Raw genomic sequence first — 60,948 nt, 5'->3', positions numbered from 1 at the left:
GTGTATAATTTGAAAAGAGTCACTGGCCACATAGAGACGTTCTATTCAGTCTCATGTATTCACACGCAGAAAATAATTGCCAGTAATGTTACTTTTCAAAACATTACCTTTGTATGTATGTACATGTGAGCACATATATACACATTCAAACATAAAAACATTTGAAGTTGTATATAATAGTAGGATTTTTAAAAAAACAATTAAAAACCAGTATTGGTATAGTTTTTTATATTTATATGTATAAATATATAGTTATGTATTTATAGTGATATCTGGCCTCACAGGCTTCCCTTTCAACAAAATAGGCCAGAACGGAGGACTACAGCCAAGACTGAAGAGTAACAGGAAGGGCTGCGGTGTACTGATTAGCCATGAACCTACCAAGAAAAACAACCACATATCTGCCCACATTTTCTAAAGCAGCAACATTGATCACTGTAAGGTTAGTAGCAGCTTAAAGAGCTAAATATATCAATGCAACCAACCAGCCTGGAGAAACCTCATTAAGGTCACAGAAAAAATGGATAAATGAACCAGAATGCCAAATCCAAGTTCAAAGCAGTATGAGAGGGATAATTTATAGTGTCCATGGTACTGAATGGCTTGCTGGCAGTAATGCTCTTGATGACCCTGATCAGACAACATCTGGTTTTCTGGGTTCAGTTCTGTTTTGGACAGAACCCCTGAGGGTCTTCCCTTCCCAGATCTATTTTTTTTAAGAGGCCATTCTTTGTCTCATTTTTTTTTAAGCCTTAATCACTGAATGGGTGCTGCCTCAGTCAAACTGAGACTTGTTAAAGACCTTAGTCTGAAAAGGCCAAGGTCCCACACCATATCCAGGGCCATCTCCAGTCGTCCTGATCCATACCTGGCCACTGGACCCAGATGGCTCCAGAGGAGAAAGTGAGGCCAGTGACTTTGCACAGCCCTCCTTCACTTAAGTCCAATTCACTTGGGTGTCATGGCATCACCTCCCTGAAGTCATGGTCCTCTTTGAGAACAAGGGACAAACAGCAGCATCAATGTGGGTGCAACATTTGAGGAAGGACCTTGACAAATGAAAGGCTATCTAGAGGAGGGCTGACCAGGATAATGAGGGGATTTAAACTCTGCCAGGAAGGAATGAAGAAGCTGAAGCTGTTAAGCATGAAAAAAAGAACAAGGAGATCATGATAGCTGTCTTCAAATTCTTGAAGGGCTGTCACATAGAAGAAGGATTAGATTTATTAACAATAACAGCTAACGTTTCTACAGTTTGTAAAATGCTTTTACAAATATTATCTCGTTTTATCCTCACAACAAACCTGGGAGGTAGGTGTTTTTATTATCTCCATTTTACAGATGATGAACCTGAGGCAGACAGAGGTTAAGTGTCTTGCCCAAGCTTACACAGCTAGCACAAGTGTCTGAGGCTAGATCTGAACTCAGGTCTTCCTGACTCCAGATTCCATGCTCTGTCTACTGTGCCCCTTGTCTTGCTTGGCTGCAGACTACAAAACTAAGAATAAGAGGTAAAAGTTGTAAATGTAAATTCAATAGAAGGGAAAACCTCTTAATAATTAGAGCTCTCCAAAGCGGAATGAACTGCCTTCAGGAGGTAGTGGGTTTAACCTCAGTTGTCTCGTCATTCTCTCATGTCTGACTCCACATGATTCCATCGACATTGCCCACGTGGTTTTCTTGGCAAAGATATTGGAGCAGTTTGTCATTTCCTTCTCAAGTGTGTCCCCATTTTACGATTGAGGAACTGAGGCAAACAGAGCTTACATGACGTGCCCAGGATCACACAGCTAGTGAGTGTCTGTGGCTGGATTTGAACTCAGCTCTTCCTGACTCCAGGCCCATTATACCACCTGGCTGCCATAACCTCCGCAGGGGTCTTGCAATGAAGTCTGGACAATCACTATTGCTGAGGGAATATCAGTCTCTTAGAGTTTGGCCTACCTGTCCTTTGAAGTCTCTTCTAACTCAGAGATTCTGAACTCCTTTTTTTTTCTCTAGAAGAGTTAATTAACCAATCAGCCATTGTATATTTACCATCTGCTATGCACGAGGTGACAAGCAGTAGGGCACAATAGAAAGGAAGTCAGCCTTAGAGTCAGGAAGACCTGTGTTCAAATCCAGCCTCAGACACTCGCTAGCCCTATAAGCCTAAGCAAGTCGCTTAGCTCTGGGTGCCCTAGGAAACTCTCTAAGACTAGAAGCTGTAAGGCATAGTTGCTGCTCTGAATTGGAACAGGGTATTTCCTCACCAAGAGTTCCTTATACCAAATGAAATTTCAAATCTGAACACTCCACCCAACCCTCCATCATCAAAAGTATAAGTCACTGTGAAAGGCCTGTCAGACCGGTGGTCCTTTTGTATGGTCAAGAATACAAATATAAGTAGTATAATGCATGGTCCCTGCTCTCAAAGGTTTATACTCTCGTTGGATACCATAAAAATCTCAGTATAAAATATACAAAAATAATTAGCCATATGCTGTCATAACATATAGGCTAAATGAGTTCTATAGAGCATGTTACCTGGAAAATCAGAAGAGAAAGAGATACTCGTGAAATGGTGACGGGATGGCATTCGTTGTAGGGGAAATGACGTCATCAGAAGCTTAGAGGAGAAGTGTATGCAAGGCGTGTTCAGGGACACAATCACTAGTTAGGACTTAGAGTTCATGGAGCCATCTAATGGGAAATGGGCATGGAAGGGGAGGATAGAGTCATTTTTGTAGAAGTTTTCAATTGTCCTGCTGAAGTATGAACTGCAGGGTGTGAGCAGCCTATCGGGTGAAAGCAATGGGGAGTTCATTATGTTTCCAGGGAAGCTAAGTGACACAGTGGCAGACTAGAAGTCAGCAGTGCCAAATTCAAATCGCTACTGGAACACTAGCCATATGATCCTGAACAAGTCACTTAACCTCTTTCCGTCTCACTTTCCTCATCTGCAGCATAGGGATAGGGCAGCTAGGTGATGCAGAGGGTAGAACCTTAGACAGGCCTGGAGTCAGGAAGACAGGAGTTCAAGTCCAACCTCAGACATTTACTAGCTGTGTGACCTAAGCAATTCACTTAACCCTGTTTGCCTCAGTTTCTTTATTTATAAAATGAGTTGGAGAGGGGCAGCTAGGTGGCACAGTGGATAGAGCACCAGCCCTGGAGTCAGGAGGACCTGAGTTCAAATCTTGTCTCTGACCAGACACTTGACACTTACTAGCTGTGTGATCCTGGGCAAGTCACTTAACCCCAACTGCCCCGCAAAAAATAAATAAATAAATAAAAATAAAATGAGCTGGAGAAGGAAATGGCAAGCCACTTCAGTATCTTTGCCAAGAAAACCCCAAATGGGATCACAAAGAGTTAGAACAACAACAACATGGGGATAAGAATCTACCTCACAGGGTTGCTATAAGAACCAAGTGAGATAACGTATCTAAAATGCCTTACAAGCCTTAAAATGTTATCCAAATGCTCACTAAGCCTATTTGGAGTATCACAGACCTTTCAGTAGAATGGGGAAGGCCATAGGCATATAAATTTTTCTTATAAAACTCTGCAGTAACAGTGACTACAGTTCCAAAGCCTCTTTGTGCCTCAGTTTCCTTATCAGTAAATGAGGACAAAGTATTCAGAGTGCTCATGTCACAGGGTGGTTATGAGGCTCAATGAGAAACTGTATGTGAAGCACTTTGAAAATCTTTAAGCACTGCATAAATATGATTTACTATTATCATTGATAAAAATAAACAGTAAAAATATTGAATTTGGAAAACTATCCCTTCCCTCTTCTTCTGCTCATTGACACCATTTTTAAACCAGCCTTTCTTTCATCCTGAAATTAAGCCAAACCTGACACTGACAATATTTTTAAAGTTAGGTTATTCTGAGCTGTCAGCTTTCCCATGACTTCCTTCCTCCTGCTGCCCATCTCTTCTAATGCCCTTAACCACACAGCTTTGAACTTCCTTATTAGGAGGGAGTCAGAAATATGCAAATAATTCCACAATGTTCATAGAGTCAGAAGTGACCTTTAATATCATCAAGTCCAGCCTGCTGCCCTTGCATTTAAATTTTACCCATACAGCATACTTTCTACCCTACTTTTAAATACCAGCAGGGACTTTTTCTTTTCTTTTCTTTTCTTTTCTTTTCTTTTCTTTTCTTTTCTTTTCTTTTCTTTTCTTTTCTTTCTTTTCTTTTCTTTTCTTTTTTTAACCAGTTTCCAGAGGGGAAAAAAAGCAGTGGCCAACAGGATGAAAAAATTGTTCCTTATATGTTCTCTAAGTTTCTCATGCTGCAAAATAAACCTGTCTCCTCTAGTTTTCTCTTCAGTAGAAACAGGGAACAGCTGATCACTTTTCTCTATCTTTTGTATATCTACAGACCAGTATCAAGTTGACCTTTGCCTTCCTCTTCTCCATAGTAAATGATCACAATTCCTTTAGCCATTTCCAATAATCATTTTAATAGAATCATTTCAATCATTTAATCATTTTAATAGAATTCTCATCAACCCTCCCCAGACTCTTTATGTCCCTCTTTAGGTGTAGGGCCCAATCTGAACCCAAAATCTTAATAAGGGAATGCAGTGTGATGCAGAAGGAGAACTAACTTGGATTTTAGACTCAATCAAGCCACCATTTACAGTACTCAATAAAGTTATAAAATGCAGTTACAGAATCTGAGATTGAAGGATTCCCATACTCAGTGCATAAATATTCTCTACAACATTCATGAAAAGTTGTCATCGATGCTTTGCTTTACCACCTCTAATGGAGAGAGTCTCACTACTTCCTGAGGTATCCACTTCCCGATGTGGACAACTGTAAGTGTTGGAAAGTTCCTCTTTATATGGATGTCCCTTGTGATTTCTAGACAGGCAACATGGGGATTAAGTAGCTAGACTTCAGGTCAGAAAGACCTGAGTTCAAATCTAGCCTTAGCTATTTACCAGCTCGGTGGCCCTGGGAAAGTCACTTAATCTCTTCTGCCTTAATTTCCTCATCTGTAAAATGAGGATACTAGTAGCACCTACCTCACAGGGTTGTAATAAGGATCAACTGACATATTTGTAAAGTACCTAGCACAATGCCTGGCACATAGTAGGCAGTTAATAAATGCTCGTTTTCTTCCTTCACTCATTGGCCCCAGTTTTACTTTATTAGCTGTATAGATTAAGACTACCACAGGATAGACTTTTAAAAAACATTTTTATTGATGTCTTTTTTTACATCATCAAAATTTCCCCCAGTATCCTTCTCTCTTTCCCTCTCAGAGAGCTATCCATATAACAAATAACATTTTTTAAAGAAAAAAAAAATGAAAATGAGTAGGGAGGAAATTGACATGACTGATCAAAATAATCTGAAAATATGTGCAGTGTACTGCACTTCTGGACCTCCCACCTTCATAAAAAGGTAGGAAGGGGGTATCTTTTCATATCTTTTCCTTCGAGCCATGCTTGTTCTTTGTAATTTTGCAGCATTCACTTGCTGGTTTTAAATGTGTTTCCTTTCATTTAGCTAGTGAGTTAATAAGCATTTGTTAAGTGGCTGTTACGTGCCAGGTACTGTGCGAGTATTTACCTTGTAATAGTTAATCACTGTGTGTATTTTTCTACTTGGCTCTGCTCACTTCGTTTTGCATCAGTTCATGTAGATCTTTCCATGCTTCTCTGTATTCATCACATTCATCACTTCCAACAGCATCATAATGCTCCAATACATTCACATGCCACAATTTGCTGAGATATTCCTCAATCTATGGATATCCACTTTGTTCCCAATTTTTTGACAATTGTCTATGCGGCTATTATAGATTTTTCACAAATTCGAAGACATATTTTTTGCCTCACACGGTCTTCTCAGGAGAAGTTTGATTCAGATACCATATTGATTATAGGCACATAACATTTACTGTTTTGCTATGATTATTACCATAGTATTATCTTTTGAAAATGTATAATTTTTGTCTATTCTACTTACATATAAGAAAGACTCTGGCCTCATGCTTTTGTTCCTATGTTTACTTTCCAATAAGGTACTAAATTTTTACACTCAAAAAACCATGTTGCTGATTTTCCATCAGCCACTTTAGACCCTAGACCTTTTTCTGCCATATTCATAGCTTCTCAATCATTTCCCATCTTGTAATTCTGTCATTTGTTTTCCTTCTTTGCGATTAGTCTTACTTAACTATTCTGTTTCTGTCCACATCTCTCCTTTATCGATGTCACTTTGTTTCAGGCTTGCATGTGCGTGAGTTACACCCAGAGCAGGGGCAATAGTTGCCAGTGATGAGGGATCCCTGCCTGGGGCTGTGGAGGTGGGATCAGAGTTAACAGGAAGGCAAATGTAATAAAAAATACAGACATCATCATTATCACTACCACTGTGTATATAGTCCCTATTTTTTTGGCACTGTGCTAAGCATTTTACAAATACTATCTCAGGTTGGTACTGAGATATTTGCAGAGCCAAGACAATATCTAAGGAGCCAAGCAGGTGGGAAACTAGCTGCTGAAGCTGAGATTTAGAGTCAAGAAGCGAGGTCAAGAATAAAAATTCAGGGACTGCGAGGGAGTTCAACATTTGTATAACTCAACCCAAAACCCCAAAGCTTTTTATTGCAGCTTCTTGCATACACCATGTCCAGCAAGTGAAAACATGCCATCATAGTCACAAAGAAGGTCTTCTTGGCTGTGCCTGGCTCAGATACCCGCATAGAACCATGATCTGAGTATAGTAAGGACAGCGAGGTACCCATATATGCCAACCCATTTCAATTGACCATGCACTAGTTTATCAGAAGCCTGGTCTCACTGAAATGAAGATCCTGCTAACTCTTCTCCCTCTTCTGACTTGGCATTGTCTATACTGATATGAAATGCTCCTAGTCATTAGAACACCACACGGTGGTAGGCAGAGTGCTCAGTTTGGAGTCAGCAAGATCTGAATCCTTAGAATCCTGCCTCAGACACTTACTAGTTGTGTGACCCTAGTGACAGGTCCTTTAACTTTTCCGAATCTGTTTTTTCATCTGCAAAATGAAGTTATTAATAGTACCTATCTCATAGGGTTATTGTAATAGTATCTATAATGAAACAGTACTTATAAAGTAATGCAAGTATAAAGTAATATAAATATAATGTAAACATAAGGTTTTGTTACCATACAACATGGAAGCTAGGAACTTGAAGAATATGTCACTTATGTTGCTTAGATATTATCAACTTCAATCAATCTGAAACCAAGAGTTTAAAATCAACAATTTGTATTGTGATTACAATTATATACCATTTTATATCAGTTGAACTATAATAATAAAAAAATAAAAGTTGAATTTATATAGTGTCTACTGCATGAGGCATTGTGCTGAGTGCTTTATTCCATTTTGGAGAATCAACTACTTCCTTAATGATGCTGTAATGGTTCTAGGGTACTCTTTAGGAGAAAATTTCATCTTCCCCTGCTCTGAGTGGTTATCTGGGTCTCATATAGTTAATGCATTTTCATAGACTCTTTTCCTTCCAGGAAATTAGTTATCAGGGCTAATTTTAAATATTAATTTGTAAAGAAGACTAAATAGCTCATGTCTTCAAGCTATTTTCTGTTGCCCACAACCAGATTGTACAGCAAATGGAGAGGCATGAAATAACTTGTGACATGGGCCAGGTGGAGTAGAATTACTGGCTCAGTTTATTCATTTGAGGGTACAGGATATATAGAGAAAATCTAGCCTAACTTCAAAGAGTCCTCCCTGTGTGATATACCCAGAACATCTGCTGAGGATGTGACAATCCTGAATTTCCTCCTTATCAGGGTTCCTAGGTTGGGCTGTAAATTCCAAGGCTTTCCCAGGCGCCTTGGTGCCACCTGCATAGAGGAGTGAATGTGTAAATCTAAGGTTCAAAGAGTGGGAAGGAATGTCTCAGGAACCTCCTAATCAGGAAGGAATTGGAGAGCCATACCACTTAATCATTGAGCCCTTTTGGGTAAAAGCCTGGGCAGAGGTCAAACTCTGCCTTAGATCTTAAACCCTTATCAGACTCTTAAGATCGGCCCTCAACAACTTTCTGTTATATTTCCTCTAAGATACACAGTAGAGTCAATTTGCTTTGAAAGGTAAATAGGCCTCCACTATCAGTCTACTGAGTGCCTAAGGGCCAGGCACTGTGCTAAGTGCTGAGGATACAAAATGAGTCAAAAAATAACCCCTGCCCTCATGGAACTTACATTCTAATACATACTACACAGGCAAAAGGAATTCATAAGATTATTTGTGAGAGAACAGAAGGGAAGAACCCTTAAATGAGTAATAGTTGTGAGTATGATAATGGGAAGGAAATCTATTAGATGCTAAACTGCTTGAGACAAGGTATGGATCATTTTCCATTATGGGGTAGCAGAAGTTGAATTGGCTTACAGGATGTATGCTTGTAGGATGGCCTTTATAGGTTATTTCAAATTATAACCTTTACTACATTCGCATCGCCATTAAGAGGCAAAATAGTGTTCAGGAATATGGCCAAAACAGTGTTACACACTTTTCTACTTAATAAATGCATTGTGATTTCATTGAAGGAATTCAAAATAAGAGGTAAAAATTGGAATCATAATATCAATAATGAGATGCTTTAAAATCCATGTTTATTTTATTTATATGTAACACAGAGTTTGACTACATATCAATAAATAGGTCATTTTTAAATGGAAAAAAAATAAAGAAAATACTGTGCATGTTTGGGGAGAGAAATCTTAGAAAATGCACTGTGAGCCTCACTTATCTCCCTGGGGGTTAGGATGGGCCGTATGAACCAAGGATTTCATAAAACTGGATATGGAGTTGGGGGAGGTAACAAGGGAAAGTGAGTAGAGAGGTTAACAGGAAAATACTATTTCTTACTCCCCACTCCTTCTGTAAATGTCACCTTAACTCTACCAGCCCCATCATGAGAGATGCTGGAGCAGAATCATAGTCTAGTGGATGGGACCAAAAGCCATGGACAAGACCCCAATGTGAAGGCATAACTTGGGGGCAGCTTCTACCTGGTCTGACTAGTGAATAGGGAAAAGGATTCATGGGGAGCCCTATAAATATAGTCAGGGGTAACCATAGGTAATGCCTTTAGGCCTAAGAGTAAATGCAAGGCCTAAATGCAATAAGCTGGTGTGCTAAAGGCTGTCTCTGCAATGCCCACTGCCGTCACTGTGAATAACTTTTAGAACTCTGGTTTTCCTACTTCTAAATAGGTCAAAACTCAGAGGGTTAATGTTCCACTGTCATACGGTAGTCTAGCAGAGAGGGTGGGGAGGGATCTTAGCTGTTATCCATGGATGGAATTCACACACTTCACATCCCAACACTCAACTGAGGTATGATGTCACATATTGGTGTCATTTTTCCCTTTCTTTTTAAAACTAAATACAACAGAAGGGGGGAAAGAGATAACACCTCATTGAAACAAAGAGAGGGATGTCCTGGGCTAGAATCAGTACCAGCTTTATACAATAGGAACCCACCCATTAAGCAGAATTTCAGACTATTTAAAATGCCTCCTCTGCTTCTGCCACCAATCTCTCTCACCTGCCACTGATGCCTAAAAATCTTTCCACAGGGTGTAAAGCCTTTGTTCTGCAACTAAAGATAAGGCTTTAAAGACACATGCCCCTGAGAGAGGTAACAGATTGATTCAAATTCCCACCAAAGTAAAAATGACTTATATCTGATCCTTTCTTGAGACCAGGTTTTGATAATAAGGGGAAAAAATGGGAAGGCATAGTAAACTTGACATTTAACATTAAGAAGAATATTTTTAAAAGACTCAGGGAGTAACAGAGATCAACTTTATATATAAAGTTTATCAGGCCAAGTTTTTTTTTTTTAAAGTTTTGGTACTTACAATCTCTTAATTCTTTTTAGTAGGAGGACATAAAAGAAAAAATATACCAATTTGTTCAGCAGAGTGTAATTCCCTTGTAAAGTATGTACTTCTTTTGGATTTATTATTTTTTCTTTTTTTTCTTAAAAAAAAAACTGTATTTGATACAAGGGCTCTCTGAGAGTAGAAGGAAAACTGATACAGAGATATTTAGGTACTATAAAAATAAAAGATATCAATCAAAATTTATGTTTTTTTAAAATGTACTTGTTTGTGTTGTAGACTCTGTTCTGGTAAGACTTTCACCCAATCCAACAAGAGTCCTTTTTAATACAGGTCTACAAGCACCTCAGGGTAAATAAGGCAAACTGATTAAATTCACCTTACTATTGTCCCCTAGGAAGAGGGAGAGAGAATAAGTAAAGGAAAACCTGTTGATGGATTAGTCAATTTATTACTCATTTTTCAGGGTTTTTAGAAGGAATCATTTTCTCAGGCATATAGCATATTTGGAAGCAGCTGTGCTCTCATCTAACAGAGGAAGGCTGTGTGCTTTGTTCAAAGGGTAACTATTCTAGCCAAGGTCACCACCACCGCTGTTATGATGGCTAGAGATTATTGTAGCCCTCTCCATCTTCTTGCAGATGAGGAAACTTGGTCCCGAAGAGGATAACTGACTTGCCCACAGTCACAAAGGTGGTTGTATCTGCACAAGGAAGGCTGATAGAAAAAGGGGCTGGATAGGAGTTAGAACACAGGAATCATCAAATAGAGGGCTAGTTACATTCGGAATCCAATACAGGTCTTCCTTTCCTCCTGTTTGGATGGCCTCAGGAGAAACTTGATGACTGAGCCCATGGGAATTTTGTTAGAGCAGAAGGTTCCTTTTCATTTCCCGGTCCGAGAGACCACCTGAATGGCTTTGATCCACTCTGTGCGCTCCTGAGGGGAAGCGGCTTGTAAGAAATAGTGAACTTCAGTAGCTGTGATGATCTCAAAAAGGTTTTCATCACCACTCTTCTTAACTAAAGGGTACAAAAGAAGAATATCATAATTATTGGAGGGCTCTTAATTTATAGAGGTAATCTGATTCAACCCCCATATTTTAGTAAAAATATAGCTATACAGCCCAGATAGATTTTAGAATGTGCTTTTGTTCTACTTTCAATGTTATCTTGATTTCTCTTTTAAAAACAAATAAAATCATATATTTTTAAAAGCATGACTTTCAAATTCTCTAATATTGGTTGTCCTATTGTAAAAATCCTAAGGAAATTGAAAAATATCTATTTGGATAAAGTCTTACATGTACATAAATCTTTAGCTACTAGCAGTTTTCTGAACGAATCAGAAATCTCTCCTTTTCTCAGCTAATAATGATCACATGTCCTTTGTATGAATGATGTTTCTTTTGTTAAGAATAGCCATAGATTTGCATTTATCTGTACATTGCTCTCGCTTTAATTGCCTTACGCCTAGAACACTATCGTGACAAAATACAGAGAGATGAATTTGTTTATACTGGGATAAACCCTGTAATTTTAGTCTCCAACAGAACCACTCTCTAGCCAGTCATAGACCTGATCCTGCAAATTTCAGGACCAGAAGAGTGTCTTATTTAAACAAGGTAGGTGCTGAAAGAGAAATTGGAGGTAGATACACCCAAGGTCTTCCATTTATAAAAAATAATCTAGTCAAGAAATTTTAAGCCTGTAAGTACCAGATGGCAAAGTGGGAACAATGGCTTTTTGTTGAACCACTGGGAGCCCAGTAAATTAAATTTAAATGTCTACGATTATGTTATTCGTAGAATAATAGAATTTTAGAGCTAGAAGTCATCTCAGAGATCATCTAATCTAATAACCTTCATTTTTCAGATGAGGCCCAGAAGAGAAGCTTGTTCAAGTTAGTGAAAGAGACAGAATCAGAAGTCAGATATCCTGCACCAATTCCAATACTCTAGCTATGATATCATGCTGCTGCCCTGATGGAGGAATTCCCAGCCTGTAAGTACAAAGGACTTCCTTTAAGAAACCTTAAAGTGTGTTAAAGGACTATGTAACAACAAAGCCTAAGATGGAGCAAGAACTAGAAGGGCCTAGACTGGGTGACATCGATGGCAAAGTTGGCTGCCCTTTATAGACTCCAGGTTTTGTTCAGTGTAGTTCATGGGCAGTCCTCCGAAAGCCATGAAGCTTTGTGATGCTCCTGGGGTTGGACGGGCACGACTACACATGGGAAGCTTTGGTCTCTCTAAGACTTTTTATAAGCCAATCATACAGGCATAAATATATTTTTGCTGATAATCATCTATTGGGATGGACAATCATAGGATCAGAATGGAAAGAAAACTCACAGATTATCTAATCCAACCCCATCACTTCATAAAGGAGAAAACTAAGGCTTAGAGAGGTGAATGACTTGCCCAAGGTCATACAACCAGTAGGAAAGGACAGGTATTTATTAAGTACCAACTATATACCAGACACTTTGCTAAGCACTTTACAATTTTATCTCTTTTGATCTTCACAACAATCCTGGGAGATAAGTACTATTATAATCTCCATTTTACATTGGAAAATTGAAGAAATTGAGGCAGACAGAGGTTAAGTGACTTATCTAGGGTCACACAGCTAGTGTCTAATGCTGGATTTGAGCTCAGGTCTTACTGACTCCAGGCCTAGCACTCTATGCACTGCCTAACTGTTCATGAGTGGAACCAGATCTCCTACTTTCAAATCCAGTATTTCTTCCCTCTGTGCTTCTAGAGGGGGACAGTTGTACTTACCATCAGGGGTGCTCTCCACTGCAGTGACCACACAGCCTCTCAAGTGAATTGCCCCCAGTGGATCCTCTCCCTGGAAAAGAAGAACATTATGCCTACAAAGTATATAGTACATACTGCAGTCTGACTGGTGAAGAGTTACACAACAGCTCAGATGGAAATTAAATTCAATTCAACAAATATGTATTAAGCTCTTGGAATAAAGAAGAGAAACTTGGCAGCTGAGGATCAGATTCCCAAACCTACACCTCAGAGAGGCAGTGGAGGATGTGCAGAGAAAGATGTATGTAAGTGTTGTGCATAACAGGGTACTTCCCCAATTAAAAGTTCAAATTAGTGGGGAAACAGGAAGGAGAAGTGGGGGAAGTTAAGGTTTGGCTATACCTCCTTCAGAGTCCTTATACCGCGTTGGCCCATCTATTGCCTAGAAGATCATAGAATGTAAGCGAAGAATACTATCCTTCAGTTAAAAACAGAGCTAGAGAATCCAGTCCGCTTAGGGGAGGCTTAAGGCTTCACACCAACCACCTCCTGACAATAAAAGACAAAACTGCCTAAATTAAATAAGCAAAATGTTCTCATATAATTAAGCTTGGCTAGAGAACATTACTTCTTAACTAATTAAGCCAAAAGCTAAAAATTAAATTAAATTTCTCCTCCCACCTGACCGAAAACACTACCAAAGCTACTTAAATTTAAATGAAAGAAATGGTTCGGAGGGTCTAATTGAAATATATGACATGGAGAAATTAACTTTGATCCCAGAGAAAGTGAAAGTTTAAGTGGAGAACTGGATGCCTCAAGGCCATAGGTTTACTGTATGACCTTTACAACTCCATAACAGGATAGATTTATCCAGTGGAGGCTGAGAAAAGATAGGAGATGGAGGAAAGCAGGAAGTAGGGAAGGGGTATGAAGAAATGCTGAGGTAAGAAGTTCATAAGATAATAGGAACACACATCTAGAGTTGGAAGAGCCCTTTGAGATATAGAAAAAGAAATGGGAGCAGAGAGAGGAATCAGAAGAATAGAAAAGTTTGGCTACTCGGAATGATAATGAGAACGACAGTTGAACAGCTTTCAATAACCATGGTACTCACCCCTGCAGGATCATAGTAGTGCAAATAGGCAGGGTCCTCCCTCAGAATAAATTTCCTCACTTTCCAATTCTTCCTCCGATGCCCCTGCATCCAGAATCAGTATACAAAAGAGAAATAATGAGATTATCAGCCCAATAGAATCATGTCCTAACCCAGGACTGAGGCACAAAATTAGCAATGTCATCATTCGATCAACAAACAAATGCATATGATTCATCTACTATGTGCAAGACGCTGTGCTCAGTGCTCAAAATACAAAGATAAACATGAAATAATCCCTGTCATCAAGGAACTTATATTTTGGGGGCAGAAGAGGGGTGGGAAGTGGTTTTTGGACTGGCTGTATATGCATACTTAAATACATACAATATATGTGTGAGTATGTGTGTACATTTCCTTATCTCCCCTCCCCGAACATAAGCTTCTTGAGGGCAGGAACTGTTTTCAATTTTTCTTTGCATCCCCAGTGTTTAGCACAGTGCCTGATATATAGTAAGTGCTTAATAAATGCTTGATGGTTGATTGGTTGACTGAATTAGCATGACAATTTCTTGTAGTCATCATTTCTTCCTTTCCTTCTAGACATACATTCTGGGCTCTCATGCAATTGCTGGGTAATCCTCCTATTTATAGTGAGTCAACCTTCCGAGGAAGATGACAAGGAGTATTTGGAAGCAGTGGGTACTACCCAAGTTCCTTTAAGTACTTTGGTTGCATCAGAATGTGACGGGATTGAGTCATCATTTCTAGAATGACATCTCTCTGAGTGAGCAGGGTACAGATGGTATGGCAATTTATAACATGGATGCCTGCAACTTTTAGGCCATTTCTTAGAATTCATACTCAACTGTAAAGATCAACATCTACCCAACATCAACTGAATTCAGTTCAATAAGAGTTATTGAGCACCAGCCATGTGTCTCACATTGTGCTAGGCTTTGTGCGGGATATATACATATACATATATATACACACATATATACACACACCTGTATACCTACATATATATGTATGCACAATGTATGTATATGTGTATACATGTATATGTATATATGTGCATACATGTATGTATGTATGTATATATTAGACACAGTCCTTGCCTGAAGGTACTTAAAACTTCTTTGGGAGACAAGGTACACACACATGCACACACACACACACATGTGTGCGTGTGCTTACATATATAATATATATAAAAATAATATGATGAAATAAATTACATAAATAAACAAAAGAGATGAAAAAAATCAAATATGCCAATGTCTGGTCCTATTCAGCCAGCACTGGGTTAGGGTACTTTACGAGAAACCAGATGTACTAAGACATGAGACTTCCCTCAGCCACCTATTGATCACGTTTTTTTGAAAATGTAGTATCCAAGGTAATGGGGTATGGAAATCTATCTTGCCCTACAGGAAAATAGAAGGGGAAGGAGATAAGAGAAGGTGGGGGTGGGGGGAGATAGAAGGGAGGGCAGACTAGGGGAAGGGGTGCATTCAGAATGCACACCGGGAGGGACAAGATGGGAAGAAAATTTGGTACTCAAAATCTTATGGAAGTGAATGTTAAAAACTAAAAATAAATAAATAAGAAAAAAATTTTAAAAAAATTTTTAAATGTAGTATCCAGATTGCCTTTTAAACTATGATCAGTACTTGATTGGAAGGAAGGAGAAACTAAATCTCTCCTGTGGAAGTGTGTTGTAATGGATGAACAATGGAATTGCAGTCAAAAGATCTTGATTGAAAGTCTGGCTTTTTAGCTTGCTAGCTATGTGATTTTACTTGGATTTTCTGAGCCCCAGTTTCCTCACTTTTAAAACAGTAACAATAACACTTGCATTACATACTCCTACGTAGTTGTAATGATCAAATATGATTATGAAGGGTTCTAAAGTCTCAGCTTTCATTAGGTGGCCACAAAGAATCCCAGATTCATTTTTCCTTTCTTTCTTTCTTTCTTTCTTTCTTTCTTTCTTTCTTTCTTTCTTTCTTTCTTTCTTTCTTTCTTTCTTTCTTTCTTTCTTTCTTTCTTTCTTTCCTTCTTTCTTTCTTCCTTCCCTCCCTCCTTCCTTCCTTCCTTCATTCCTTTTTCTTTCTTTCTTTTCTCCCAATTACCTATGAACATTTCCCCTATTTTCTTACTTCTGATAGAGACTGTAAGGGAAATAGTTGCAATGGTGAAGACAGGGGATGCTAAAGGGATATAGATGCAGATATCATCTAATCCAGTCTTTGATCAGCTAAACCCAAATCCATCATGTCACTAAGGTCTCTTCCAGCTCTAATATGATATGAGTCTATGAATGCAGACTTTCCAAGGGTTCTTTTCCAATTCAGAAACCTCACCTATAAGAATATAAGTTGGTTGAGCACAGGGAATTTCTCACTTTTGCCCTTGTATCACTGGCATTTAGCATTGTGCTGGCACGTAATAGGTCCTTAATGCATACTTATTAATTAACTGGGTGATTCTTCACACTCCATGTGATCCCCAAAAAATGGTACTTTAGTTCTTTTGGTGCTCACAATACCATTCATTGCTAACCTACAGATGTGAATACAGATTGTTCATTTAAATAACATTTCACTTCTCTCACTTGGTTTCAAATCCTCCTCATCTATATGTCCCTCTTCCTTGGTTATTTGTCTATTATAAAGAGAAATATACATTTAGCATTAAATAGCTCTACTTAAGAATTAATTTAATATTTAACAGTCAATCTATGTAAGGTGTTATCCCATTGGCGGTCCTCCATCTCATAAGGGGGCAATATTTTCTTTTGCCTTCTCTTTTTCTTATTGTTTTGAAGGTAATGACTTCTTCTACCCTATTTCAAGTGGTCTCTCTCTTTCTCTACTCCACTCTTCCCAATATTATCCTCCTTGGATTTTTTGAGCAAATCATTGGTCATTTGCCTTACCTTCCACTCTGTGGAAGAACTTCCAGTAGAACTTTTAGTTGTGACTCCTGCCACTGACAACCACTAACAGGCTTTCAGGTAAGATAGAGAAGGCAAAAGTAGGGGGGAAAAAAGAGAATCCAATGAAGGAGAATGATCCAAACAGGATGGTACTGGCCACTTACCTGCTTCAGTAGGCACCCTTGCTTAATGATGATTCCTCTGAATTCTTCCTTCAAAATCACATCATCGTCACTGGAATTCTCTTCACAGAAGAATCCACTGTCTGCCTAATTGGAAACAAATACAGATTTCTTTCACCAAATCACGTTTGCCATTACTTTTTGCTTCCCTGATCACCAGCATTTTAATGTTCCCTCTGCCTTTCTGTGTTACCTGTACCCCAATCTTAACCTTTAAGGCTCTTTCCTAGAATGCTGCTTCCTACCTCCCTCCTTTATATTCCCTGTCTCTCTCTTCTCAAGCACGGTTCTTATGAATATTCTTCCCCTTCCTGAAGTTGGTTTGTTCATTTGTTTGTTTGTTTCTCTTCTCCTAAATCAATCTTTCTCTGGGGAATTTTCTTCCTTCAAAGAGTACTCTCTCTCAAGCTATTCTTTTTTTCTCATTTTTACACCAAATAACATACGGGGCATTTTCCCACCTCTACGCTGCTTTCTATACCTCCTTGAAGACTGGAGAAGTGGTCTGAGGAAATGAGACTGGCAGTGGAACTTCACCCAAAGTGAACTGAAACCTTATATCTGGGAAATTTGTTTCATTCTTGTTAGGATGGTGTTTCTCTCACACAGCTTCCGAATGTCAGGGCCCTGATCCAGAGAAAAAACAGAACTGACAAAATCCCCAAAGAAATTTCCTCTTGCTATGTCTATAACATGACCCCAGAGTGGGTATGTATTTTGAAAGAGGAATCTGCAGCGGTACTATGGGGATTTCTGTGAGTTGGGTTCTTTCTGAAGAATCGTGACCTTTTTTTCCCCTCATAGATATAGTTTGACAACTGTTTGGGACAGGAGATCTAAGTCTGGGATGTGTGAACTTAAAAAAAAAAGTTTGATAACTATTTTAATATAATTTGTTTTTTGTAATCTAATGTATTTTCTCTATTTAAAAAACATTCTTCTAAAGAAGCGGTCCTTAGACTATATCAGACTTCCAAAGGGTTTCATGACCCCCCAAAAGTCAAGAACTCCTTCTCTGGGATCTGGTTGGACTATCTTCATTATAAGAATGAGCTGGTAACTCTTCCTACTTACAAAGTAGTAGAAAGCATCAGGATTATCAAGGAAGGAGGTTTCAGCAGTTCCATCAACTGCATTCTTGGACAAGTCCCCAGCAGGCTGCAGGAAACCTTCATTTAGTAGTGAAGATGCTATCATGAGACCTTCCTGACGATTCCGGACAGATTGTTTAGATAGTAGCCAGTCAATCACACAGTTACCTAGATAGGAAAAATCAAAGGTCAGGTTACTAGATCAAAACTAGAATCAAAGGACTGGAAAGAACCTTGGAAGATGACACCATCCATTTCCATTCCTAACCAAGACTATATTTAAATCATCCCAAGAGGTAAACCCTCTATCATTAAAAAAAATTATCCAAAGAAAAATGTCTGGGGGCAGCTAGGTGGCGTGGTGGATAGAGCACCAGCCCTGACATCAGGAGACCTGAGTTCAAATCCGACCTCAACCCAAACACTTGACCCTTACTAGCTCTATGACCCTGGGTAAGTCACTTAACCTCAATTGCCAAAGAAAGAAAGAAAGTAAGAAATAAAGAAAGGAAAGAAAGAAAGAAAGAAAGAAAGAAAGAAAGAAAGAAAGAAGAAAGAAAGAAAGAAAGAAAGGAAGGAAGGAAGGAAGGAAGGAAGGAAGGAAGGAAGGAAGGAAGGAAGGAAGGAAGGAAGGAAGGAGGAAGAAGAAGGAAGGAAGGAAGGAAGGAAGGAAGGAAGGAAGGAAGGAAGGAAGGAAGGAAGGAAGGAAGGAAGGAAGGAAGGAAGGAAGAAAAACGTCCCTTCCTTGACAACATATTAGGCATCTCAAAATGAGAAATCTGGCATTTTATCTGGATTGGAAAGAGAATCTTTTGGATGATTGATAAAACCATCCTTATATTTAAATTATTGTTAAAATTTTTTAGAATAGTCTATGACAATACTTGGGTCTTCCAAATTAGGCAGACCAGGGAAGTAGTTGGTGTGACTGTGGTTGATTTGGCCAGCACAGTTGTGTAATGCATTAATCATAACCAGTTCATTCACTCATTCATGCAATCAAAAAGATTTATTAAGCACCTACAATGTACCAGGAACTGCCCTAGGTGCTAAGAATACAAAAATAGTCCTTCCTCTCATGTAGCTTATATCCTATTGGGGTGGGGCAACACAGAAAGAAGTATGTGAGTTGTCAGGGGAGGGTAACTAGCAAAGTGGAGGGAACAGAACAGACTTCAAATAGGAGGTGGTACTTGAGCTAACTTGAAGAAATCTAGGGGTTTTAAGACATAGACATGAAGAAGGAGTACATTTCAGGTATAAATGACAGCCTGTTCAGAGGGACAGAGACAGGTGATGGAATGACATGCTTGGAGGACTTGATTTGCCAGAGGGAAATTGACAAAAAAGGAATAGTTGGGTGTAATCCAAGAACCAGGACCCCTCATGATTTGGTCTCATACAGATGGAGTCTGATCTCAGAGGCTGACCTATTAAGGTCATATTCTCTTTAGAGTTCATTATACACTCTTCTAGAGTTTATTCTGAGAATTCTCCAAATTTAAAAAGTGCCTAAGTTTCCACGTATGTGGGTAGTAAGGTCCCCAGGTCCAATGTATACAGGCACTCAAGGAAAAATACACATATGCATTTTGATTACAGAACATCCTTTACCTCTCCATCCTAGAAAAGGCAGAAAATGCAAAAGACTCACAACAATCTATAAATAGATATAGAAAACATAGAAAGAACTGAAATCTGGCTTTACTGCAGGGCAACATTCCAACATTCTGGTGAATCCATAACTCTTTCGTAATATCTTATACATTCTCACCACATGTGTTATGCCACTGTGGTTCAGACACCTCCCAGAAGGCAAGTATACTTTGAAGCTGCTTGATTTCCTTTCCCATAAGACTTGTACTATGTGAATAATTATACATACACACATACACACACACATACATACACACATATATAATATATATACATATACATATGTGTGTATATATATATAATTTTAATACTGGAGGGGTGACAAGGTCCAGATCCTAAAGATACAATTATTTTATTAACCTCTAGGAATAGTATATACTGAAAACTTTTGTCTTCTTCCCTCTTTAATTCCAAACCTTGCTATATAACCTGACATCTAAGGTTTTGCAATTTGTTTTCTAACCTTTTCTCCCACTACTTCACATGATGAACCCTTTTCTCCATCCAGGCTGGTTAACTAATCTTCTTTTTTCCCATAGTATGGCCATTTTTACTTCCACACCTTTGTGCCATCCCTTTCTCTAAGGTTTCCCACAGATTCCTGTCCATGAAAACCATGCCCAGTCTTCCAGGAACAGCCTACCTTCTGACCACTCCAGCCTACAGCAATATCTTTCTCTCTCCTCTAAATTCATGACATCTGTTGTCTATCATACCTACCGGCATTTAACACTATGTCAAGACATCTCTTATTTTTTTATGTTAATAATTTTTGTGTTGTTATTTGACAGCTCATGAGTGCATTTTGTTGACTCAACTAGACTATAAGCTTCCTGACAAAAGGACTCGTCTTCTTTTTTATATCTTCTACTTCCTTAACACAATTCCTTGCACATAATGCTCAAAATTATATTTCTTACTTCAAGAATCCATGATAACATCAGTGTAAGTATTTCCATCACAAACAAAAAATGCAACTTTTCAAAGCCTTGGGAGACTAACTCTGAAGGCACATCAAGCTGGAGGAGGTCTCACAAAAAATCTCATCTACTTCCCTCATTTTACAGATCAGGAAACTGAGGTACTTTTGACTTACTTAACTCCATATACTCTTCTGCTGTGGATTTATTTTTATGGCACCTTAGGTTTTGCTTTGTGTGACTTGTGACTTCAGTGTAATAGGTCATAGTTCCTAAAATAGTAATGAGATTCAACAGCATTCACTTGTCCTATGTTCACAGTATTTTGTAACAAGGACTGGGGCCCCTTAGAGAGAGTGAGCATTATTGTAATGAAATGACATATTAAGTTTCATGTTAGGACCTCATCAAATTCATTATGTCCAAGAATTCTGAGGAAACCTAATGCAATCTACATTCCCCATATTCAACTCAATAAGTGTGGAATGAAAAAAAGATTGGGTAGTCACTCCATTGCTACAATACTCTCTAATCTCTTCAGCCCGAGTGCTCCCTCACTTGATGCAGATCACAACTGTCCTAATTTAACAGGTAGCCCTGAAGAGTTGTGGCCAAAAATCTCATTGCCCCCAAGACTAACATGGGGATGATCCTCTCTAGGTTAGACTGCTCCAATTAGACTGTGAGCTTCTTGAGAGCAGGGACTATCTTTTGCCTTTCTTCCCATCTCTAGGGCTTAGCAAAGTTCCTGGCACATATTACGTACTTAATAAATGTCTTTTGATTGACTGACTACAGCTCAGGCCATAGGCCATACTAAGCCAGTGTCTGAAGACTTTCTGGCATAATAGAACCAAGCAGAGTTTACTCTTCACTGGCATTCATTGCCTTTGGGAACTCAAGGTATACCCATATCATAATCACGCTAATCAAGGTTGAATGACTTAGAACGGAATTCCCAAAACTTCTATGATCTAATCCACAAGCTCTCATGGAATTGAAAAATGTCGCAGCAAGAAAGTATCTTTGAAATAATTTAATCCAACTCCCGTATCTTAATTTGAAGAAACTGGTGGCCATGGAGATTAATGTCACTTGCCTAAAGTCATACAATCATCTAGTAACAAAGTTGGGACTAGAACACATCTCTACTTCCTAACCAAGACTTCTTTTCATTATATCATAAATTCTATTGAGCAACAAAGACCTTTGATTTTCTTCTTCACTTTTTTTCACTCTGATAGTCTAGAACTTCATTTTCAATTGGCTCATTGAGCATGTCCCAAATTATCCTTTTTGCCCAGCACCCTTCTCTTATCCTCTCTGTCCTTACTGGAGTTGGGGTTAGAATCCAATGCATTTCATTCAATTCAATGGTGGACACATCTCCTAGCAGCAAGTACATGGGAAATGCAAACTTTTACCTGTAAAACAGTGATTGAACACCTTCTTATCCTTCTCCAGCTTCAGTTCTTTTACTCCATTGTCAGCATCCTTCATGGATAAATATAGGGCACTGAGCAGAAAAAAGCAATGAGTCAGGGGGCGAATCTATCTAGTGTTTGCCCACATACCTTCTACCCTGGAGAGGATGATCAAGATAGTAACTGACTTTTCTTTAGCCCTTTAAATTGTGAAGAGCATCTTACATACATTATCTCACTTGAGGGGCACAACAATGCTGTAAGGTAGCTACCATAAATATTGTTATCCCCATTTTGCAGAGGAGGAAACTGAGGTTCAGTAAGGTTGAGTGATGTGGTCACATCATTAACAAATATTAGACAGGACTTTAAATCTAGGATTTCTTGACTCCAAATCTCTATCCACTCTGCTGCCTAGCAATTGAAACTTCTATTACTTTGGTCACTGTAAATATTTGTGCATGTATCTTATGTCTCTGGCTAGATTGCAGCACCATGAAGGCAGATATATCTAGCATAATTCTATATTCTGCATTGCAGTTAGCACAGTGACTTATATGCTGTTTGTTGTTTGGTTATTTCAGGCATGTCCCATTTGGGGTTTTCTTGGCAAAGCTACTGGAGTGGTTTGCCATTTCATTCTCCAGCTCATTTTACAACTGAGGAAACTGAGGCAGATTTAAGTGACTTGCCCAAAGTTACACAGCTAAGTGTCTGAGGCCAGATTTGAACATTGTTGGTACTCAGATATATGTTGAGTGAATGAATTGAACAAATGAATAAAGCTATTTGGAAAATTAGCTACTGACAATCAAAAGAGAAAAGTATAGTTAGTTGGCATCTAGCATCCTAGGCCTCCTACGAGAAGGGAGAATTTGGTGCAGCTCCTTTACAGACAAATGTCTCAACCACACAGGAAGTATTTTTTTTTACATTTTCCCTAAATAGAAACAGATTAATAGAGGGGAGAGAGGAAAGAGAAAGACATTGAGGAAAATGTGAAGAGGGGGGAGAAGAGAGGAGTTCTTATTGTTATTTTACAGAGTAAGTGGGGAGCCCTATCACTGGAATACTGAGCAACAGAACAGGAAGTGGCCTTCCTGTTTCCTGCATCTTGTTTCCCCTTGACATTGTCCATCCATCCTTCTCACACACATCTTTGACAACTGTGGTCAGCAATGTGGCTCCCTCTGACATGTTCAGAAGCAAAAGGGCCGCAAAGTCTCACCACTCCTCCTGGTTTCTTGCAATTTGATATAATTGGGAGAAACAGTCTGGTTTTTCTTTCTAGAACAAAGTTTGATAGGCAAGTTATCAGAAGCCACCCATAATATGCCCCTTCAACAGCCCCTGGGAGCTCTGGTAGTTATTTTGAGCACCATGTGTGGGGGTGAGATGGCATTGCTGAAAACTCATTTCCAAGTATGCTTAGAGAAATGTGAGCTGCGGTGGAGCAAGAGCCCTTTATTACGAATGGAGAATGTGGCCAGGGTTTTGAAGACCTCTGGCTAAGCTACTGCTTCAACTCCCAGTGCAAGGCAAGACTCACCTGTAGACACTGACCTGCTTCAGGCTGCAATAAAGCTCTCAGCAGACTGGACAAAGAACAAGCAGCCCAGGCCCTAGGATGCAGAGCCAGACTTTGGTGTTGCCAATTTGCTAGTGACCATAGATTTAGAGCCGGAAGGGAACTTAGAAGCCATCAAGTCCAACCCCATCCATTGCTTCATTATGCAGATGAGAAAACCAAGGCCCAGAGACTGTGCCTTATCTAAGGTCACATAGGCAGCAATTAACAGAGGGAGGATTCGAAACCAGGTCCTCTGAGTCCAGAACCAGGGCTCATGCCACTGTACCCCACTGCCTCTCAAGGGCAGCTCTTACTGATTCTCTCTAGCCCCTTCACACACCAATACCTCCCTGCTCTTTCTTCCCTGCCTTAGCTGATTCCAGAGACTGAATCTCTGACAAACCTGATTCCACTTGTTGCTCTGGTCCTGTTCCTTCTAAGGTAGCAAGGTCAATGCTTCCTATAGCCCTTTTATGACATTGAGCTTGACTGTTTAACAATTGTCAATGCCTTGAGAGAAGGAGAGACAGCATCTTCCCCCTCCTTAGACTCTGGATCTGGATAATTCGTAACCTCAAATTTATACCTTTTTGCTAAAAATTTCTCATATGATACATTATTGAATAGACTGTGGGAGTTTGCAAATCAGAAAGAAGAAATTAAATCTTTCCCCAACTTTCCTCCCTGTTTCAGTTAAACATATCTCTGCCCCACAACAAACATCTGGATAAAAGTTGATTTAAAGACCTCTGGCATCTTGGGCATCCTCCTGACTTCCTAATGATACATTTTGGTAAAAACTGAGTATATACAGGTTATTGCCAACCAATGGATCTTCCAAATTAGACTAAGCCTGACTGGTATGACATGGCAGGAGCTAGAAGGTACAAAGAGAAATGCTTCAGAGTGGGGAGAGGCAGGGAAGGGGACATTTACTTCTATCCTTTCAGGCAAGATTCTGTTATCATAAATGTCCATTTAGACGTGTCTAGTGTCTTATAGCATACAAAGCACTTTCACATGTATTATCCTGGCCATAGATTCATAACTCTAGAGCTGCAAGGCCCTCAGAGGCATTTAAATTACAAATAAGGAAACTGAGGCCCCAGGGAAGCTAAGCAGCTCGATCAAGGTTGCATAGGCAGTAATCCCACAGAGATGAGATTTGAACTCATATCCCCTGACAGTGCTCCTTCTACTATATCTTGCTAACATAAACCACACAACAGCCTAGTGAGACAGGCAGGGCAGGTATTATTATGCCCACTTCACAAATGAGGAAACTGAGGCTCAGTGAGATTAAGGTATTTGTTCAAGGAACATAGACTCATAGATATAGATATAGAAGGGGTCTTAGAGACCACCTTCTCCAGAACACTCATTTTATAGATAATAATAATAGCTAGCTTTTATACAGCTTGAAGTTCTCAAAGGTTTTCTTACATATAGTATCTCATTCGCTCCTCATAACAGCCCTGTGAATTAAGTTCTATTGTCACCCCCATTTTACAGATGAAGAAACTGAGGAAACTGAGGTCCAAGAAGGTTAAGTGATTAGCCCAAGATTGCACAGGTGATAAGCCTCAAAGGAGGGATTTGAACCCATGTCTTCTGACTCCCAAGCCAATGTTCTTTCCACTGAACATGCTAAAATAAACCTTATAACAGCCCTGTAGGATATGTAGGGCAGGTAGTATTAAATCCATTTTGCAAATAAGGAAATTGAGAGCCGATGAGATTAATGGAGTTGTCTAAGGTTACAAAGTTAGAAGTAGCCAGGACTGGTGCCTAAGCCCTCTTCCTCTTGGTCCAATGCTCTTCCCAAGACACCTGGCTTCTGTTCGCTATACATATTTGTGCTTGTGGATATGTGGCTCTATATTGTATTGTATTCGGCAATTATGTGTTGGGGAGGTAAAGGGAAGGTGTTCCATGTGCTTAATTACTATGTGACCCTCCTATGGTCAGAAGAGTCTAGGCTTCTCTTCGAAGCTAGCACTGTGAGTGCTCCATAGTAGAAACAATGACCTGAAAGAGTCAAACACCTAATGTGCGCTGGGGATGCTAAAGCTCACTGAAGTAGATAACCCTGGTTGCAGTGCTACGGAGTCTTCGAGATGCTGCATTCATTCTCTCTGGCCACTGGTTGGCCATTCAGTGCACTAGGCTAGATAAACTCGTGGCCTGCAAGAGTGAAGACTAGAGCTCTTGCCTTAGAGCAGTATTTACACAGGTAGAGCTTGGTCGAGTCTAAAACCTGGTAGAAAAAAAACAAACAAAGGAAACAAATCACCTTAAGTCAATGGTTTCTGGCAGTCGGATGGACCTCCTGGTGGATTTCCTAGCAAATTTCTGGCCTCCTTCAATGCACTTAATAGCCTTCTTAATGTCTCGCACCCAGGCATCTCTCTCCTCCAGGTAGGCAGCCTGGAAAAAGTGGTCTTGCTGCTTGGTTGTGGCAAGTTTGAACACGAACTAAAATCAAAACATAGTATGTTAGTAAGGAACAGCTGCTGCAAGGCAGAAGCCTGAGCCTAGCCATCATTTGGCAGTGTTTATTTAAAAGTCAGCTAATCCAGTCATTCCAAGCCAATCAGATGCCAAGTCTTACTGATTCTGTTTCAACAATATCTCTTGCATCTGTCCTCTTCTCTCTACTTACACAGTTGTTGTTCAGTGGTTGCAGTCATGTCTGACTCTTTGTGACCCAATTTGGGGTTTTCTTGGCAAAGATACTGGAGTGGTTTGTCATTTATTTTTCCAGCTTATTTGACAGATGAGGATACTGGGTCAAACAGGGTTAAGTGACTTGTCCAGGGTGACACAGGTTGGATTTGCATTCAGGTCTTTCTGACTTCTGGGCTCTGCCACAGCTATCCACCTAGTTCCCCCTACTTAGATAGTCACCCCCTAATTCAGGCCCTAATCCCTTTACACCTGGACTATTGACATAGCCTCCTAATTGGCTTCCTTGTCTTAAGTCTCTCCCCACTCCAATCTATTTTACACATAACTTCCAGAGTGATATTGCTAAAGTACCGGTTTAAGCATGCAACTACCCCACTAAAAACAAACAAATGTTCCAGTAACTCCCCAGTTACCTCTAGGAGCAGACATAACTCCTATTTGACACATAAAGCCCTTCACTGTTCCTACCCTACCTTTCTAGCCTTATTACAAATTATTTCCCTTAGAACACTGTACCATCCAGCAAAATTGGCATTCTTACTATTACTCACACATAGCACTTCATCTCCCAAGTCTCTACCTTTGCATTGCCTGTCTCTCCTGCCTGGATGCATCCCCCTCCTCACCTCCTCCTTTTAGTATCCCTAGCTTCTTTTAAAGCTCATCTCAAATGCCACCTCCTACATAGAGCCTTCGTTGATTCCCCTGGGTACTATTGCATCCCTGAAGAAGTTACCATGTACTTATTTTCTATGTATCGTGTGTATATTTATACAAATGTCTCCTCCAATATCATGGATGCTTCTTGAATGCAGGGAATATTTCATTTTTGTTTTTGTACCTTCAGCACCTAACATAGTACTTGGTACACACTAGGTACTTAATAAATGCTTGTTGATCAAATGATTGATTGCAGTCAGGTAATTTGTTTTTCTGGCAAAGAAGTTAGACCCTTTGGATTCAGAAATCTAATAAAATGTAAGCTTGAAGGTAGGGACTATTTTATTATTTTCTTTTTTCCCAGTGCCTTGCACATAGTAGGCACCTTTAAAAATAAGTACTCTTTTTATTATGAATTTAATCAACAAATATAAACATTCAAATCACAAAGAACAAAAAATGAGGATTATATAGAAAATCACAACCTTTTACATGGGTTTTTCCATATATGTTAAATTTAAAAGTTAGAAACAAAATTGCCAAGTTCATTTCAACATTATGGACACTTAATAGACTTTTTAGAATTTGAAATGTTTATGTAATTCATAAAGTGTAGCAATATGGAATGGTGGAAACACATGGGTTCAAATCCCAACTGCTGCTAACTACATGTTTGACCTTGGGAAAATCATTTCATCTTTCTAAACTCCATTTTTTTCCATCAGTAAAATAAGGAGATTGATCAGGATGACCTTTGAGGTCCTTTCCAGCTCTTACTCCTATGCTCTCACCCTAGGAGGATTCAAGGGAATGAATCTCTCCATGCCAAATATTAATTCATTGGATATCCCTGAGTAAATGGCATACTTTTACTAGCTCTTATGTTCCCAAATACCAAATGGAGAGACCAACAAGAGAATTGTTTATCCCTTTAGCTCAGAGGATATTAGTTGGATTGAGAATGACCTATGGGTGCTACTGGGAGGTCACTGGTAGGTTTTAGGATTATATGGGGGGAAAGGGCAAAAGTGGGAGAAAAAGAAAAAGAGGCATATAATTAGACATAGTAGGCACTTAATAAAGACATTGGATTGAGCTAGATACCATCTACAATTGCCTCAAATACCTTTTTTGGTTTTAAATTATTATAAACTTGATATCATAAACTCTTTAGTAGCCCTCCAAATATCATTACTAGTTTGCCTACCCAGCAGCACCTTTCTTCTATGATTTAGAAAATACAGGTTTACTTATGGCTGTTAGTGATTATTGTGATGAAAAGCTTATGATGTGACTCTCTCATTTACATAAGGAAAGAGAACATTCAAATGAAAGGAGAGGGGGCAGAATAAGATGATATTAGCAGAGATGACAACTCTTTGCTTTTAGCCTCCTTTGTCCCAGCAGGTTAGGGATGTGATATCTGTGCAGGCCTAGGGACAGAGTATGTATTTGAGAGTACAAACCTTGAGGCTCCCTAGATGCTAAAGAGGCACATTCTGCCATAAATAAAAAGGGTGTATTTGGAAAGTTGACTATTCTATTACTTGAAGCAATTTTGGCTGTCTCAATATTGACGCTTGCTGTTTTGGGTGGGCACTGATTAAATCATAATTAAATGCATAGAAGTAATCAGGAAGAATTCACTTTGCATCTCAGCATTTATTGGATTGAGCTGTCAAAGGGTGAAATTTACTGTCATTATTGTCATAGTCATCATCTGCAGGTCTTTGTGACCAATCTATGATTGCTTTCATGTAGGGAACTCTTGGTCAGGGAATTCCCTCTACCAGCGCAGATCAGCATCTGTTTGGCAACTCAAAGCACCGAGAGGGTCATGAGGCTATCACTTTTCAGAGACATGCCACAAACTCAAGGTTCTTATCTTAAAGGCCCACCTTCTATTCCCCTGCTCCATGCTGCCTCATCCTGAATATTAGAAAATTAAAAATTAACCAGTCTACAAAGACTGGTGCCCACAGCAGTGATGAATGCTGACAGCTCTGCTTCCTATGTGACATTAGTTGAATAAGGCCACATTTGCAGAGAGTCCCCAGTCTAGCCCAGAAGTACCTGTGAAGGTCTGGCTCATGAATTCTTTTACTCAAGTAGGCTCTAGTTCCATAAGCCTCCATGCTGCCAGAGCCCTGATAGAGTCCCACTTTTCCAATGGGACTGTGTTCATTCAACATTTATCAAGTGTTTGCTCTGAGCAAGAAGAAACTGAGGATCAGAGATATAAGGTGACTGGCCCAGGGTCACATAACTAAGGCAGCATGGCAAATTGCTTAGTGGTCAGATTTATGAGCTAGGAAGATTAAAGATTGAATTCTGTCTCTGACACACACTGGCTATGTGACCCTGGACAATTCAATTAGCCTTTCAGTGTTCTAGGTAACTTTCCAAGATCAGAGGTGTCAAACTACATTAGCAGATAAAGTTCCTTTGCCATGTAGTTCCCTATATTAAGAAAATTGTGGGTCTGCTCCTATCCCCTATCTTTTCTCCTAGCTTCTAAACCATTATTTTTCATGTTGGTAACATTTAGGAGATGTTTATTGAGTTAAATTGAAAAAAATAAGGCCATATTGGAGGACAATTAAAAACAAAAAACAACAACAACAAAAACCTTACCATTCTTTTACCAAAGTCTTGGCAGGGACTGGTAAGAGTACTTCCTTTTAATGGGATCATTCCCTTGGGACTGTTATCACTCTTCTTCTTGTAGAATTCAATAGCATCTTCCAGCAACACAACCCACATGGGTTTCCAACTATTGAACATGCTGCCCTGTGTCAACACCACAGAAAGAAAAAAAATGAATCTTTTAAAAATATTTATTTCTTCCAGTTTCCATGCCCCTAGCCACCAAGTCAGGATATTAATGTGGAGGTTTCTAACCCAGTTAGCACTGAAGGCTGTTAATATACTAGAGGGCATATAACCAATTATCTACATGTATGGAGCAAACTTTAAACGCTACAGGAAGGTCAGTGTGAGAAAGGATCAGTGTGGGAAGGAAGACTTTAAACATTTTGGAGGCATTTTATAAAGTTATTTCCCATTATGTCCCAATGTAAATGTTTAAATTTTCGCTAAGTTCTGAAAATACCACACCTACTCTTATTTCTCATTTCAGGGAATAAAACTTCCCTTGCTAGTCTGATCTCTTCTTGGTGACCTTCTCAAAGCACTTAAGTTTGTATCAAATATTTGGACAATTAATCACATGCTTCTTACTGTTTTCTAATTGTTTCATGTACATTAGTCTTGTTTCCCCAATGAAGGTGCAAGGTCCTCAAGGGGAGGAATTGTGACGGCTTAACCCTCTTGCTTCTCCTTACTACATCTATTGCAGAACTGGTCTATCATTGTGTAGTATAGTAGGCACCTGATGTATACTTTTCAAAAGGCTTAATTCCCAAATAAGATTCCTAAAGCACCACTGTAATCATACTTACTTCTGCACTCAAAAATTCTGTGGACATCCATGACCTAATGAATCAAGTAAAAACTCTTGACCTTGGCATTGAAAATCCTCCATAATCTGGTTCAACCTACTTATCCAGTTTTATCTCATACCACTCCTCTTCACCTATTTTATGTTCTGGTCAAACCAATTAATCCCCATTCCCTGTTTTCATCTGGCCCTCTCCTATCTCTAAATCTTTGCTCACATTGTCCCCTGTGCCTGGAGTGGGCATTTCCATCTCTTGTAGCCCTTCTCTTGCTTCAAAGCCTAATGCAGACGTTGCCTCCTCCATGAAGTGCTCTCTGGCTCACCCCCGCCCCATACTCCCAGGTAAAAATGGCCTCTCATTCCTCTAAGTCTTTATAATGCTTTGCCTGGGCTTCTCCCTTCGACTCGTCCCATTCTTTTTTTGTAACACTTCTAAGATGAAATATATAAACTCTTCTGTGTGGAATTTAAAGCTCTTCATAACCTGGCCCTATGGACACCATCCTAGTCCTCATGCTATTCCTCATTTCATCTTCTATCTCCATTCCTTTTCTGTGGATACATCTCTCCCCTATGCCTAGAAAACTCTCTCTTTCTATCTCCCTCCTTAAGTTTCCTCCAAGACTTACCTCAAGGCAGTACCTTCTTCATGTGGCCTTTCCTTATCCTTACAGCTTCCAATGCCTTCCACTCGAAAGTAACCTTCTATCTGCTTTGTATGTGTTATCTATCTGTCTATCTATCTGTCTATCTATCTATCTATCCATCTATATTGTTTCCCCCAACAGAATGTAAGCTCATTGAGGACAGGAACTGTTTTGCTTTTTATCTTTCCCATATTTAACAAAGTGGCCAGAACGTAACAGGTATACTTGTTCATTGACTGAGTTGCATATTTGCCCTTCCTCTTATTAGACTATACATTCCTTGAGAGTAGACCCTGTTCTGTAACCACCTTTGCATACCTGGCGCCTAGAACAGACCTTGTATACAGTAACTAATTAATAAATGATTAATGAATTTTTTTTGAACATATAACTCTTGGACAATTCCAAGTGCTACCGATCTTCATGGAAAATAGTGAGAAATTCTTCTCTTTCTTTAGTTATTATCAACTTGTGTTATTGCCCCATTTTCTTTAACCCAAAAAGGGCCCCCTCTCACAAGTCAAAAAGTGCTTCTGATAAAAGGAACCACAAGGAACTCACCCAAATAATTAACACCCTTGCTACAGAGTTATTTTTTTTGAAAAGTGTCAAACATAGTATTGCAAGAACTGAGTACAGTTCCCTTCTGTGGCCAGTTCCCACTAGTTCTTAACCATTCATCTTAACAGTTAATAAAGTCTTTCTTATCTTACAGTTTTTAGTGTGGTGGAAACACCTGGCCTTGGAACCAAGAAGACTGGGTTCAAGTCCCTCTGCTGACACATAATGACTGTGTAACCTTGGGCAAGTTACTTAATCTCTCATTGGTCTAAGCAACTAAAACTATAAATTTCAGAGGAGAAGGAATTCCTCGTGGAGAGTCCCCCAAACCAGTGAAATCACAGGTCCCATCCCTATGCCAGCTGATGAAGCAATGTAGCAGAAACAGACAAAAGGAGATAGTAATTCTTGGAAGAAATGTTGCCTTCATTCAAAAATAATTTACTTCTCTGGAGTTCATCAGGATTTAACTTATATTGAAGCAATGAGCTATCATTTATCAGGCACGGAGCCTAATATTGTGATGGGCACTGGGAATATAAATGAAAAAGTAATAAAATACTTAATCTCAGGGCAAGTCAATAACAAGGTCATTTGAGGAGGGAGAAAGCATTAACAACTGGGAAGTTAAAAAAAAGGCTTAGGGGCTAACACTTGAACAGAGCCTTAAAAAGAAGATAAGGATACTGAGAGGTAGAGGTGAGAAATGCATTCCATGTATGAGAGGATCCTATGCAAAGGTATAGAGATGGCTACTGAAATGCCAGGGTTGGCAAACAGCTTGTAGGTTAGTTTGAATAGGAGAAAAAAAAGAATATTAAAAAGGCTAATGTAAATTAAGTATAGAAAGATGGGATGGTCCCAGGCTTTGAAGAACTTTAAATGCCAGATGAAGAAATTTGTAATTTATTTTAAGGCAAAATGGAGCCACTGAAGATTTTTGACCAGGGCAGTGTAATGGTCAGAGTGGTGGCTTAGAAAGATTATTTGGGGAGCAATGCAAAAGATGAATTGGAGAGGGAAGCCAGAAGGCAATTAAAGGGCTAAAAAAAAAAAGCTAAAAAGATGCCTGAGAAAACAAGTATAAATAGGTTGGAGAAGGGTTTGGACAAATTCATTGATGATATGTCCAGACTGGGTTATTGAGGAAGTTAAGTATACCTTCACGACATTTTCAGGTTCACACAAGGAAGGAAAATTAAAATGCCCTTCCACAAATCATCCCTTGGTGCCACTGTCAGAAACAACAAACAAAAATGGGTATGCCACAGACAGCATTTACAGTGGTCCTATTTGTGTCTGCTTTCACTTTAGAGCCTTCATGCTGATGCTGAGGTTACTGCACTTTGTATACCTCAGGAAGGATTTCCGGCTAAGAATCTAGCATATAGTTCTTACCTAATGCCTTGCCATTATTCCAAAGACTCAACAATTCTTTTTATTCCATCCTCCTTCCAATCCTGGGAGATTCCTGGGAAATGGGTATGTTTATACCATACTGAAGGAAAGAAACTTCATCCTCAGTGGTATTCAGTAACTTGCCCTCAGAAAGCCAATCACATAGACCTGAGCAATAACGGTGAGTTGATGGCCCTTAACCCAATACACGTACTTTGAAATTACATTGGATCCCTTATTGAAGTGGCTCTCCTAGCTGTGGCTGTGAGTCATCTCACAAAGATTTCCAATGACCTTCACCATACTCAATTACCATTTCCCATGTCTTGCATTTCTCCTCACTTTCTGTTGCATGAACATCTAAGATATTTAATGTCTAGAACAGAGAAAGAGTGACTCTATTGAGCTTGGACTCTTTGCATATTACCTATTCTATGACTTCATACACGTCATGAAAACCAGAAAATTCAGATAACATTGAGGTCCTAGCAGACCCTATTATTTATCTGTGAATGGCAGAGGATACTTACATAAAGCTGCTACTTGCATAATTGGATGGTTCTTTATTATCCCAGTTGTTGAATTCCTGCCTAGCCTTAATTTTTTTAAATTTTTAGCATTTTGATTTTGACAAACACAGCAAACATATACATTTACCTATATGAAGAACAGAAAGAGGACTGCATATGAAACTGTGAATTTCCACTATGTACATCTTCTTGTGTTTTTCATTTACTTCAAATTTAATATACATGTCTTTGAATCCTGCTCTCCCTGGATTTAAGGACAGCTCCCTTCACGCTTTTAAACACAATTTTAAACACAGTGCTACTTCTTCCAGCAAGCCTTCCCACACCACCTCATGATGATGTTTAGGTAACAAGAAATGGAGAGGATACCTTGATGAAGTTATTTAACTTTCCTGGCCCTCAGTTTCCCTGAATGTAAAATGGGAATAATACCAACTTATAGGGTTGTTGTGAGGCTCAAATGAAATAATGTACATAAAACACTTTGCAAATCGTAAAAGGGTATATAAACACCAATGATTATTATTAGGAGCAAATACAAGCAATGACAAACATAATAGGAAGGATAATAACATTTTAACTCAAAAATCACCTAAGAATCTACTTCACAAACTGTGGGCAGAGAATCCCTAGGGTACATAGTGGTCCTATACTTAAAAGTGGCCTGTTTGTTCTCTATTTTAACTGGCCTACTGAGAAGTGTCTCAAGGAGGCAGCTTCTGAGGCAAAAAAGATGACTCAGTTGTCATTGCTGTTGTTGTCTACACGTGTCTTACTCTTTGTGACTGACTCTTCATGACCCCATTTGGGGTTTTCTTAGCAAAAATACTGAAGTGGTTTGCCTTTTCCTTCTCCAGCTCATTTTACAGATGAGGAAACTGAGGCAAACGGGGTTAAGTGACTTGGCCAGCATCACACAGCTAGTAAATGTCTGAGGTCATATTTAAATTTGGGAAAATGAGTCTTCCTGACTTCAAGCTCAGCACCCTATCCACCGTGCCACCGAGCTGCTTAATCACTCTGTTAGGTGCTTTTAAAAAACAAGAACAGCAACAACCCTGAAACTCTTACATAATCAACCCATAAAAAATCCCCTTCTGTCTCTTTCCATCTGTCCTCTACTACCAAAGCAAGGCAATGAAACTTGGCTGCTTGTGCCTTCTATCCCCACCCAGCCCACATTTCCTTGCAAGGCTGTCCTTCATTTTAAGTGAGCTAAAACTCAGGGAATAAGGTGTAGGATATAATTTCCTCAGGTTCTGCACCCACTAAGGATGACCCAACTTCCCTTTCTCATCACTCTCCTCTCATGGACTTGAATGTAAGGGGACATAGGTTAATGTGCTAGCCACAGCAAAATGAAAAATGATCTCTTTAATCGTCCTATTTTACCTCAGCATGAGTTTGGAGACAATTGTGATTGCGGCCAACAACCTAGAAATGACATTTTGTTTAAATGCTTTTTGCCAGCTCAGCAATGAGCTAGCTGGCATTTTTAGTAGCAAGAAAGTTCCTCTTTCTCATTTATATTTTATGGAGGGCTTTGAGCAGGGAAAAGAAAAATGAACTTGCATTCTTTGCATATTAACTAATCCACGATACTCTTATATCATGGAAGCCATACAATTCAGATAATATTGAGTTCCTAGCAGATTCTGTTACTTATCTTGAGAATAGCAGAGGGTTCCCATATAAAACTTCCACTTGCACAATAGGGTGGTTGTTTATGCAAACAAGACAAATACCTTTTACAATAATGACATTCCTGGTCCAATACTTTGCATTGCATCCAGTCACTACAAAAAAAGTCAGTAAATGTTTGCTTTTCTCTCTTGGTGTGATAGCCAGATAGCCTCACTTAATATTAGACTGAATGAATCGCCTCTTCTCTGTCCTCTCCCCACCTGTTGAATTCCTACATATCCATTGATTTTTATGATTATGAACTTGACAAACATCAGGAAATGTGAATATTTCACTATACAAAAGAAAACAGAACAAGAAGACTGCATACGAAACTGTGAATCTTCACCATGTTCATCTTACTAAGATTTGAGATAGAAGGGGGGGGTAATCTGTATATTACAAATTTAATATGCTTAAATTAGGCCCAATTCAAATGTTACTTCTTCTAGGAAACCTTCCTTCCCCTTCATCCCCCAGTTAGAAATTATCTTTCTCCCCCCTCAATTATATCATTTATTATTAAGAATTATGTTGCTGCTGTTCAGTCGCTTCAGTCGTGTCCAACTCTCCATGACCCCATTTGAGGTGTTCTTGGCAAAGATGTTGAAACAGTTGGCCATTTCCTTCTCCAGTTCATCTTACAGGTGAGGAAACTGAGGCAAATAGGGGTTAAATGACTTGCCCAGAGTCACACAACTAGTAAGTGTCTGAGGCTGGATTTGAACTCATGAACATGAATTTTCCTGATTTCAACCCCAGTGCTCTATTCATTGTGTCCTCCAGCTGTTCATGTTAGCTCACTAATTTATATGTATATATATATATATAATATATAGATATATATACATATATAACTATTATAACATTTTACACCTCTCTTAACTATCATGTATCATTTTCTATTAGAGTTGTTTATCTATATTTTATATCTCCTTGCTAGATTACAAGTTCAGTGAGGGCAAGGATCTTTTCTAAATCTCAAAATTCTATCTCAGTGCCTGGCAATGTACTCTGCTCACTGCTCTACCCTGCCCTTAGTAAAAGGAAATTTGAACCTTAAATTATTAGAACAAGAAGGGTCATGAAAGATCATGTGATCCAACCTTTTGATTTTCAGATAAGGAAACCGAGGTGAAAATATGTGATATACAGTACTTGTCTCCAGAAACATGATCAGATCATGAACCAGGCACATGCTGCCCACATAATTTTCCCCCCCAGACCTGTGAGTTTGTAGGTATGGGAACTTCCTGTGAAGGACTGCAATGTGTAATCTTACAGAGTTGCCTAGGACACTGTGAGGGTAAGGTCCTTGCTCATGGGCAGTCAGTTCCTTCTGACTCTGAAGTTAATCAACTTTGCTGGCAGACTTGGAATCCACTCGTAAAATAATCTCAACTAAATTCCTTTATGTCATACGGAATGACTATTGTATGATGTCATAAATGAAGGGTGAAGAGAGCAGAGCACAAAGAACAATATGAAAAACAGTTACAACTATATAAATACAGGCAACTTTAAAAGAGCCACAAAGCTGAAATCAAAACAATAGCTAACCAGCTAAAATGCACACCTTTTACTTCTTTTAATAAATAGTAAACTACTAAAGTCCTCACATTCATGTTCACTTGCCATCATTCCTTTGTGCTGTTTTGTTGAGCTGTCAAAGGGTTGTACTTTTTTTGGAGTAGTGGTGGCAGGTGGAGCTAAATTATGAGCTTGGGGTCAAGGTTATATAATGTAGTAAACTACCATGCTTCTAGTCATCTACATTTGCAGCTTTGGTGTAACAGTCAACTCCTCACTATCACTCACCCCACACACCCAATGAGCTGCCAAATCTTGTCATTTCTACAACAGCAGTTAGCATTTATAGAGCACTTTAAGAATTGCCAAACACTTTAATATGTTACCTCTCCTTTCTCTCCACTCACACAACCACCAGCATCATTCAAACTCATTACCTTTCCACCAGACTATTGAAATAGCTGCCTAACTAGTCTTCCTGCCCCATCACTCCAGTCCACTTTCCACATGGCTGCCAGAGTGATTTTCCTGAAGCTCAAGTCTAACCATCTCCCTTATTCACTTAATGCCAATCCAATGTTTCCTCAATATCTGTAGGAGGAAATATTTTACCTATTTGCCATTTAAAGCACTTCACAATATTTTACTTCTCTCAGAACAGCTATAGTTGAGTCAAGCTGACCTTTTAATTATTCTGCTTATGTCACTCCACTTCCTATATCTCTTCATTTACACTGGCTGCCCCCAGCATCTGGAATGTCCTCCTTTCTTACCTTCTCCACTTCTTTCCATGATAAGTATGTGTCACATTTAACATAAATCCTTTCCTAATCTCTCCATCTCCCCAGCCTCCTTATACCTATTTTGTATCTACTTCGTACATATTTGTGTTCACGCCCCACTCATCAAATACAGTTACCCCTTCCACATCATGGGGGTTCGGGCACAGTGCCCCCATGATCTGGAAAATATGCATAAAATTTTTTTGTCTTCCCTTTGTACCAGAGAAGAAGTCTGAATTATTATAGCATCAAGAGATAAAATATGTTATTATGTAATGCTATAAATACATTTTATGCATTTCTGAGTTTGTAAACTTTTTCTGTGTCATCTGCTGGTCTTCACATGTTGTCTACAGCTTCTGCAAAATTCCCCAAACCCATTTAATTTTTATGCTGATCAGTGATCTATTGAAATTGCAATGGGGGAAGACACAATATGGAAGGGATAGCTGTTTGAAAGCAGGAACCATTTCACTTTTGTCTTCGTATTCCCAAAGCCTAGCAAAGTGTCTACACAGAATAGGTCCCTAATAAATGCCTGTTGATTGGTTAGTTGATTGGTGAGAGAAGGTAATTTGTTTAGATGGATTTATGTTGAAATCAGAGATTTTTAGAGAATACCTAATCCAACCTTACCATTTTACAGATGAGAGAAACTTAGGGGACCTAGGCAGGCTACCTGACTTGCCAAAGGTCATATAACTAGTTTTTGGTTGAGCAGGTACTACCTGGCATGTTTCCTGATTCCCAGTTCTGTCTTTTTTTTCATTATACTACAGCAGTCTGATTTGTCCAAGAGTTAAGTACCTTCCATAACTTAGGGCCTTTAGGAGCAGTATTCATTCCTTGAAGCTACCAGGGTAAATTGAGATTTGCCTGCAATAAATAGGATCTTACATAATGCAACCTTCCCAGGTTCCTATTATAAATATACATTTATATACATATCTTCATAATCATCAACAAGTGTTTTTTAAGGGCTTATAAATATATTTGAAAGTGCCAGATGGGGGAAGTATGGCTAGAAAGCCATGGGAAAAAGATCTGTGGGTTTTAGTAGACTACAATCCTAATATCAGTTAACTGTGTGATAAAACAAGCAAAAATGTTAATGTAATTTTATGCTGCACTCATGTCCAGAACTAGGAAAGTAATAGCCCTTCTGTATTCTGCCCCTGTCAGACCACACCTAGTTCATTATGTTTAATTCTGAGTGCCATATTTTAGGAAGGTTGATGAGGTGAGAGCATATAAAAGAACAGAAGTTCTTAGACTCTAGTCCCTGGTGATGCCTGTGGACCCTTTCTCAGAATAACATTTTTAAGTGTATTTAAGAAAGTATGTAAGATTACCAAGGAAACTAATTTCATTGAAATATAGCTATAAAAAATTTTTTAAAACAAACTCATGGACCCTAAGTTAAAAGTTGCTGATCTAGGGGAAGGTAAACAGCATAGTAATAAAGGGCTCTAAGATCAGGCCACAGGAGGAACAGTTGAAGACAGGTTTATAGCCTGGAGAAGAGAATTCTTGAGGGAGGGGACTATAGGAAAATACTTGATGGACTGTTATATGGAAGAGTGATTCAACTTCTCTTGGTTGCTATTGCAGATAGAACTAGATGCAATTCATGGAAGTTTCAAAGAGGTACACTGAGCCTTGTAAGGAAATAGTAAGAATAGTAAAGAAAAACAATCAGAGCTGGCTAATACTGAAATGGGCCACCTTTAAAGGAAATGGGATCTCCCTTCCAGAAGGTCTTTGATCAAAGCTTAGTTGTAGATGGGATTCTTTTTCAGGAATAGATTGTGCTATATGGTCCCTTCCAAATCTGAAATTTGTGATATCTAACACTACAGATTCCCCCAGTAGTTTGGTTGCTGAAATAATCTTACTTAAGAATTGCGTCTTCAGCTTTCTTTTTCTTTATGGGTAGGAGATGAGGTGAGGGGAGAACTGTGATTTCACTGGCAGAGAGAACTTTCATTAAGAAAACATCATCTATGGGGTAGCTAAGTGGCTCAGTGGATAGACCTCTGGCCTTGGAGTCAGGAGGACCTGAGTTCAAAGCCAGCATCAGACACTTGACACTAGCTGTGTGACCCTGGGCAAGTCACTTAACTCCAATTGCCTCACCAAAAAGCGGAAGGAAGGAAGGAAGGAAGGAAGGAAGGAAGGAAGGAAGGAAGGAAGAAAGAAAGAAAGAAAGAAAGAAAGAAAGAAAGAAAGAAAGAAAGAAAGAAGAAAGAAAGAAAGAAAGAAAGAAGAAAACCAATGCATATTGGCAGAAGCTATGCATCTTACAGACTCAGAGTTGCCAGATAGATAAATACAAACACACACACACACACACACACACACACACACACACACACACACGGGTGCATGTGCACATATATACACATGTATATGTATAGACTTCATGGAGGAAGTGCTTGAACTCCTACACATCTATTTACATATGTATATACACATGTTATTTTCTTCATTAGAATGTTCATTTTAAAATGTGTAAGTTTCTACAGGGCAGGGACTATTTAACTTTCGTTCTTGTATCTCCAGAACCTGGCACATAATATGTACTTAATAAATTCTTAATTGATTAATTAATTCCTGACTCTGAGGCCAGCTCACTACAACATCCCACTATTTCTCCCCAGCTTATATGGTCCAATATGATCTCTTTTCCTTAGAACTCTATCTCCAGACCGATGTATGACTGTATCAAATTCTTATCTCAGAGTCGTTGGAAACAATTATGTGGAAGCTGGGGGTGGATGGTAGTGTGAGGAGGGAATCTTCCTGTTGTTCCAGGCCAGATCCTATGTAACTGCGTGCCCACTGTGAATACATGAGTCTTAGGTACTGAGTCAGACTTAGTTTCCCAAAGGAAGAGAGCTCATTATCATGAGACTAATTGTATTTTCAAGCAGTTGGAATTATTTCTTGAGTAGTCAAGAATTAGTGGGGAGTCAATTGAAACTATCAACTAGTTGCCCAAAGTCTGCAGCCTTTTTCTCCTGCCCCACATGCACTTTTCATTTCCCCCCTTCCTAATCCAGGAACTTGCCTCTAAAGTGCAGAAAGAAGTAACAAATGAATATTCAAAACAAATGTCTCCACCACCCCTCAAAAAAAAAAGTCAGGTATGCTTTATCCAGTATTGTGCATTTATGCATATATAGTTTTTGGGGGGGCACTCACAATTTGGAGTTACCAGTTTTCTATAACCACTATATATTTTAACTAAGTATCTCTTTCCTATCCATGTCTCCAGTGACTTGCTTATGTCTAGTTTTGCCACCCAGAGTTAAAGCACTTAATGAATGGCTGTTGGATAATGAAGAAATGAACTGATGAATGAATAAATGAGTGAACAAGTGAATAAGTGAGTGAATGAATGTAGGCTTCAGCAGATGGCTATAGCAAACAGTCCCTCAAAAGAAATGAAATTTAGTTTGGGATGTGAACTTTAGGTATTAGTTTAAAAACTTCTTACAGATACCTCCCATAAAATAAAGAGCCTCCCCTAACTTCCCCTTTCTAGCACTTCTCCTTTCACATACCAAGTTTATGACTAGAATTCACTAATCATTTATACTTTAAGAAAAAATACTTAGTGTTCTGAAACATGTCTGGCTAAAGTCTGAGCTCTATCTTTGATATTATGTGTTTTCACTAAAAGTTATCACATAAAAAGTACAACTATAGGAAGAATGAGTTATAATCTAACTGAAATATGTAAAATACAGTGGAAAGTCTGAATATTGTAGTGAGTGTGAGACCTGCACTCTTGTTCTGGCTTTGCCACTGGCTCTATCACTTTGGGCAAGTCACTTTGTATCTCTGTGTCTCTGTTTCCTCAACAGTAAAATGAAGGGATTTCACTTGTGATCTCTAGCATATTTTCTATATTTCATTATCCTATAAAATTAATATACATCAAAGCAGTCACATGAATTCCAAGGTTGCAAAGGAGAAAACAAAAGGGTTAACTCCCATTCTACTTCAGACTCCCAGCTACTGCTATTTTTCTGTCTGTGTCTCTGTCTCTGTCTGTCTTTGTGTGTGTGTGTGTCCCCTTCTGTGTATCTGACTTGTCTCTCTCCACCCTCCCTTTTTCTTCTATCTTAAAACACTATATAAATGGTAGTATTATCTTCCACTTTCTTCCAACCCAACAAGATAATTATCGAGTCCTCAATGACTAATCAACAAGAAGTTTGGCATCAAGACTTTGTGGTTGAACAGTAATTTATTACCTGTCATTTCTCATCTCTTTCATAATTACAAATAGTCCAGACTTGGGAATAGTGAGAATAATAGTGCAAGTTTAGTAGCATTGGAAAAGTCTCCATTGTCCACAAATAATTCCTCCTCTTCATTGACAGCTGAAATTCCTTTCACCAGGCTTTTCACTCAACTCAAGATAAGGTTAAAAGGTGAAGAAAAGGAGGTGGCAAGTTCAAACTAAGATGTAAATGACTGCTATAAAAATCCTTTTCTGAAAATAGATTCTGATAGGAGGGACAACGCTAAGGATCTGAGGGAGTGGGCCAAGCAAGGAAAGGAGTATTGGGGAAAACTGTAGAAACTACAAAGTGAAAACACACAGAAAGGGGAGAGTGTCAGAAATAGAGATTGTTTTGTTTATTCTTTCTCGTGGCTCCTTCCATTAGTTCTAATTCTTCTTTACATCATGACTAATGTGAAAATATTTAATATGAATGTATAAATAGATCCTATATTAGACTGCATGTCATCTTGGGGAGCAAGGAGGAAAAAGAGGGAGAGAAAATTTGAAGCTCAAAATCTTATGGAAGTGAATGTTAATAATTAATTAATTATTAAAGAAAAAGAAATCGAAATCAATTTCATCTACTTTAGAAATTTGCCAAGGCCTGGCAATGGTTTTCAATAGGCCATATTGAGATTTCATTGGGTCTTCCACTTGGCTAGTCTGGATAGGTAAAGTTTAAATCACAAGTTATGAGACTCCAATTTAAAGACAAGAAAGTTCTAAAACACTCTACTCATAGAAGGACAAAATTTCTAAATGACAAATTGATGTGTTTGCCCTCCTTCCCAGAAATCCCATCCAACTTTGAAAATATCAGTCAGGCAAAAGAGAAAAGGGAACCTAAGCTTCATAATGAGGGGAAATATTTTGCATAGAAATAAAACAGAAAACAAAATGTCAATGGTGCTGCAATCAATAACTTCTGCTGGTGTCTCTTCACTCCTCTGGCTTACATGTAAAAATAACTTTTCCCAGACCTTCTCCAGGGCAGAAGAAGAAGTTAAAGCAGAAGAAGAATTAGAAGAAGAAGAAAATGAGGGGACTGGATGAAATCATCTCTAAGATAATTTCCATCTCTGAATCCCATGAGATAGGTTCCACTGTTTATTATTCTTAGGTATTTTTTTAAAAGATTGGGCTTTATGGGCCCCAATGAGAGGTTTATTTGTATTGGTTTGATTTTTTTTCATCCAAGTTCATTATGTAAATGCCAATTCTATAACCACTATTCCCTAGCAGCATAGCAAAAAGAATATGTTCTTTCATTTTCATATGTACTATATGTTTTATATTCACAGATTAATTTATTTTAAGTTAATGGTCCAACATTTTTCTCTGATGGCAATGTCATAATTACTGATTCTTTTTAGTTTACCTTACAGAAAAGCTTTAAAAAAAAAAGTTGGCCTATTTACATGAAAATGAAAGCGTCTTTTATTTCATCAGCATGGGAAACTCCTCCCCCACCAACTCAAACTTAGTACCGCATCCTAGGGAGTTGCCTGAAGCACACAGATTGTCCAGAGTTACATAACTAGTGAGTGCCAGAAATGAGATTTGAACCCAGGTCTCAAACCCAGGCCTCAGGTGGCTAGATGGTGCAGTGGATAGATAGTGGCCCTGGAGTCAGGAGGACTTAAGTTCAAAAATAATCTCAGATACTTACTTGTGTGGCCCTGGACAAGTACACTTTTTGCCTCAGTTTCCTCAACTGTAAAATGAGCTGGAGAAGGAAATGGCAAACCACTCCAGTGTCTTTGCCAGGGTTAAGGAGAGTCAGACGTGATTGAAATGACTCAACAACAACTCAAAGCCTAGTTCTCAGTCCACTAGCTGTCATTGTTTCTTGGCCTTAGGTACACAAGAACAACCAAGTAAGACATATGTCCATTAGTGCCATCAACAAGAGAGGCTTACTGCATTTTGGAAAGGCAAGTGGGCATTTAGCTTTGTTCAGAAATGTTCCAAGATATACCCTGCATGCACAATTGTGCATGCCTTTATCAGCACCCAGGGTTTCTAACTTCTAGCTAGGTAGGACCTAGGACAGCACCACCCTGTGAACTAAGTTAAAACACGTTTTTAAAAGGCCTGTGCTGCAGTGGAAAAACTGGCCTTAAAGTCTGGAAACCAGGGTTCTTATTTCAGCTCTGCCATTAATTTACTGTGTGACTTTGGCTAAGTCACTTCGCTTTTCTGGGTTTCCACTACCATATCTATAGAATGGAGAGATGGGTCTAAATGAACTCTATAATCCTTTTCAGGTCTAAAATTTTACCTAGAGTCAGTTGGTTAGTGAGGCATCACCTGTATGAAAAACACTTCAGGAAGAATATGAACTAAATCAATGAGACAAACTCTCCTTTTTTCCTTTCAGTACAGTGGAACACTGACCTCAACTTAAAAGGACATTATTTGCCTATCTATTTATGAGGTATTTCTCACAGAATGCAAATTAAGCTCAGCTCTACCAGTGAACTCCACATTTTGGTAAGAGAGTTTCAGAATGACTCTGAGGACAAACCTATCACCAGAATTCAGGGGGGGAAAGGGCTAATGGTAGATAGTCTTTCCAAGCTCCATCACAGTTAGTACACATATATTTGGAAAGTCATCTCTTTCTTGGTACCTCAGCTTTCTAATCTGCAAAATGGAGCTCCTACTGCCTCACAGACACAGTGAACCAATTACGAACTGTTGGCCAAAGGATTATAGAATCACAAGATTTAGTGTTAGAAGAAACCTCAGAGATCATTTAGTCCAGCCTCATTGTTTTATATGTGAGAAAAATATGACTCAGAGATGCTAATGTGCTCAAGTTCACAGAGGTTCTAAGTAGCAGAGACAAGATTCAAGGTCAAGCTTCTAAAAAGATAATTTTAAAATTATGTTATTACATAAACATATCAATATTAAGATACTGAGAAAGTAGGCTATCTTTATGTTGATCAGTAATCATTTTGTTTTCGTTCTCCACCTTATTCACTTTACATTTCCTCCTTCCAAAAAAATACTTTAAAAAATTTTAATAGTGAACCTGCCCTATTATATAATGATCAACTGTGAATGACTTAGCTATTCTCAGCAAGATCCAGGACAATTCCAAAGGACCTGTAATGGAACATGCTATCTACTTCCAGAGGGCAAACTGATGGAGTCTGAATGCAGATCAAAGCTAACTATTTTTCACTTTCTTTTTTTTTTCTTTCTAGGTCTATGTCTTCTTCAACAATATGAATAATATGGAAATATGTTTTACATGATCACACATGTATAACCTATATCAAATTGCTTAAGTCTCAGGGAAGGAAAGGAGGGAAAGAATCTTGAACTCAATTTTTTTTAAAGTGAATGTTTTAAATTGTCTATATATGTAATTGGTGGAAAATAAAATATTATTTAAAAATCTTAAAAATGAACATGAAGTCTGAGTAATTTTACATGTGAATAATGGCTCTGCCTTCAACATTTTACATGCTAGGATGCTTCCTTATTCTAACCCACCACTATTCAATGCTTAGCATTAAAGATTCTTAAAAGCAATCATTCCTAATTGCCTCTCTAAGACTATGAGTTACAGACAAGTAGCTAATCTGCATCAATGGAGGAAATTTACATGCCAAGAGATCCCCTTCATTGATGAAATCCCATGTCAGGACAATGAAAAATACAATAAAAATCTAAAAACTAACACAGACATCTCCACCATTTGGTCTCTAGATAACTTGGTGAGGAGACCAGTCCCCTGGATCATGAAGTCCTTTCAGGCAATTGCTGGCACCTACCTTTTTCACAAGGTAACCTTCCCTGATTTTCTTTGGTTCCATGTCTGCTAGATGCTCCCCAAAGTCAGTTGTCTCTGCAGCTCTACCTCATCTGGAAGCCCAAGATAGCTGTGGCTTTCTTTTTGTACAGCAGGGTCACTTTCACAAGTTCCTCTCTGCCTGTCAGTCACATAAGCACATCCGGTTTCTCTTCACTGAGATAAAAAAGAGAATAGGGAACCAGGGTGTTGACCCACCCCTTTGCTTTGCAAATTTTGAGGATTCCAGTGTTATTAACAGAAAACTTGTGGTAAATATTTTCCTGTATGTTACAAAAAAGGGGAGGGTTATGTTTCCAGTGGTGGGTGGATATTAAAAAATCAGGAGCAAGGCAAGTTGAAGGGGAAGGATTCTCTTCATGGAAATGTTGGTGTTTGAAAGTTATTGGTGGAAAATCCAGAATTTTAATAGAAATTCCAAGAAGCCCAAAAGTTTTCCACATGTGTGAATTGAAGAGGAAAATAATATTCCACTTTCTGGAAAGTATGTTTTATCTAGAGATGACTTTCTTCAAATAGGACCTTAATTAACAATATCAACAGCTGTTGGAACCAGCCACAGAGCTGAGTTTAATATTTCTTTCACTCTCTGTTCCCCTGTTCTCTTTAGAGCCAACAAAGATTGAGCTTGTGGAAGAGGCTTTCTTCAGGGAGCTCCTGTTTCTGGAGGTTGTCCAGAGGAGGGCAGCCAGGGAGATAAAGGGCCTTGATTTCATGTCATGTAAGGATAGGTTGAAAGAATTAGGTATGCTTATCCTAGGGAAGAGAAAATGGTGGGAGCGGGGAGTGAAATGAAAGCATGATAGCTCTCCTCATGTACTTAAAGGGATAGAAGAATTAGATTTGATCTATTTGTCCCCAAAAGGTGCAACAAGGATCAATGGGCAGAAATTGAAAAGGAATACATTACAACTTGATATTAGGAAAAACTCCCTAATAATTAAAGGTTTGAGAATGTGGAATAGGCTGCCTTGAAAAGCAGTGGTTTGTCTCTCCTTGGAGGCCCTCAAGTTGAGGGTGACTTAACCAGTACATTATCGTAGGGATATGAATTAGACAAGATGGCTGCTTGAGGGCCCTTTCAGCTCCGAAATTCTACAATTCTAATTCATCTCTCTCTAGCTGTTACCACAAGAGGCAGTGGTCACTTCATCTCATAGTTGTTTTTCAATGCCCTCTTTAGACTGATACATGTGACCAGACAGAACAGATCAGCCACTGTTGACCATCTCTTCCTGTTGGATACTCTTTCCTTCCTAGCTTCTGTGACACTGCTGACTCTTGATTCTCTTCCTACCTGCCTGACTGCTATGGATATACCCCCAAGGCTCTGGCCTAAGCCCTTTTATTTTTTCTTCTATATATTATCTAAATTGGTGATCTCATCAGCATCCATTGTTTGAATTATCATCCATAAGCAGGTGACTCCCAAATCAATATTCTTAGCCCTGATCTCTCTCTTGAACTCTAATCCAATATTATCAACTGACAGCTGTACCTCTCTATCTGGATATCCTGAAGGAATCCCAAATTCAGTATATCTAAAATGGAATTCATTATATTGTCCACTAAACCCATCCTTGCTTTGAACTTCTTCATTTCTGTTGATGATACCACCATCCTTCCAGTTATCACCATGGAGTCATCCACAACTCAATTCTTCATCTCTCTTACGGAATCAGTTGCTAAGTCTTATCAATTCTACTTCCAAAACTTCTCTTACATCCATCCCCTTCTCTTCTTTCACACAGCCTCTACTCCAATTCAGGTCCTTATCACCTTTCTCCTGGATTATTGCAATAGCCTCATAATTGGTCTTCCTGCATCCAGTCTCTCCCCTCTACAATCCATCCTCCACACAGCTAACCAATTGATATTCCTAAAACATACACTTCACCATGCCACCACTCTGCTAAAAACAAAAACCAAAAAATGAAACTTTAATAGTTTCCTCCTGCCTCTAGAAGAAAATACAAAACCTTAGCTTGACATGAAATACAACCCCACCCCACACACCGCCACCCACCACCACCCAATCTGGTTTCCACTAAACTTCCGATCTTATTTCAGACTACTCCCTTTCACACATTTTTCATTTTGGTCAGACTGGAGTACAAGCTATTCACCAAAATTATATTCTACTTCTTGCTTTCATAGCTTTACATAAGTAGTTCCCCCAGTTTCATATGCAGAATGCAATCCTTCCTCAGGTGTCCTTCCTTTAAGAGTTTTAAAGCTTCCTTTAAAACATGGTTCAAATGACACTTCCTACATGAGACCTTCCCTGTACAGAAAAATGTTTAAGACATGTTTATAGCAATTTTACCATTTATAATTTGTCACTGTTTAAACAAGTAACCAAGGCTTGTATTGGGAGTTGCTTTGACATTGATCATCCTGAGAACCAGGATAACAGTCTATCAATCAGCCTGACTCATGATCAAGTTCATCTTAAAGAGTTTAAAGGCCAAAGCCCCCTTCCAATGGCAGAGTGATATTTTGAAAATTATTTTCTTTGATAGACTTAGTTCTTCTCAGCAATGCAAGGATCTAAAACAATTTCAAAAGACTCATGATGGAAAATGATATCCATATCTGGAGAAAGAACTATGGAGTCTGAATGCAGATTGAAGCATACTATTTTCTTGCTCTTTCTCCTCTTTTTTGTTTCTTCTTTCTCGTGGTTTTCCCCTTTGGTTCTAATTTTTCTTTCACAACATGACTAATGTGGAAATATGTTTAATATGATTGTATGCATCTAGCCTATATCAGATTGCATGCTATCTTGGGGAAGGAGATGGGGGGAGGGAGGGGAAGAAAATTTAGAACTCAAAATATTATAGAAGTGAATGTTGAAAACTAAATTAAATAAATAAGTTAATTTTTTTTTAAATTAAATTATTTTCTTCTCATTCATGAAGTAGTCACCAAGCTGGTTGATATTGCCTGTTTAAGACAGTTTGCTATGATTTCTCTTAACAGCTATCAAGCTTCTCTGAACCAAATGGCACCACCCAGTGTCAGGAATAGAAAACTATCTGATTTAATGTCTCCCATCACCCTTGGTGCCTAAGTGCCTAAGTTGTTCAGCGGATAGAGTTCCAGGCCTGAACTGAGAAAGACCTGATTCAAATCCTGCCTTAAACACTTACAAGTTGTGTAACTCCTGGAAAAGTCACTTACCTCTGTCCAACCCAGTTTCCTCAATTGTAAAATGAGGATAATAATAGCACTTACTTTAAAAGACTATTTCAAGAATCAAAATAAATAATATTTGTAAAGCTTTTAGCACAGTGCCTGGAACATAACAGATGCTTAGTAAATGTTGTTTTCTTTCCTTTACTACCTCCTTTTTATCCCCACCAAGGAAGCCATACAGACTATGCTTCTCCATTCTTCATAATTGTTATTATCATGACTCATATTTTAATATGATTTAAGTTTTTCAAAATATTTTCTTTACAACCAGTCTAAGAAATGAGTAAGTTATTTATTAATATACCCATTTTGCAGAAAAGTAAATTGAGACTCAGGAAGATTAAAAGATTCCTACATTAGCAAGTATTAGAACTTGGCTCATGTCTCATTTCATTTTTGCCTTAGGCAATCTATTTATTATACATATGTATGTATGTATGTATGTATGTATGTATGTATGTATTCTTTTGAGATCCTGTCATTCTTTTCTTCAGAAAATGTTTCTTCCATCTTTCTTCCATTTCTTACGGCACCTTATGGCACCAGTTATGGTCAGTAAGTATAAGTTTAGAGTTTATACCAAGGAAAAGGAAAATCACAAATTAGAGTAAACAAAATTAAGGACACATGCCTTTAATCACTAAGGCTATGGAAAGTGGAAGTCCCTTCCAAATCTTTAGAGAAAAATCTCCCCCTCTTTCTTATTTCTCCCCTAAGAAAACCTGTTTTTTCTCATGCATAGAATCAGAATCTCTGAGCTGAAAAGGAATTAATGCCTCCATGGCAACACTGATCGGAAGTGGTGATATAAGTTTGACTAGAGTGTACAAGCAAATGAAAGTACCAGAATTCAAGATATGCATATATATACATATAAAACATATATATAACTTTGATATATATTTGTATGCATATAATATTCTTTTTCATTTTATTAATATATTTATCAAGCATTTATTAAGCATTCACTAAGGCAAGACATTATACGAGGCACTGAGGATAACAGGAGAAAGCAAAAAATAGTCTTTGCCGTCCAGCAGTATAAATCTTCCTGCTTTATTTAACCAAAGGGAGAGTCAACAAACAGAAAAAAAAAATCATAGGCATTATTTGCCTGTATTATATATTTGATTCCATGCCCTCATCACTGAATATCTCATTTGAATATGTACTATTCATAATTAAGTTCATTTGCATATGGCCACAAGTGACATGCTAGCCTGTTAGCATGGGGCAAAGGAACTGTCAATCATCTAGCATTCCACTCCTCTGCTATGGGGAGAAGTGAACTCAGTCTAGGAGTTAATCATTCCTTTGTACTCATTGACTTTGCTTTCCTCCCACCCCCACTAGCCACTTCTATTTCTACCAGATCCAGCATATCTTTTTAGTAGCTCAAACCTCAACATCATAGTTACATTAAAAGCATTAATCCCATGCATTATTAGTCCAAAGTAGTAGTCCCATGAGACAACAAGGTGACTCAGTGAATAGAGCATTGGACTTAGAATCAAGAAGACCTACGTTTAAATTCCACCTGAGATATATACTAGCTGGGTGACCCTGGCCAAGTCACTTAATCTTTATTTGCCTCAGTTTTCTCATCTACAAAATGGGAATAACAATAGCACCTACCTCCTGAGGTGGTTGTGAGGATCGAATGAGGTAGTATTTGTAAAATGATTTACAAACCTTAAAGTGAAATATAAATACTAGCTATTATCATGAAGTATTGAGTCATACAACATTCATTGCTTCCTGTCTCAAAATTCCCAAGATGAAAACAAAAATATCTGTTTAGGCTGGAATCTGCAAAGTGTCATCCTTGCAAATACAAATACAAAGTGTAATTTGCAGATTTGATAGCAATGGCATCTGAGAGGCACCGTGGTGTGGTATATAGGAACTAGCCTTGAAGTCAGAAAAACTTGAGGTGGTTAAAGGTAAAGTAACTTGCCCAGGATCTTCTAGCTAGTAAGAGTCTGAAGGCAGTTAAGTGCTTTACAAATATTATCTCATTTAATCCTCATAACAACACTGGGAGGTAAATTTTATTGCTATCCCCATTTTATAGTTGAAGAAACTGAGATAGCTAGAGATAAAATGACTTGCCCAGAATCATACAGCTAGTAAGAATCTGAAGGCAGATTTGAACTCAGGACTTTCTAAGTTCAGGCCTAGCACTCTATCCATTGCTCCACCTAGGCTGAGAATATGATGTATTTTCCTTAATCTCTTAGAACCATAAAATATCTTGAGACTTAGGTAATGGGAAGGCAGTCTGGGAATAGACTTCAATATACCTCTTCAATATCCTTTGTCTTTCAGAATTACTCATATACCATCAAAAAGCCTAGTTGTTAAGCCAAATGAGAATGAGATTGTCGCTTTGCCTTGAGGTCTCAGAGTTATTGTTATATTTATTTGAAGGATTTTGAGAATAGGTGTGACATTTTTGCATCTATATATAAGAAAGATTACTCTGCTAAGTGTGAATAACAGTTTGGTTTGGTTTTTAGAAAAAGCAGTGGAAGGAAATCTTAATAGGAGGCTACAATAATATGTTAGGTGGATGGTAATGAGAGCCTCCGCTAGGGTGAAGAGGAATAGGAGTTTGAAAGAAGAGAAAAGAGGGGAGAGATATTTTGGAGGCAGAACTCCTAAGGGTAGGGATACAGTTTCTGAAATAATTGATAGATAATTGAATAATAAATGCAATCATTATTTCTATGAAATCTAAATATAAAATATAAAAAGATTTTTCTTCCTATTTCTGAAATAAAATATTTTTAAAATAGAGTTAAATCCACCTTAGCTATTTAATAATTCCACCTCAGTATATTATAATGATAATGCTTTCTACTATACATTTCCTTTCTATTTCAGACATGGTTTTTAAATCTCAATATGCTAAAAAATGGGTTATCATGGGCTAGTCTTGGTACCTAGCCACTACGTATAACATTGTTTCTATAGCAAAGTGTTCCAAGGTCCAAAAAATTAACTTATAAGCTTCTGAAAATAAGCTTATTAATAAGTGAAAATAATTTCATCATCACCATCATCATCTTTTCCTCCTCCTCTTCCTACCCCTTTCCCTTCCTATCTTGCTGATCAGTGTGGAAGCTCTGACCTGCTCTGTTTTCTGACCTGGGCCAGTTCAACCCTTTTGGGCAGCCTGACGGTTCCCCGTCTTGAGGATCAGTGTGTTGTTACCACACTTGGGGCAAATGCCAGATTGGCTTTAGCTCCACTGCGACTCCTGAACTCAAGCATTCCACCAGCCTCAGCTTTCCCAGTAGCAGAGATTGCAGGTATGAACCATCACACCCAGCTGGAAGCTTCCTCAGTGCTGTGCAGTGAATGTGGACTTTCCCATATGACAAGTAAATGCTGAATTAAGTGACAAGTAGATCGTTATAGGATTTTCTCCCAGCCAGGAGTGGGCTTACTCACAGAGTAATGCCAGTACTTTCACCTTACAAGAATGCCAACTCTTAGAAATACATTGCATGGGGAGGGACCAGGGAGGAAGGAAGCAAGGAAGCTCCTCACTTTAACGATCATGGTAATTTTACCAAGAATTTGCCAATTTCAATCTTTGTAAAAGGAAGTGTTTCAGAATATTGTATAATGAAGTCAAATGTTTGGAAGGCAAGTATGTGTTCTATGTGTGTTCCAAGCTGATAATCGTGAAATCCTTTTCTAGGAATGGGAAATCAGCACTGAGCTCATCTAATCCTAATCAGTAGGATAGTGCTTGGCTGGATCTGACCACATCTTTCTTTCACCAATTATGGTACATACTGTGGAGCCTTGAACCTCCCACATACCACAAAGATAACACAAAGGGAAAAGGGCAGCTACTGTCACACTGAATAGCCCAGCCGTATCCCGAGGGCCCTTGGGTTCTGACTGAGGAGATTTCACCTTATCTGGCCCGGCTCCCAACTTCCTATGCATTTCCTGACCATCCCCAAGCCATGCTGCTATGCCATTATCATTCTTCCCTCCGAGCCCACATTTCACCTCTAGATCCCTGTTTGGTTGTTGTCTTTCCTTATTAGAATGTCAGCTCTTGGGTGATAAGGCCTGACTTGCTTGCTTGGTTTTGCATCTGCACAGCTGACACGGCTGGGGAACCTGTGACCTCGAGGCCACATGTGACCCTCTGGGTCCTCAAGTTTAGCCCTTTGACTTAATCCAAACTTCACAGAATGAATCCCCTTAATAAAAGGATTTGTTCCATGAAGTTTGAATAGAGTCAAAGGGCCACACCTGAGGACCTAGAAAGCCACGTGTGGCCGCCAGGCTGCAGGTTTCTCACTCCTGAATGCCTAGCATGTAATAATCACTTTTAGAATGTTTTTATTCTTTTTAATTAATTTTAATTTATTAAATGTTGAAATACTAATATATGAAATGAAAATATGAATAAATAAATAATAATGAATAAATCAATCAGCCAGCCATTTTTGTTAAATATTTTTACAAAGTGACTATTGATAGTCTTAAAGAAAAACATTTTCCAGTTCCTGGTATACCAGATAGTCAGGAAGTTCTCAATTCAACCCTATGACTAAATTCCTTACCAAGCTGTGCCATCTGCCTCTCTAAATTCCAGGGATGCTGAAAATTCAACTCTTTCATAGAGGCCTTCAATAGTTACCAACAAAAATAATGATAACAATAACCAAAATGTATGTGCCACTTTACCTAGATTATCTCCTTTGTTTTTCCACTACAATCCTGTGGAGCAAACATTATTATTATTAACTCCATTTTGCAGATTAGACTCAGAGAAGTTAAAAGAGTAGCCCAAGTTTGCAGATCTAATAAGTGTCTACAGCAGGTTTTGAACGAGTCTCCTAAGACTTCGAGTTCAGCCCTGTCTCTATTATAGACTGCTTTCCCTCAATGAATGAAACCATCCCACCTCCAACTACTCCAATATTTCCTCAGCTTGTGAGTAGAGGTCCTCAGTTTGCAGGGGTGTGTGTGTGTGTGTGTGTGTGTGTGTGTGTGTGTGTGTGTGTGTGTGTTTGTGTAAGAAAGAGATCCTTCCATCTTTTGCTGAAGCCCTCCATCATGGTGTGCAGGTGACCCTGAGTTCTCAAAGGGTATTATTAGTGGAATATTAGAACATTAGTACATCAGAACATGCTCAATGGTTCTGCAGTAAACAGTTCAAGGATCAGTCTAGATAAAATTGGAGAGACTCATCCAGAAAAGGTTGACCACAAGATAATGAGAGTGTTTTGCTGTGTTCTGTTTTGTCCCGTCATGATAATTCAGGAAATCATCTGGTAAGGCGAGGAGGGCTTGTGGCCGCCATCACTGCTGGGTCTATACATATCGATGTGTAGGGAGACAGCCTCTATATAACTCCTGTGACTCGTTATTTTGCCAGTGTCCCTGAAAGTGTTTTGGGGGGCACAGGATCCTCATCAAGGGTTAAATGGGAATTACAAGGACTTTTCTTGTTTTTGTTTTTAGGTAATTGGGGTTAAGTGACTTGACCAGGGTCACACAGCTAGCAAGTGTCAAGTGTTTGGTCTGAGGCAGATTTGAACTCAGGTCCTCCTGACTTCAGGGCCGGTGCTCTATCCACTGCGCCGCCTAGCTGCCCCTACAAGGACTTTTCTAATCCTACATCAAATAATTATCTGAGAAAACAGATTTCGAATTAGGGCCAGGTATGGATAGTCAAGCATAGTTTTGTCTTAGCCCAGGGGGCTAATTTTTGTTGGCTACCCTTCACTACATATGGTGGCCCATAGTTCCAGAGGCTTTGCACTAAAAGTTCTTATCCTGTCTCATTAAGGAGAGGCTTTATTGAGTGCCTTAATACAGAGGTGTCAAGTATGTAGCCCACCAGCTGCATGCAGCCCACAACACTTTCAAGTACAGCCCAAACCAAATTAAAATGTAATTGGGAAATATCTAACAAAATAAATAAAAATACAATAAAACATAAATGATATTATATTTTAAAATTAAGTCAATCTGCAGCCCACAGGGATCCTTATGTACAGTTTCCTGGCCCCTCTTTCTGTATGAGTTTGACATCACTGCCTTAGTAGTTGGGAACAGAATCCAGCAGATAGATCTCAGGAGTAAAAACCATGGGGAAAAGGTGACAAAGAGAGTTTCTCAGTGACCAGGGAACTCAGCAAGATTAATTTGATGAGAGAGATGATGCTACAGACAATAGTCCCAGTGAAGGGCAAAGACACCAGAAAGCATTATAATGACATCACCAGAGGATACCAGCAGTTCTACAGCAGCAGAGATATGAGCAACCTTGGCCATGGATTCCTGTTATATACTCCTTCACACATGTTCCCTGATTACATTTGCTCCTTATATGAAAGCTTTTCATGCTTGCTCCCTGGTTACACACATTCTGTGCATGAGCAACCTTCCCAGATGTTATATGATCACCTGTAGGAGAGTATACCCACATGTGCATGTGAGGGAGAGCTTTCCTTGACCCTCTATTACCTGTGCTATTTAGTCAAATGTGTTTTGCTTTGAATTAAAGTGTACTCTGGCCAGCCGGTAATAATAAAAACAATGGGGTTTGTTAGCCATGGGTGGGTGGCGACATGCAATAGCTTTTACCTCACACTGGTATGGCATTTCTAGGGGTCAACATGTGAGAAAGAACCCCAAAAGCTACAAGTGAAATCACTGATTTTGAGAAATATTCAAGTCAAATTTTATCCGTCATTCTTGAGTCAGTTCTTGTTGTCAGGGATTGAGTCTATTTACTGCCATCTGGGCTGAAAGGAAAGCCAATATACAATGGCTAACGAGGATCAGAAACGTCCTGGTTCTTTAAGTTTTAATTGATGTCCAGCAGCTCCAGACCCAAAGTATTGCCATCCCAATAGATTGGAGTGATAGGTTAGCTATCCTTACTTCTGCACACTGCCACCTTCCAAGAAAGAATGTCACCCAACAGAATCATAAGTTCATCATCATCATCATCATCCTCATTCCAAATTATCTCATTTAATTTGAAAGTCCTACTGCTATTAAAAGAGGCAGCATAGCTATAATAGAATGAATACTGGACTGGGGATCAAGGTACCCGATCTACTATGATCTACCTGTATGACCCAGAACACATCATTTCACTTCTCTGGGCCTCAGTTTCCCTATCTGTAAGATGAGGCACACTGGACAGACTTGAAGATCTCTTAGGTGCCTTCTAGTTTTAACAGTCCAACTGAGCCATAGCAGGTACAGACATAACACATGGGGGCACTGCAGCTTTGCAGGACAGTTCCTCGAGCATATCCCCTGCACAACTTGGCAGAAGCAATAAGCCCCACCTGAGTACAGGAAAAGCTACTGTGGGCACATTCTGATAGGGAGACTGTAATGGCAGTTGCAATTTGGCTAAGTGCATCAGTTACAGATGAAGATTGTCATTCACTTAGAATTATCAGAAGATGAGACCTGAAGGCAATGACTACAAGCATTCTGGAGGGAGATGACCAATTCAGAGCTTATACTTTACACCTGTTGTAGGACAACTTTGCTAATAGAGAAATCAGCAATAATGAACAACTAAAACAACTAAGATTAAGAAAGTCTTTAAGTAGATTGTTAAACTGAACCTTTCTCAGCATTATGAGGATCTAAGACATTTCCAGAGGCCTCGGGATGGATAATGTTGTTCACATTCAAAGAAAGAACTATGGAAGTCGAATCGCTATCACTTATTTTTACCTTCTGTTGAGTTTTGTTTCATCTTTCTGATGGTTCCTCGTATTGGTTTTAATTTTTACTTACAACTTCACTAATGTGAAAATATGTTTAATGGGTATGTAAATGTAAAGCCTATATCAGATGGTGTGCCGTCTTGGGGGGAGGAGGAAAAGGGAGAAAAATTTTCAACTCAAAAGCATATGGAAAAAATAAAAAAAAATTTAAATAAAAAAAAGTCTTTAAAACTGTTTTTCTGACTGGTCACCAAATTTAAGCTCAATTTTGTCCCAATAATAATAGTAGCTAGCATTTATATAGTGCTTTAAAATATTATCTCATTGTATCCTCACAACAACCCTGAGAACTAGGTGCTTTATTATCCTCGTTTTATAGATAAGGAAACTGAGACAGACAGACCAGGTAACTTGCCAAGGGTCAGACAGCTAGTAAATGTCTGAGGCAAAATTTGAACTTGGGTCTTCCTTACTCCGGATCTAGTACTCTGTCCACTGCACCACCTAGCTCCTTATATCCTTATGAATATGACCCACTTTGAGTGGAATTTCCAGTGGTGAATCTAGCTGAGGGGACCACTAGGACACTACAATCAGAAGGTTCACCTGGGAAATCTTTCTAAGGAAATCAAGTCCCCTCATTGAGTTGCAAGGTTTTCTCCCACATAATGAGCAAGTCTCTGTACGACTCTGAATCTGTTTCTGCATCTAAAATAGGAGTGATAGTACCTATGCTATCTACTTCACCAGGCTATGGGGAAGATTAAATGATATAATCTATGTACAGTACTTTGTAAGTCATAAAGCATTGTGTGTCAGCTAAGATCTAGGACAGTTAGGTAGGAAAATGGATAGAGCCCTGGACTTGGAGTCCAGCAGATCTGCATTCAAATCTAGTCTCTGACATTTATTAGTTATGTGATCTTGGGCAAATCAATTAACCTGTTTTCCTGTTTCCTCATCTGTAAAATGGGGGTAATAATAGCACCTTTTCCTCAGGGTTGTTATACAAATTAAATCAGTTATTTGTAAAGCACTTAGCGCAGTGACTGGTATGTACATTATGTGCTTAATAAATGCTCGTTAAATGTAGAAAAATATTATTTTCAGCAAAGTCCTGTGGCTTTCTGTTTTTAGACATGGAAGGACTGTGAGTTGCATTAGTAATAGGGCTATATATATGATACACAGGGAGACAGTCTCTACATAACTCCTATAGGTTGTTGTTCTGTTTTATTTCTGCAGAGCCCACAAAGTGGTTTTGGAAGCATAGGGTTCCCATAGGGGTTAAATGGGAGTTACAAGGATTTTTCCAACTCTGAATCAGAGAGTTGTCTGAGACCACAGGCTTCAGATTAGCATCAGACAAAGGCAATCAAAGATATAGATTCATTTTCCTTAAGAATATATGCTATACAAAGCTCAAGGCTTATTAAACTGAAGTCATACCATATGAAGATAAATTCAAGGAATGGGGTGGTTAGCCTGGAAAAGAGAGGTTGTAAGGGGAAATCATAGCTATTCTGAAGTATTTGAAAAACAGTCACATAAAATAGGGATTGGTCCATTTTGCTTGGCCTCAGGGGGCAAAAAAGGTTACAAGTTACAAAAAGATAGATTTAGACTTGATATAAGGAACTCTTACTAACAATTAAAGCTCTCCACAAATGGAAGGGGCTAATTCAGGACATATTGGATTCTCTCTCACTGGAGGTAGGTCTCCAGACAAGGACTGGATGACCACTTGCTCAGGTATCATTTTGAGTACATGCTGACCTGTAAAATACTTCAAATCTTGGGGTGGATTTTCTGGGGGATCACATGCATTTGGGGGATGCCCCAGGTGGGACAGATGAAAACATGGTCTTGTGAAGTAGTGAAGTAAATTTATCACATCCTCTGACTATCACTGAGATCCTCAAGATTAGGGGAAAGTCTTCCATTACCTTTCAACTCCACAAAAAGGGATAATGAATGATATTTTTTTCCATGTGAGTGCCTGGTGCTTGAAATTGATCTTGATATGTGGCTGCTTCAGAGCTAGGAAAGATGTTCATTCAGACATAAATTGGACTAGACAGTGACTTCTGATGCTGAGGTTCTGTGATTCTCTTAAAAATTAAGAAGGAGGGGGCAGGTAGGTGGCACAGTGGATAGAGCACCAGCCCTGAATTCAGGAGGACTTTAGTTCTACTCTGGCCTCAGACACTTGACACATACTAGCTGTGTGACCCTGGACAAGTCATTTAACACTGATTTCCTAACCAAAAAAAAAAATTAAGGGGGAGGAGTGATTTATTCCCTTATACAAAGAATTCATTTCAGGATTCTGGTCTTCTACCCTTTTTGGTTGGTGTTAAATCATTTTTCAGTTATGTCTAACTCTTTGTGATCCCATTTGTGGTTTTCTTGGCAAAGATATTGGAGTGATTTGCTATTTCCTTCTCCAGTTCATTTTACAGATGCTAAACTGAGGCCAACAGGGTTAAATGACTTGCCTAGGGTTAAGTAGCTAAGTTAAGTGTCTGAGGATGGATTTGAACTCATGAAAATGAGTCTTCCTAACTCCATGCCCAGCACTCTATCCAGTGTGCCACCTAGTTGTTTCTACCCTTTAGACTCACCTTATTCCTGGCCATCTTTCATACTACTATCTGATTAATCATCTACATATACCAATAATGTTATTCCATTGCTCAAAATTCTCTAAAGGCTCCCTACTGATTACCGGAGTTATAATTCCTTAGCCTGGCATTCATGGCTCTTTGAAATCTATAACCAATCTAGCTTTTCATCTTGAACTTGGAATCAAAAGGACCTAGACTCAAATCCAAGCGCTGAGACCAGTTAACCACATGATTCTGGATAAGTCATTTAGTCTCTCTAATCCCCCCAGTTTCCTCACCTGTAAAATGAGAATAATGCTAATATAATGCCTATTTGAAAGAGTTATTATAAGAGAAATGCTCTGTAAACTGTAAGGTCTATAGATGTGTGAGTTATTGTTATCATATACTTTGTCCAAGCTAGACTTTTATAAATACATCCTACATACCTAGCACACTTTCTCTAATCCATGACTTTGTTTACAATGTTCTTTAATATTCCTTCTTCCCTTCAACCCCAGCCACCCTCATTTAGACGTGTTTGAACTGTATCTGCTCTTCAAGACCCAGTGCAAATTAAACCTCCTCCATGAAATCTTGATCCCCTTGATCTTGCTTATCTTGGAACTCACCCAGCACCTTATTTATACCTCTCTTCTGCACTTATCACATTCTTCAGTAGTTTGTATAAAGGTTATTTATGTATTTAAGTTATCATCCCTACCAGGATTTAAGCTACTTAAGAACAGGGACTAGTGCCAAAACAGCTATTTGTCTATCGTAGGCATTAAATGAATATTTATGGGACTTGTTGAATTTATGATATGGGTTCTTTTACTACACTTCTAATATGGTTCAATTACCAAAAAAATATTGAAACATTTTAAAGAAGCCAATTTATATAAAGACATACCTGTAAAAACCCCTTTTACCTTAAAAAGTAAAAATTGGCCAACATTATACTTTCTAGGTAAATCGAGAAATTAATGTTGCTTGTATCTAAAAATTATTTTTACTATACATGCCAAAATGTTTAACCTTACATCTATCTATATCACTGTCACTGTGTCTTGATGACATGAGTATGTTTAACTTTTAACTTGTCCAAACACGTCCTTTTCTTAAAATGGGACACATCCTTTTTTTTTTTTAATCCAATGCTGGCTGCTCACTTCTTAGGATACAGTTTCTTAGAATTCCCCTTGTTACTTAGCCATCTCACATGTCCTGCTCGTGTCCAGCTGGGCTAAATTGTGACAAGCCTAGCCAAGAGCATTAAAGGGGTCCTGTAAGTAGGCTATTTTAAATAGTACTGACTGACCCTTCATGAGCTGAATGCTATTTTTCTGAAATTAGTGCCAGTCATCCTGCTCTTTGCAGCAGGAGTATAAAGAAAAACATTTAATGGTAGATGCTCTGCCCCAAGAGTTATGGAGACCACATAACAGGCCCTCCAGGAACTGATCATCTGTGGTTCCCAAGCTCCCCCTTCTGGTTGCAATGTGGCTCCTCTAGCAGTTAGCTGGAGGAATTCCCTAAGGAATTTTGGCCAAATGAAATCAGTTCAGAAAACAAGACTTTCTAGTTAAAAAATATATTAACTCCATTTCAGTGGGATAAGCCCACTAGATGTTCTGGAAAAAAAAACTATAGTAACAAAATCCTTTTTGTTCAATCCACAAATTAGTGTGAAAATTTAATATTTGAGTGTTTTAGAAGACCCTATTATGTGCAAAGCATTGTCTGGGCTCTAAGAGGTTACAATCCCTGTCTTCACAAGGCATATAGTCTAGGATTGGAAGAAGATACAAACATAGAGCATAGA

The 60,948-nt window shown here is 38.7% G+C and overlaps 1 protein-coding gene across 1 annotated transcript; it reads right to left on the bottom strand.

Annotated features, from left to right (window-relative positions):
* Positions 1-10,308: 10,308 nt before the first annotated feature.
* PLEK (pleckstrin) lies at positions 10,309-45,666 on the bottom strand. The gene is made up of 9 exons (XM_020985402.2): positions 45,549-45,666; positions 29,507-29,662; positions 25,818-25,999; positions 21,955-22,046; positions 17,938-18,122; positions 16,846-16,950; positions 13,759-13,842; positions 12,663-12,732; positions 10,309-10,899 (listed from the first exon to the last, which is right to left on the bottom strand). The coding sequence occupies exons 1-9, from the start codon at positions 45,588-45,590 to the stop codon at positions 10,763-10,765; spliced, it is 1,053 nt and encodes a 350-aa protein (XP_020841061.1). The 5' UTR covers positions 45,591-45,666; the 3' UTR covers positions 10,309-10,762.
* Positions 45,667-60,948: the final 15,282 nt, after the last annotated feature.

This window comes from Phascolarctos cinereus, unplaced genomic scaffold, assembly GCF_003287225.1.
Source record: "Phascolarctos cinereus isolate Bilbo 61053 unplaced genomic scaffold, phaCin_HiC Scaffold_2;HRSCAF=192, whole genome shotgun sequence".
Lineage (NCBI taxonomy): Eukaryota > Metazoa > Chordata > Mammalia > Diprotodontia > Phascolarctidae > Phascolarctos > Phascolarctos cinereus.
The sequence above is the reverse complement of the archived record's forward strand: the minus strand, read 5'-3'. Positions and strand labels throughout refer to the sequence as shown.

Bases quoted from the DNA above. Each gene is read 5' to 3' on its own strand.
- PLEK (XM_020985402.2), bottom strand. From the start codon at position 45,590: ATGGAACCAAAGAAAATCAGGGAAGGTTACCTTGTGAAAAAG. The intron at 22,047-25,817 runs GTGATTTGTTTC...TTTTCTGCTCAG, and splicing joins CCAGAAACCATTGACTTAAG to TGCCCTATATTTATCCATGA. The intron at 16,951-17,937 runs GTAAGTAGGAAG...GTTTCCAATTAG, and splicing joins CTGATGCTTTCTACTACTTT to GCAGACAGTGGATTCTTCTG.